This window comes from Meriones unguiculatus, chromosome 8 (genome assembly GCF_030254825.1).
Source record: "Meriones unguiculatus strain TT.TT164.6M chromosome 8, Bangor_MerUng_6.1, whole genome shotgun sequence".
NCBI lineage: Eukaryota > Metazoa > Chordata > Mammalia > Rodentia > Muridae > Meriones > Meriones unguiculatus.
The window spans coordinates 56,093,852-56,165,940 of NC_083356.1; the positions used below are offsets into that span (position 1 = coordinate 56,093,852).

General features: G+C 38.6%; 1 pseudogene; it reads right to left on the minus strand.

Annotated features, from left to right (window-relative positions):
* Positions 1–14,233: 14,233 nt before the first annotated feature.
* Positions 14,234–47,556, minus strand: LOC132655962 (large ribosomal subunit protein eL8-like; annotated as a pseudogene).
* Positions 47,557–72,089: the final 24,533 nt, after the last annotated feature.

Here is a 72,089-nt window from a genome sequence, read left to right on the forward strand (position 1 = left end):
ATATGTGAGGCTAAGATTCACTAGTAATGGGGGAAAGAACATTTTACATAGGAAACTAGCTACCACCTCTTTGCTAGAGGCCTGCACAAAAGCCTCAAAACACCATTCAAGATATCCAAGGACATTTCAGAGCCTGTGTAAAAAGAGAATGGTTTGTTGTTTGCTTGGTAGGTTGGTTGGTTGGTTTGCTGGGGATAGGAATTAATTACAAATATTTTCAAGTATTTTATAGTATTCCTGTAGTATAAAATAACAATTTGGCAGGTTCCCAGGATCACCTTCAGTGCAATGCCATCCTAGGAGGACTTACAGAGCTCAGAAAGTCACTCTGCTCACCGCCACAGGGTATTGTTGTGAAAGAACACAGCCACAAGCTGGCAAAGGGAAGAGACTTACCAAGCAGAGTGCGAAGGAGTCCCAGGTGCAGTTTCCATTTCTTTCTCTCCGTGGAGTTATATACAGAGTGCTGTGGTGGTTTAATATGAAGCCTCCCATAGGCTCATGTTTATGAACATTATGTTCTCAGCTAGCAACACTGTTCTGGGAGCTTGTGAAACCAGTAGCAAGCAGAGCTGCACTAGAAGTAGGATCACCGGAGTAGGCCTTGAGATCTGACTGATTAGTGCCACTTCTTGTCCCATCTCTGCTTCTGGATCGACAGAGTCATAAGCAAGCAGTTGCGGGAGTCTTTTGTCCCACTGAGATGGCTACTGCCGTGACCTTTCTTTCATCATGGACTGTATCACTATATCACCAAAGACAATGACACAAGATAAACCGCTCCTTCATTAAGCTGTTTCTTGACAGGTATTTTGGTCACCATAACTAGAAAAGTGACTTCATTGCTATGATGAAACACCATGACTGAAATCATCCTGGGGAGAAAAGGTTTTGTCTTACACTTCTGTACCACTGTTCCTTATTAAAGAAAGTCAGGGCAGGAGCCTAGGGATGGCACCTCCCACAATGGGCTTAGCCATCGCACATGAATCACTAATTAAGAAAATATCATACACTTAGAATTTATTTTCCCAACTGAACTTACCTCCTTTTATATCATTCTAGCTTGTGTCAAGTTAACATAAAACTAGCCAGCATGGGCAGTTAACTTTTCTCACCAACTATATGTGAAAATATGCATTTTCAAAGCAAAAGAATTTGCAAGCTTTAGTGTTCACAGTTATACTGAGGCCTGGGCACATAGCGTAACTGCTTCCTGTCTGGGTGCCCTTTCTGTAAGTCCTTGGATGTAGACATAGATGTAGGGTGCTTCATGACTCATATACCTACCATAAATCAAATACGCACTATGCAGTATCACACATCACTGCAGGCAGTAAGATCACAGTTTTATCAGCAGGACATCCCAAGAGCTTAAGAGATTAGCCTGTAGACGCCAACCAAAGGCCAAACCCTTCTTTTGGAAAAGGTAAGATTTTATGGAAGACTGAGCAGGTGAATCTATTACTATCACAAAAGCTATCATCACAGTTTGGTGCTCTGTTTTGCTAAAAGCAAAAGCATTTTGGGTAACTTAATAAAGTGAAATTTCATCTTATTCATAGTATACAGCAACTTGATCATGCTACAAGTACTATGCATGGACATTCTGCAACATTTCATTTTAATTATAATATATAATTAATTTAGGACATAATTGACTCCAATTGTGTTTTCAGAGGTACTTAGTGCTCCTATGTATATAGCAAAATATGTCCACAAGTGTGGCAGCCTTTTTGGAGTTAATGGCAAATTTGGAGTTAATGGCATCTGAGCAGTGAAATTTGGCCTCTTGGCTTTGGCTATTTTCCAAAGTCCAGTTTCTCATAAACTGACCTTGGTGATCCTACAGTGGACTGCTCTGACCCTGAGAAACTCTGTGCAACCATAGTAACCAGACAGCAGGCTCTGTGTAACCTTGAGTGAGCTCTCCTATGTTTTGACCAAGTAAAGCTCCTACATGAGAAACTGCTTGTACTTTTCTGCCTAAAGTGTTAACCTGACGTCCATTAAATCGAAACCTGGATCAGTATGTAGACTTGGTGTCCTTCTCTGTGTTGCCCTGTCTCTTTCTCCCAGCCCTTTCTCAGGTGGTATTCAGGTGTCACTGCTGGCCAGTGACACACAAGAGTAAAATCCTGTCTCAAACCTCATAAGTTTCAAAGTGGGTCATTAGGCCAGCTCCTGGTCACATCCTATAAATGATCCCTGTTGTCAAATCATTTGTAATAAACTATTCAACCAAAGGAGAAGATGGGGGAAAGAGGGCTATTAGGAACACATAAGCCTCGGTTGGATGCCTAGTTGAAGTGAAGCAAATGCAAAGTGAACCAGAACCCTATGTTCAAGAATTATAACCTTGATGACCAAGCCAAAACCAAAGACAGCCTCTTAAGTCCAGCCTCACATATGTCAAAATTATGAGACCCTTTGCATTATCAGCCCCAAAGAAAAAGACAGAAGAGTGGGATGAGCAGGCTCAGCAGTGTCTGCGTCATTAAACTCTCTCCAAGGAAGTGACAAAATGACTAGTGACTGTATTTTTAAACCAAATCTAGAGAGCCCTCAAGTTTGAGAGAAACTGTTATTTGAGTGCCTGTCTTCTCAGCCACCACCCCCACACATATGTCGAACACATTATACCATCAACAGAGCATTTTTAAATATAAAAAGCAATACCGATTTTGTATCGTGTACATCAAGAGGTCCAGATTAAAAATGGAATGCTCACTGAAAAGTTCAAAAAAGGACAAATACAGTAAACATAATTTCCTCAAATTGAAAAATAAGAAAAAGTAAAAGTATTATTGGCTGCCAAAACTTGTAACTCTAATATGTATTAAGATAATGGAAAGAAATTGCATGTCGATTTCCAGTCTCTCAAAGGCGGTAGTTTGGATAATCTGCAACAATTGCTTAATATTTTTAGGAAAATATTTTTTTTCATTTTCTTAAAGAATGGGATCACTAGATTGATTTAACTTTTTATAGCCAATTAAATGCCTTGTAAAAGTGAAGATGCACAGAAATGATACCTGGCATCTGCCAGTTTTTAAATTACAGCCTATATAACTGTCCTAACTAACTCCATCCTAACTAAGTTAGGATTCTGGGGAAGATTACTTCAAAATGTGGCTTTCTATGGTCTACTAATGACTATATATATATTTTAGGTAATTCCTGCTAAGGTGTGGCCAAGTAATTGTATCAACTATTTTCACCTTACGGGAAAAATTGAATTTTTTCCATGCTAATTGTACTTTTTTTGGTACACACTGTCAGTTGTCTACATGACCTTATGTCTCCTCCCCATCTATCTATGTTTTGGGGGGTAATACTATGTCCATTTTTGCAGCTTCCTTACTAACAAGTAGAAACCATTTAATCTGGTCCTGCTGCTAAGACAGCTATAAAAAAAAATTTCTTCAGAAAAAATACCAAGAATTTTCCTTTCCTATTCTAAGTAAATAATACAAATTCAACTTTACCAGTTCTGACTATTTTGAATATAAAAATGATTCCTGGAGTTGCAGCAACCATTTTGAGACTATGAAGTGACTAAAAGATGAAAATGAAAGATGGAAAAACAGAGAAAGATGAGCCATGTGTCTTTTGTCAGTGGGAACACGTGTGCTGCCACGGCAAGCATCCTGGAGCCGTAGTGGGCAGTGGATGCTGCTCGCCATAGCTGTCACGTGGCACATTGCCCATCACCATGGCACAGAGAAGAACTTGGCAGAAGCACTCATTCTTAAAGGTTCCTGCCTAAAAATAGCACAAGTTACATCTGCTCCCATCCCAATGGCCAGAGAACATTACATAACTATACCTAACATCCAGGAGGAAAGAAGCAAAACTCTACCATGTGTCAAAAAGGAACAAAATCAAAACACTGATTAACAGCTTCGATGAACAGTTACAATTTTCCTTATGTGAGGAAAAATAAAAACCTGTTTGTTGAGTCACTTTGGGTTGAATTTTTTATGACTTCTAACCAAAAATTGTTTTAGTCAATAAGCCTTAAATTATTCTGAATTGCTAAGATTCCCTATTAATACCATATAAAATTGCACAGAATTGTTCTGGTTTTGCTTATGCAGCCATTTCTAGAAAAGACTATTTCCCAGTAGGTTCCTTATATTCTGACTCTTAAAAGCTTTCTGTCCCTTTTCCATGATGCCTCCTGGGTCACAGAAGCAGAAGATGTGATGGAGATGTATCAGCCGGAGCTAGACTGTCCTTGTTCTGTTGTTCTGTTGATCTCTTCCTTTTGTCCAGTATGGCTGTAAAGAGAAGATTCTTTGAGAAGGGGTTACACATACTTGTGTATATAAGATATTAGAATGTAGTAAGGAATAATGCTCTCCGGAAAATTAGTTCTAGTAGACTTTTTTCTAAGGCCCATGACCTCACTATCCGACAATTGGTTGGGTTTCCAAGTACCTGGGACAATTTCGTTCATGTTAAGTGGGTTAATTCCAAGTAGACAGTCATGTGAGTGCTTTGGGGAGTATATTTCATGCTAGTTGTTGTTGTGATTCATAGGTATTGAGACTGGGTAGGACTATTAATTGCTTTTTTCCCTTAGCAGGTTACATAGTATTTTCTAGCACTATAGAAATTAGACCCAGAAAGGAAGCTTTTAGGTTAGATCCTGCTTAACTATCTGAATCCTGAATCCAAACTGTTCCTAATTCAGCAATTGGGACTTCAAGCTCTGAGAGGATTCACTTGGACTACCCTGACTAATCAAGAAGAAGGAGACTTCAATATCAAAAAGATATGCTACTGTAGAAGTGGGAAGTTTCATGAGATCCAATCCTAGTCAAGGGGACTACAGGTAATTATTGTGGCTAGGAGACGAATAATGAACCCTGTCTTTAGATGAGCCCCTGTGATAGTTAAGTAAGAATGGCTCCCATAGATTCATATATTTCAGTCTTTGATTCCCCCGTTGGTCGAACTATTTTGGAAGAATTAAGAAGTGTGGTCTTGCTAGATGGAATGCGTCACTGGGCTTTGGGGCAGACTTTGAGGCTTCGAAGATCTACACCATTACTAGTTAGCTCTCTGATTCATGGCTTGTGGATAAGGGTGTAAGCTCTTCTCTAATGCTCCAGCACCATGACAGCCAGCTGCCATGTCCCTCACCATATTTGGAATGGACCCTAACCCTCAAGAACTCTGTGCCCCAAATGCTTTCTTCTATAAGTTGTCTTGTTCGTGGTGTCTTGTCAACTGAAAAGTAAGACAGAATTCAGTACAAGGATGTGGTATTGCAGTAACATTTCTGGCCATGGTGCTTTGAGGGGGATATAAAAGATTTGGGAACATTCAATCATTCAGAATGTGGTTGAAAGCTATAAGCAGAGTTTAATGGACTATCCTGGTAGGAGTTTGGAAGACAATAGTACTGAAAGCAATGTGGACTATGTAAACACAGTTCAAGAGTTTTCACATGGAAACAATGTTAGCAACTGGGCTAGAGACCATTCTTGTAATAGTTTGGCAAATAATTTGGCTGCCTTTTATCCAAGTCAAAAGAATATGCCTCAGGATAAATTGAAAAATGTTGAATTAATTTCCTTGGTAAAGGAGATTCCAAGACAGCCTAATATTGATTCTGTCATATGGTTATTTGTAATCATTCTTATGCAGCTCTGCAATTAAAAAAAAAAAACAATCAGGCAAAAAAGAAATGTAAACCATACAGTTTGGAAATTTAATGTTGCAGTCAAGGCTTGTGCTGAAAGAGAAAAGATTAATGAAAGGCCTGTTCTCAAGTGAAATAAAAGGAGAAAAATACTTCACTCAAGTAAGCTTTCAACTAGTAAAAAGGAAAGACCAGAGGAATTTTCTACTACTAAAATGACACTACTACTGCAAATGTAGAAGTTAGGGTTGTCCACATGGTTCTGGCTTTAGAGTCATGAAAGATACACAAGTAAAGAAATTATGGAATCTTCCTCTGCAGTTAAGGAGAGATGCTGAGTCCAAACATGTCGCAGGGAATTCCTTGAATAGAGTCCTTGATAGACATTACATGAAGCTGTGAAAGTAAAACCTGGATTACAATGGATATCCCCAGATTTTAGAAATACTAGAAGCATGAGAAATCTGCAAAGGAGAGTTGTACACCAAAAAGAAGGGGCTGTAGGTGGCAAAACCAGAAAAACAGCCTTCCAAGTACTTAGACATCAGATATGGAGTTTACAGAATTTGGAGTTTTCCCTGTGGGATTTCAGTCTTGTTCTGGTCCAATATTTCCTCATTATGCCCTCAGTGCCCTTAAAATGGTAGTGTCCTAGCAGTGTATCAAAGCATATGCTGAGACTCATAACCAAACCTTGGACAGAGTGCAGGGAAGCATATGAAAGAAGGGGGAAATAGTAAGATATGGAGAGGACAGGAGCTCCACAAGGACCAAATATATCTGGGCAGAGGGGTCTTTTCTAAGATTGATTCTCCAACCAAGGACCATGTATGGATATAACCTAGAACCCCTGCTCAGATGGAGCCCCTGGCAGCTCAGTATCCAAGTGGGTTTCTTAGTAAGAGGAACAGGGACTGTCTCTGACATAAACCCAGTAGCTGGCTCTTTGACCTCTCTACACCAGAGGGAGGATCAGCCTTGATAGGCCACAGAGGAGAACATTGCAGCCAGTCCTGAAGAGACCTGATAAGCTAAGGTCAGATGGAAGAGGAGGAGGATCTCTCCTACCAGTGGACTTAGAGAAGGGCAGGGAGGAGATGAGGGAAGGAGGGTGGGATTAGGAGGGAATATGGGAGGGGGCTACAGCTGGGATACAAAGTAAATAAACTGTAATTAATATAAAAAATAAAAAAATAATAAAAAAATGATTACCTTGAGCTCTAAAGAAGAATGGCTGTAATAATGAGATATAACATTACTGCTATACAGGTAGTTAATAAAAAAAGGTAGTGTACATTCTATGCCATTGATATTGACAATGTATAATTTGCCTTTTGATTTTAATATATGGGTTAACAGTTTACAGATTGCCTTGCATCTCAGAAAAGAGTTTAGATTTTTAGAATGTGTTGACTGTGAAAGACTATGGGGACACTGGAAGTTGGAACTATTATTGAAATATGAAAGAGCCAGTAGCTTCTGAAGCCAGGCAGTGAAACATTCTTTAAATAAAAATGGCTTCCATAGGCTCATGTGTTTGAATAGTTGGTTTCTAGTTGGTGGACCTGTTTGGGAAGGATTCAGAGATATGGCCTTTTTGGAGGAGGTATGTCATGGGGAACAGACTTTGAGGTTTTACCCCCATCTCAGTGTCTCCCTCTGTGCTTCCAACTTGCCCGCTTATTTAATACAAAGTGGTCATCCTCAATCTGCATACACAAAGACAACAAAAATGGATTCAACATGCTGTATGTATGTCTTTTGCATATTAATAATAAAGAAAAAGAAGACTAACACTTTAAGAGTAATTGGAAGGAACTGGAGGAAGAGTACCTGCAAGGGAACAGAGAGGAAAGAAAAGGTAAAGGTGATATAGTTCTGTTTTAATTAAAAATGTATTTAAAATAAAATAAAAATTACAAAGCAAGGTAAGATTCCACTTCTACCCAACAATATGACAGATTAAAAAAAAAAAAAAACAACTTATAACTGACCTCCAAATTATTTCTCTTTGAGAATAGATTCAGTGGAAAGTTCTAAAATCAATGTTTTTCTTTGGTCCTTTGTTGGAACTCAAAACTGAAATCATGTAGAACTATTCCAGGATGATTAATAACAGTTAATTCATTAAATCAGCACAGTTATAAAAGGATGTTATTATGTCAATCTCTTTAGAGATATTTTGGCAAATGAGAATAAGATTATCTAGTTTTAAAAATATAAAATATCTCTAAATTTGTCCTAGGTCTATTGGTTATAATGGTGTTCTTTGAGTCACAAATGCCCTGTACAGGATATACTGTTATACACAAAAAGCATATGAGAAACTGACCCTTATTAAGCTTAAAGCATATGGATGTGGCTCAGCTTCCAGAGCATGCAGAAGATCCTAGCTTTAAATCCCATCTGATTTAAATCATTTATCCCACCGATAAATCATTTAAAATGTGAATTTATTAACCCCATTGGAACAATAAATGATACATTCATGATTGAAGCCCACATCTAACTACAAATCACAATTACAAGCTACAACTTGATAAGCAGTCCTACTCCTCTATATTTTAGAAGAATTTTCCACATCACTGATGACCTTTTGTTAAGTGCTAAATCTTGTTTGCACTGCTTCAAAATCATATTTTAATTTAGCTTTTAAATCCTCATTTTCTGACTCCAACGCCTGCTCTTTCAAACCTACACTATACTGCCTCTCTTGTACTTGAAGAAACAAAATTAATTTCACAGAGAAGAACATCTAAACTAGTCACCAGAAAAGAATGATCTAGAAGACTGAATAAGCTCAAAATGAGCACAGGCTTACATCAGACATCGATTAAAGACAGAGCATTAGAAAACAGGATGGACAAACCAGTAGCAATAGAGCACAGCCAGCACCCTGCCTGCTCAAGGGTCTTACTCTACTATGACTTGCTCAAACACCCACGCAAACTTGAATATGTCTGTTTATCCTATGCACTGTGAGTGGTCAGGTTTGTTCTAAGGAGTTCCAGTTTGTGATGGTCAACATCCACAGAGACAGAAAGACGTGAAGCCTGATGTGATGATAACACAACCACTCGGGGACCTATTATGAAAGCAGCACCTACAATGACATTAGGTGGTGGATGACAGAGGCTCAGCTGACAGGGAATCCAGAGAGCATCATGATTTTTTTTTTTACATTTTATTAAGTATGTAATTATTTGTGTGCATGTTGAGTGCTTGCCATGATACTCCTGTGGAGGTCAAAAGACAAGTTGATGGAATCTGTTCTCCCATTTTGACAAGATGAATCCCAGGAATTCCACCTATCTTATCAGACTTGGCAGAAAGCCCCTTTATATGCTAAGCCATCTGAGCCCAACCCAAGATATAGCTTATGACTGAAATTAGATCATTTTTTTCTCTTCTTAAACTTTTTTGATAATATTCCAAGGAATTTAAACTAAAGTCTAGACCTCTTGCCTTGATGCCATGGACTCTACCTATATACTGTCTCACTAGCCTGTCTGCTGCACACTGTAGAGTTAACTCTGTCTCTAGAAAACACAAAAAAATGTGTGGTTCTTGGCCAGCAGTTCTCAACTTGTGAATTACAACCCTAGCTCCAAAAATATTTACTTTAGAATTCATGACAGTAACAAAATTAGAGTTCTAATGTATCAACAAAAATATTTTTAAGATTGGGACTCATACAACATGAGGGACTGTATTAAGGGATAAGAAGGTTGAGAACCACTGCTTTAGGTCTTTGTACATTCATTTTCTTCACCTGTAACACGATTTCTTCAGACTGCTTTAGGGGTTTTTCATTTCATTGCGCAGGGAAATGTCATTTTCACAGAAAGACTTTTACCTGGTCCTCTCTCCTTTATCCCAATTAATAAAATGATCACATTGATATTCTTACGTTGTCTTTATCTGCCTCTGTCACCTCAAATATAATGTGTATGAGGCCCACAACCTTCACTGAACACCTCATTCCTAAAAGTGTGTCTACACATGATCTCAGTAAACAAACATTTACTGACAAATATTAATTAATACTTGAGCAAGCATCCTCTGTAAATTAGGTCTCAACAAAGAAAAAGACTGTTGAAATATCAACCGGAGCAGATATTGAAGTCCTATAGCAGAAGAAGCATCTGTCATCACAAATCTGATATTAGCAATTGTTGTTTAATAGTTTAAATCCTAACCCCACATTTTTACTCCAGCCACTGCTATGAAACTGAAGATTAAATATTTGCCACATTATTCTGCATCAAAGACTTTACTAATGCATTTTCTAAGATTTCCTAGATCAACATTCCCCTCCAAAAAACAAAACTAAACAAGCAAACAAACAAAATATGTATTATTTTTTTGTTCATTTTTAATCTTTTTATTAATGGACCTACAGTAATATATTCTTTGCACAAGGCACTGTGTTATATCCTCAATGTGGGAAAAGGCAAGGGCAGAGGTATGCTATACGATGCAAATAAATAAATATATATCTATTTGAAAAAATATGTCATGCCCAAGATCATAAATACAAATTCTATGAACAGTTTGATAATCCTTGAGAAATAAACAGGAAAGTAAAGATGTTTGTGTTAGAAAAAGCATGTTGGTAATAGTGTGAAGACTAAATTAGAAAAGTAAAGATAGATGTTACATAAGCCACTAGCAACTAATAAAAAATAGGTAACAATGAATTATTAAATGTCACCATTAAAAACACAGATGAGGGGTGGGAAAATGGCTATGTCAGTCAACTAAGCTATATACAAACATGTGAATTTGTACTCTATTTTAAGAATCCACAATAAAGAAGACAGAAACTTATAATCCCAGCAGTGGAAAGGTGGAAAGAGGTAAACAACTGGGCTCATTGGCCAGCAAGTTTAGCCTATTTAGCAAGCTTGTGCAAAAGAGAGACTCTGTCTCAAAACACAAGGTAAACAGTTCCTGAGAAACAGCATCCCAGGTTTTTCTCTAGCTTCCAAATCCACAGAGGAGTACATGCACCCCGTCACACATACCTACATGAACACATGACTAGAACAAGGAAAGAAAAACAGAGGAAGAAAAAAGAAAGAGAAAGAAGACTATAACGTTTCCCAGATGAATGGTGTTGTTATGAGGAGAGTGGAGCCGGAAGTGTTAACTTTACTTATTCCGGAAACTGCAGGTGCCAAGAACAGCCATTGTGAGAGTCTCACCTGTTTGTTGAGTTGTTTGCAACTCTGAGTATACAATTCCTCAAAAAGAAGCAGCATGACTGGCTTTAAGAAACTGACACCTGGCTCCTAAAATCTTCTATAAAATTAGTACCTGTTTATTTCAGGTTGCCTCAAACATAAACTAAACGGAAAAACACTGAGACCTGTAAAGAGCTCTCTCAAACTGGCAATCCATAGGAACATTATGAAAAACATTACAGGTAAAAGTTAATGTTAATATGTTATTTGAAAAAATGTAACTTTCCACTTTGTTTCACATGCAGGTAAACTGGAGAGAGGTGGGGTGATCATATTTTACTTGTTGTGCATAGAGGTGGGGATGATAATATTTTAGTCACCCACATTGTAGAGGTGGGTGTTTTAGTCATTGTGCTATATAGGTGGAATAAGGAGGAAAAGTAAAGGATGTGAACTCAAAGCACCTCCCAGTCTGTCAGGATAGGAAACTCTGCAAATCAAATGTTGTAATATTCCATATTGGGTCAGGTCACTGGCTAGAGAAGGCCAGAAATGAGTAAAGGCTTGGTTCACAAGTAACAGTTGTTTATTTAATCTCACCAAGATAGAATTGATGTCCTACATCTCACTAAGATAAAATAATGAAGTCTTATGAACTCATGGGCTGGTTCTTTGATCACCTCCACCAATCCACAGAGGAAGACAAAGAAGCCAGTCCTGATGAGACCTGATAGACTATGGTCAGATGGAAGAGGAGGAGGACCTCCCATTTCATTGGACTGGGGGAGGGGCATAAGAGAAGAAGAGGGAGGAAATGTGGGATTGGCAGAGGTTGGAGGAGGAGGCTACAGCTGGGATACAAAATGAATAAACTATAACTAATAACTAATTGTATTCCTTCCCGAAGTCTCTGATGGGGTTGAAGACCAAATAGTTATAATGCCACAATTAAGCTTAAGTTGTTTAGAACTTAAGAACTGCTTTCATATAGGTAATACCAATCAGGATAAAAGTTAATTTAGGTATAGAACTCTAAACTTGTCAAGACAGATAGGATAATCAGATACTTTCTCCTAAATTGTTAAATACACATGGACTGGACATTGCACATGTAGATTTTATCTAACCGTTTTCATAATTTCATAATTATTATTGTATTGAAGAAAAGGAGCCTTCTATTGGACTTAAAGGGGGAAATGTTGGTATAATGTTCTTTTGGAATGTATACACTTACCCTTGTTCATTCAAATGCTGAATTCTCTCCCCCCCACTATCTGGTTTCAATCTGGACATTGCATTGTGATATTTATTCTAAGCATCACCTGTCTCAAGTTTGTGTAAACATACCACCATTTGTTCTCCAAATTGCCAATTAAAACAACCAGCCACAATGTGGAGCAATGGAGAGAATAGGGTGGGACATCCTGGTTCAGAGTAGGAAAAGAGGAAGGAAGAGGAGGACAAGAAGGAGTGGGAGAAGAGGAGGAGGAGAAGTGGCAGGAGCAGAAGCTGGGAGGACAGAAGCTGGAAGAAAGGTCTTGGAACAACAGGGAGAAATGAACGGGACCTAAGATATCAATAAAAGCAAGTATAATGGGTGAATCTGAATGGTAGGAAACTATGACAGCTTGGAGGTTTAGGATGGAGTAACTATTGCCCAGCATTGTGTTCTTTGTTAATTAAATTTAAAAAAAAATGAAAAAATAATGAAAAAATGAAGTCTTTCATACTTACTCACGTATGCCAAACAAAGGTAAATTTAAAAATGGAAACAAAAGGCTCTTCTACTTAATGTAAAATATGTAATATACATATATAACAATGTAATAAAGTATATATAACATAATTTAATATATAATGGAATTTTGATATGAATTATTTGTTAGTATTTTCATTTTATTTTAGTGGAAACAGGAAAATATAAATATAATGTTGAAATGTCTGACAAGAAAAATCAATTATAAAATGTGGAATAATTACAGAGAAATGTTACCAGTGGATGCAGTGCAAAGCTAGCTGACCTTTACAGTCTTTAATTATATTGAATTAATACCCTCAGTACTAACAGTAATTACATAAAATGGCATAGTGAAAAGGCCACTGTATTACATAAAATCTCCATGGAAATGGGGATTCACAACCTTGTCTCAAGTGCACTCATTTGTCATGATAAACACATTTTTACTGGATAAGTCTTGGTTGTATTTGTGAAGTAAATCTCCAACTCAAGTCGTTCCTGTTCCTGCTCCTGACACAAGAGCATCTACCGGTCTCCTGACTGTTGATCTGTATGAAAACTACTCAGTAACTGGCCCTAACAGACATCACAACCAGGTATGTCACTATGCTTTAGAACTGATACAAAGGTCTGGGAAGGCCTGCTATGAGCTGGTCTACAATTGATCTTGTGAATAAAGTTTTGTTAGAACACAACCAAAGCAAGCCTTTATGTACTCTCTAAGACTATCTTCCCACTACAATGAGAGAGTTGGTAAGACACAGCAAAGCTCCTTAGCTGTTTACAGAAGGAGTTTGCCTATGCCTAATCTCACCATAACTCTTAAAATAAATACTGATCATGTTGACCGGTGTTCATCAGAATCGCTACCAAGATACAGACGTTGATACTATATAACACATGTTTCTTTTAAACCCCAAGATTCTTTTAAATCTTAAAATTTGGACAAAGGCAAGTGACATTGTTGGTATAATGTTCTTTTGGAATGTATACACTTTACCCTTATTCATTCAACTGCTGATTTCTCCCCCACTCTCTGGTTTCAATCCGGGCATTGAGTTGTGATACTTATTCTAAGCATCACCTGTCTCAATTTTGTGTAAACATGCCAAAATAAAGCAACTAGCCACAACGTTGAGCAATAGAAAGGAAGCAAGAAGAGAGGGAGGAGCCAGAGGACAGGAAGGTGGGAGGCAGAGGAGGAGGAGAGAAGGGCAGAGAGAGCTGGGAGAGGAGAGCTGGGAGAGAGATCTTGGAACAAAGTGAAGAGATGGACTGAACCTAATATATCACTAAAAGCAAGTATAATGTGGGAAATCTAAATGTTAGGAAACTATGTGGGCTTGGAGGTTTAGGCTTGAGTAACTATTGCCCAGCATTGTGTCCTAGGTTAAATAAATCATAGTCTCTGTGTGGTGATTTGGTTACAAAGCTGTTTAGGATTAACAGCAGTGTTAATAAAAGATAAACCAATAGTAAATATTAATCGTCACCTACAACATGACATGTATTCTTAAGAAATGGACTGACTTATTCATGGCATCCACACTCAGGAAATAGAGAGTAAACCAGGAATTGAGACAACATTATTAAGCCTCCAAACCTACCCATAATTATCCACTTCTTCCAGTGAGGATTCACTTCCTTTTTACTTTTTTAAAATAATGTAGTAGTTATATTTATGTACAGAAAATTTAGCAGTGTGCCTTTAACCTTTTTAGTGGCGAGTTCTTCAGCCTTTGCCATTTCTGGCTTGGCAATGCGAACCATACATTTAGGACCCAGACATTGCCTCCCCAGTGGCGGCAGATCTCATTGTATCTATTGTTATAACTGATCCTAACAGCTTCCACTAGCTTAGACATAGCACCCTTGTCTTCCACATTAACCGGTGTGAAGGCAACAGTGGTGCAAGTCTGTCTTCCTGGGGACCAGCCACGCTAGCCTGGCCTCTCCCTTCATGATGCGGTAGGGGACCCGCATCTTTCGACACAGGGCTGGTAGGAAAACAGCCAGCTCAATGGAGAAATTCACCACCAACTGAGACTTCTTGTTCACCTCCAAAATGATGACTGTACTGACCCTTGCTGTAAGGGCAGCGGTCTCTTAGTCTCCTTTCCCAGCAGCTTTCTTCTCAGCACTGGCCAGTAGCCTCTGCTGCTTCTCCTGCTTTGTCTCTGGCCTGTACTTGCAGGCAAGCATAAGCAGCTGTGTAGCTGTTCGCGGGTCCAGGGCCTGGGTGAACTGGTTAATGACAGGAGGTACATTGAGCCGCTTATCAAGGTTAGCCCTTTGCCGCAGCAGCATAATGTAGCAGGGCCACTGAGGAAGCTTGTGATATCTCTTTCGGACTGGATATCCTGCCCAATGCCTAAGTTCTTGGTCCTTTTCTCAAACAAAGGATTGACCACCTTTTTAGACTCCTGTTTCTTCACGATGGCGGCGGTTGGAGCAACCTTCTTCCCCTTGGCCTTCTTCCTTTGGGCATCTTGCTGGGGTAGAGAAGAGAGGGGGCTCCACCTCCTAAGACTTCCCCAATTTCCCAAACAGTGCCTCTAGCTGCAGCCTACATGAGACATTGTGCATTCAAGGCCGAACATCGACAATCTCAGATTTTAAGCATGAGTATGGAAAATTGGCCATTTTGTTTTTTGTTTTTTTTTCTTTCTGAGCTAATCTACTTTTCTATTTACTTTTCCACCAGGAACACCACTTATGGCATATACAAGAAAATAGGCAATTTCTTTTCACTATACAATTTGAAACATTAATATTTGTATAGGAATGAAATATTTTCAGTAATAGAAACCGTCAAAGGAAACATGGTCCCATTGAGAGGACTGACTCTTCTGGACAGAGAAACCGCAACTAACTAGTATTAATAAGTATCAACAGTATTAACTAGCATCAATAAGTATTAACAGGTCCTAGCATGCTCAAGATTTCTGTAGAATAAGTTTTAGAATCAATTTATGAAGAGAACTATGGAAAACTGATATTTCATAGCGAGAAATGAATTTTACTTACAAACTACAGCTAAGAGAAAGAATTAATCCAACATTTTACAAGATAGAAAGAATTGCCAGTTTCATAGTGAGTTTAAATAGGAATGAGGTGGGAGTTAGAAACCTAAATTTTAAACCGTTCTCCGTGTTCTCGTGGAGATGGCTTTGTGATATGCCATGTTTATTTTTCCCATGGTAGTACACATGTATGCAATATACCTGACAGTCGGTTCAAGAATGAAGAAATAATATATACCTATAAAATAATAATATATACCTATAATACCTTTATTATTAAAGCAAGAAAATTCTGTTTTGAAAGATGTGCCAAAGTAATCTAATTTTTAACATAGCAGTTAAAATTTTGGTATATTTGGACATTGAGACTCTTTTTGTCATCCATCTGTTTACTGTATCTGTTGTAACTTGTCATAATTAGTGTTTCAGTTGCTGTATTAAAGTGCCAGGACTGAAAGAAAAGTGTGTGTGTGTGTGTGTGTGTGTGTGTGTGTGTGTGTATTGGGGGAAGGACTATTTCAGCTTATACTTCCTGGTAACAGTCCATCACTGATAGAAATCTGGGCAGAAACTAGAGCAGAGGCTATTTAGAAGTGCTTCTTACTGGCTTGCTTTCCATGACTTGCCAAACCTACCTTCTTAGAGCATATAGGACCACCAGCCCTGAGGTTAGACTACTTACAGAAATCTGGGCCCTCCTACATCCATAAAATATCTAGAAAATGTATCACAGGCTTGTCCACGGTCAATTGTGTTGGGATGTTTTCTTGGTTGAGATTCCATCTTCCAAAATGACTCTAGATTATGTCAAGCTGACGTAAAACTAGTCAGTACATATCTCTTCTGAACAGAAATATTTTTAGATATAGTTGAACTGATTGGTTTTTTTTTTGCTTATCGTTTTAAGGCATTTTTCTTTATTTAGTAGACTATATTTTTCTCTTAATTATTCATGTTTTATTATTCCCAATTAGATTTACCTCCAATTTAAAAATCATCATTATTGGCAAATTTTTATTTTAATTTTTCCTAGGCTGTCATTGCCACTGGGACAGGCTCATGTAGTCTTTCCCAGCCAAGAGTGAGAGCTCCCATCCTAGACCTCATAGTCTCTCTCATGAAGAGTTAGCTCTGCAGGCATTGCCTGCCCAGCAGCACCTCACACCTCCCAGTCTCTATATGCACACTAAAGCACAGGGTCCCTCCTCTACTCGCCCATACAAGGCTCCACAGGCATGTGGTCAGTTTTTGTTTATTTACAAAGCATCAATTTATGATTGACTTATTATGTTTTTACTCATGTGTATGTATCAAAAATTAACATATACATTGAAGTCTATCTGTTGTTCTTCGATCTCTCTTGTTTTTTAACTAACTCATATATAGATCCCATTTAGGAAGTGTTTACTCATATATATGTGTCACAAAATTAACAATGTCCATAGAATTTATCTGTTGTTATTTGATCTCTTTTGTTGATCAATAACTCTATACTGTATTACATTAAATTACTGTCAATGGAAATAATACATACTTTGAAGATAATTGACATATAATGTAATGCTAAGTAATAACATTCAAGTCTATCAAATAACTTTCTATGTGCTAATTAATTATATATAGTTCATATTTTTATTAAGCCCAAAATATGATTAAATTTAGTTATTTTACATTGTACACAAAGAAATACAAAGAATTATATATGCAGTCATTTACAAAGCTAGGTTCATCTTTAAATTTTAGCTATTAAAAAATGTTGTCTGGCTATGGTGATGCATGCCTTTAATCCCAGCACTTGGAAGGTAGAAGCAGGTAGATATCTTAATTCTAAGCTAGCCTGCTTTACAGAGCAAGTTTCAGTACTGCCAGGGCAACACAGAGAAGCCCTGTCTCAGCAGCAAAGACAAAAGACAAAAAGATAGAATGCTCCTCTCTTAGATGGGTTACTTAATATATTAATTGTGACAGAGTATGACCTATGGGAATACTTAGAATTGTTAAGAGAATTCTCCAAAGTTGCTACCTCATAGAACAACACATGAAGCTTGAAGCAATAATCAGCAACAAATGTTTATCAAATTTATTGTTCCTCTATTAAAACTAGGATTTCTGCAGCTTGACATTACTACTAACACAATATTATTACAGGTGCAGATGTGAAAAGTCTCAGTTGTCCTTGGGACATTACTCTTAGATAAGCTATGACCCTTTTAGATAAAAATATGGAGATAAACAGCATGTGCTTCTCCCTTCTTCTGAAACTCATCAGTCGCTTTGAGTTAATGAAGTTGGACAGCTTACCTTCCTGTAAAGGAAGGTAAAGAGCTCTGTTGCTGTATTCCTTAATGCACAAAGATGGGGCCCAGTGACAAGAATCTGAGGCCCAAGGCCCAAAGAGCCAAGGCTACTTTCCATTCAACATTAGCAAGGAAAGTTCCACCTCAGTCATGCACTCCTCTAAAGGAGTTCTACACAGAACCAGTGGCCTCTGATGAGGGCTGTGGAACACAGACGGGATCACACTCTTGTCAATACCTTGATTTGGGCATGAAAACCTATACCAGCTAACCCACATCATACTTCTGACCCATTGAGGCTTTAAACTTCTATATTTGTGCTAACTTGTTATACAGCAAGAGAAAAATAAATGTATTGAAATTAAAAATGATTTCTAGTGAAGATTAAAAAATATTTCTATGGAGTTTAAACTATTTCACTCTGTGAAAATAAAAAGATAGTTATACTTTTAGGAGACAGTAGATAAAGGAGCAATAATCATTCAAAAGCAAGACATGGTCTACCCACGTGACCTAAGTAGAAGGCATAATGATAGTTGCAGGTATAATGATTTCAGGGTCAAGTCTGGAAGTAAGCTGACATAGATGACAGTTTGTATTCTGTGGAGTCGCAGTGCTAACGCTAGTATATGAGATGGACAGCTGGAGTTAGGCTCACTGACTGAAACTAGGGCTTTTAATAGAACTCACACAATAAAAGCTGTAGACTAACATCAAAACTGCTGCTGCCACTTTATTCTCAGTAAGGAAGTAAAGACAGTCTTGGGATTATGACCTAAGATAATGAACCATAAGCAAAGTAAAACTGACAATGAAAGCAACTTTATATGAAATACAAGAATTATTATTTACCTGGGGCCTTGGCCAGCCCAGGTAAAAACAACTACAAACTCTTTCAGTGGAAGAGTGAAAACAGGGACAGAAAGAAATGTAAGAAATGCATGATAAGCCTTCCAACTAAATTCTACATTTGTAAAGAACATTACTGCAGATCAATAGTAGAATGAATTTAACCCAAATAAACTCAGTGGCTGGCTCTTTGATCACCTCCCCCTGAAGGGGGGGGGCAGCCTTACCAGGCCACAGAGGAAGACAATGCAGCCAGTCCTGATGAGACCTGATAGGGTAGGGTCAGATGGAAGGAGAAGAGGACCTCCCTTATCAGTGGACTTGGAGAGAAGCATAGGGGGAGATAAGGGAGGGAGGAAGGGGAGAAAGGGGGCTACAGCTGGGATACAAAGTGAATAAACTAATTGATATTTTTTATAAAAATTAAAATTTCAAAAAAAATTTGAATTTGAAGAAAAATATCAAAGACTAAATTGGGAAAGAGCATCATCAAATAGAATAATTAATTTTGATGTATGTATTCAGAAGTAAGGTAAGAAAGACATGGATATGGAAAGAAACAACTGAAGCCATCTGTAGTGAGTTCTGGGAGGGGTTTTGTGGGAAAGGGAGGTGAATGTGATCTAAATACACTGTATTAACATAAAATTACCAAATGAAAGTAATTTTAAATGAATCCTTGTGCCAGGAAAAAGTTAAATATCTCTTTCTTTTTAAAAAGACAAAAGGAAAAATAAAAAGTAATAGAAAGTAGAAAAGTAGATTCAATATTGCCCGAATATTGTTCTTAAAGTATTAGGTAACCTTTGGAGTATTTAGCTGTTCAGTTCTTTTAATTCCATTTTATTTTTTGCTTGGAAAACCCCAACACATCTATATCCAAATTTCCTTTTTAATTGTCAGAGAAATATACCTCTTGTCCATGTGTATTTGAAACACACACACACACACACACACACACACACACACCTCCTACAAGGAGTTAGCATTTAATAGTTCTTCTCCCTGCCACTTGCCAGGGCCAGCCAGGCAGAGTCGAACGGTTCTTGGGTTGGGTGTGAGGATTAAAATTAATAAAATAAACACACAGCACATAGGAAACTTTTTAAAGGTCCAGACTTGACAGCTTTTGCCAAAGGCAGACTGCTGCAGCAAGCAGAGCCAGCAGCAAGTCTCCCATCTCTGCCTGCCTCCTCTGCCTCCAGCCTTCTGACCACTTTATTCTTTGAGGAGTTACTTTAGCCAGTAAAATATCTCAGAACAATAGGTTAATTTGCACAAGGAGCCTGAGGAAGAGGTGTAACCCTCACAAGCTATCCCACCTGTTGTCACAAACAAAAGGAGATGGACTTGCAAGTTCTCCTCTGCCATTAGTAAAAGGCCTCCTAAAAGACATCTCTCCACCGAGATTTAACTATCAAAGCAGGCCACTGAGTCACAGCTCCCGACAGCCACTGAATAGGTACTCTCTACCAGCTTTTTGGTGATATTTCCTAATACTTGCAAGGGGTAGTATAGATACCCTGCTTGGGCATGAGCTGTCATTTTCTCATCACCTTAGGCAGCCAAAGGCTCTGCATTCGCTGCCCTTCAGATGGAACTGGGGAAAAGTGTAGGCTGCCCAAGATGGGAAAAAGATAAAAATGGATATGAAAGTAACCATAAAGAGAGTTGTCAGAAAACAAATTTAATTTTTAAACAAAAAGAAATTAAGATATCACAGGGGTGGAGGAATAGTCTCTAAATCCACACGTTAAAATGATCCACACACCGAAACAACAACAACAACAAAAAACAATTGGCCTCTAGGATTATTTTCAGTCACTTTCAATTTTAACTTGATACCCTATGCGGTTCATTCTTACACCTGAAGCTCAGGAATAAGCAATTGTTATAAAATAAAACATTTATTTGTTTGGAACTTGGAGTTGTGTGTAGTCAGCAGGTGGCTGGAAGATAGCCTGGATAAGAACCTGGCTTCTAGGGAAAAAACAAGCGTCTCATTCTCATTCTGTCGTGATGTGTTCTGGGATCATGATACATCACTGAAAAAACATTATAGGAGAGTTTTCCTAAATTCTAGGACAGTAATGATTGCTACTATGTTTCTTAACTTCATTTCTCTATCACTTAACATAATTTTATAGAAATTCTTTTCAATTTTTTTATTAATTTCATTTTTATTACAATACAAACAAATAGCTTGTGTTGTGACATTTTCACACTTTGATGAATTTGGGTTTTTTTTCTCATATATGCTCCTGAGGACCCTACCTCAAAAATTCTTAGTAAACTTTGATCAAAGGACAAATTCAAGAAACTATGAAATGTTCTTTGTATATCTTAGTATAGCTCAGAGTTATTGAATTACCACTGAGAGGAAATGTAAATAAAATGTTTTAAAGTTCAAAGACCATCACTGTGGGTGGGAGTACATTTAAGCACCCTAAGAAATAGATACCATCTGAATGGATATAAAATTGTAATACCCTGAGTGATTCTCAAGCCTCCAGAATGGGAGTGACTCATGATGTGAAGCCAACGTATGGAAAATTAAAGAAATACAATGAAATCAGAAGACAACTGTACCTTTAAATTCATTCTTCATTCTTGCAATAGTTTTTAAGGTCAATAGAAACTGTGTTCTCAGAATGGCTATTTTCTGAGAGGCTCCACCCAGAAAAGAACCAAAACAGATGTTGAGACTCACAGCTAAAGATTGGGTGGGGAGCAGGGAGCTTTACAGAAAAGTGAAGGGATAAAAGGACCCAAAGGGCTCAGGAGCTTCACGAGAAGACCAGCAGAGCCAACTAGCCTAAGGCCAGAGGGGTGGGTTGGGGCTGCTGCAGAGATTAAAGCACCAACAAAGGACCTTACATGGACTAGATCAAGCCGCCTACACATATATACCCAATGGGCAACTTGGTTTTCTTGTGGGTTTCTTAGTCAGGGGTCCGGGGAGCTGTTTCTGACACGGACTCTGTTGCATGCTTTTACATCACTTCCTCCTAATGGGGGTGCCTTGCCAGGCCCCCATGGAAGATGTGCTCAGTCCTGATGCGATTTGAAGTGTTGGGGTGGGTTAGTGGGCCCTTCCTTTCCTGAGGGATAGGGAAGAGGGGGAAAGGAAGGGAGTGTGGACCAGGACAAGAGAAGGATGGGGACTATGACTGAGATTTCAAATGAACAACTAAACAAAAAAAGTTAAAAGCAAAAAAATTAATAAATTTAAAAGTTAAAATTTAAAAAATGGAAACTGTATTCAGCACTGTTTTACATCGTATCACTCTGTTTAACAAATGTTTAGATCATTCCCTAAGAAAAGGTGTAAGATCTCCAGATGTAATTAACATACAGATATTTGCCTGTAATCATAGAATATCTTACATACTTCTCTTAGTAAAAGACTCAGAAGACTACTATATGCAAAGAAAAACTTGTTAAGTTACATCTCTGGTCACAAAACACAACACAGTTAAGGAAGCCACAAAACTGATCCATAATGACTGTACAAATGATGACAGAATTTCTCTTTTTATTATAAATACAACATTTTAATGGTAACATATTCAATTTTACTCATATTTACCTGAAAATAACCTCCTAAACACTGTCCGTTATTCCATTGTTTCTCTTAAAGACCACTTGCCATAATTTACAGTTTTAAAATGCTATTTTTAAAGTATTGTAATGTACAGGAATCCTGGCAGCAGGAATCACTTCAATGTTGATTCACTTTTATTTTTAAATTGTAGGTTGTTCCTCCTTAAAATTATTGGTGTTATGACAGTAATAGCAATGTTGAATTTCATGAACTTGCCACATACTGGGCATGGCACCAAGAGTTAGATAAATCCCTGCTCCCCAGTAGCTGTAATACAAACTGTGGGTCTAATCCTAGGTTTCATCATGACGGTCATGCTTGGAATTAAGTACAAAGTAAAAAACTAAGCATTTAATGATTTTAAATTGGATACATTTTACTGGATTCAAATCACTGATGTGAAATGAATAAAAACCCTGTTCTCTGATGCAAAAGGTGTATTTTAAATTATTTTGTCTGAAACACAATAAAATGAGGCATTATAACATAATAAAATGCATTATATTTATAGGTATTTGAAACAGATAACAAAATATAGGTGAAGGGAATATAACTGACAGCTAATCCAAAGTCAGAAAATGACTTCCTCCAAAGAGGTTTCACTGTTTTTCAAAAAGGAAAGAAGTGCTTTAGCCTTGAGAGACCAAAAGATAAGCAGCGATTGTTAACACTATGTAGAGTAGGTGCGGTATAGCAGTAAGTTCCCTGAGGGGAGAGCTACCTCACTGCATTCTTTCCCGCCTTCCCGGTTCCGGGTACGTGACTCGGCTCACAATCTGCCTTCCCGCCTTCCCGGTTCCGGGTACGTGACTCGGCTCACAATCTGCCTTCCCACCTTCCCTGTTCTGGGTACGTGACTTAACTACGGCTTTGTTCAAACCACCCAATCAGACCCCTGTAACTATGCTTCTCGCTTCTGTAACCGCGCTTCCTGCTTCCGAGCCCTATAAAAACCCGTCACCCCAACCGAGAGGCGCGCAAGTCTTCCGAGAGACTTTGTCGCCCCGGGTACCCGTGTACTCAATAAAGCCTCTTGCTGGTTGCATCCGAACAACTGGACTCATTGATCTTTGGGTACGGGGTCTCCCTGACGGAAGACAACCTTCGGGGGTCTTTCATTTGGGGGCTCGTCTGGGATTTGAGACCCCTGCCCAGGGACCACCGACCCAGCGTCGGGAGGTAAGATTGCCGGCTTCTTGTTCTGTGAGTCTTGTGTATCGTTGTGTTAAAACGGTCTGTCTTTGTGAGTTCGTTTCCAGGGGGTTCGAGTCCCCCTGTAGTCTGAGACTTGGCCAGGTCATCTGTATCAGACGGAAACTAGAAGGAGCCGATGGGCTCGGACTTCTTTTCCGTGCCTCCTGGGAGACGTCTCAGGAGTGCCTGGTAGGGGAATCATTTGCTTCCCTGTCTGAAAGGTAACCCTTCTTGGGTTCCCTCCTGTCTGGAAACACGAGCCGAATCGGATTCTTTGGGGTGACGCCCCTGACTGAAGGCTACGTGCTTCATCTGGGAGACGGAGGAACCGGACCTCCGACACGGTCTCCATCTGAATTTTTGTTTTCGCTTTGGCGCCGATCTTGTACCGCGCGGTTTGTGTTGTCTTCTGTCTGCCTGATTTTTGTCATAAGTGTAGTGAGTGTTGTTTGTCTGTCTACCTTTTGTTTTCTGTTCTGAAAGGTCTCCCGAAACTTGTTTAAAATGTGTGCCTATGCGCTTTATTAGATCCATAAGCGCATATTGTATAGGTTGCCACGTGGTCTAAAGTGTCTCAGTGTCTCGCCGCCATCTTGACTTCACCATGTGATTTTATAATGTAACCGCCATCTTGGTATGGATAAAAAAAAAAGAAAAACCTTGGTCAAATCTCATTTCCTTCTAGGTTAAAAGGATAGCTTATTTTAAATTGGTATTGGTTTTAAAAATTAAATTGCTTGCACTGGTAAATTCTGGTTTTAAAATCTGGTTTTAATTTTAAAGATTATGTTTATTGTTTTAATATTGCAAAAACGGGTTTTAAAAAATTGTTTAAAGTTTATCAGACATTTGGGTATGACAATGACTGAGAAAATTGCAGTTTTTAAAATGTATCTTATGGAGAGCTGTTTGTTTGATAAGCTGCTTTGTTTATAAAAAAACATGTTTACACCCTATTCTTTATTTTGAGACAAAGAAAAGGGGAAGTTTCACCAAGTTCCTTAAAGCTTGTTCTAAGTTCCTTAGAGTTTGGTTGTTACCTTTATGTTATCAGATACAGGAAAGTTATTTTAAAAAGTTTGGCAGTTTCAGAACTCCTCTTTATAGTAATGTAACTTGCTTTTGCTTTGCCTATAAAAAGCAAATCGTACGTAGACTCTGGGCTTCAGCAGGATCATGTCAGAAAGGAAAGGATTTTAGTGAGAGTTTTTATGTTGTCTGAAAAGCAAGAAAGAGAGCAAAAAAATAAGCATGTCTGGTTAAGCCAGAAAAGAAAAGCTAGAAATCTGAAGGTATATAGCATGTTGCAGAAGGTTAGTGGATGTGTTATAAAAAGCCAGAGAGTTAATATGATTTAAAGAAAAACTGTATTTTAAAATGTTATACTTCATTTAAAAGGCTGGTGATTCCTCATTACAAAATGTTTTTTATGCTCTTTTAAGGAAAAAATTCTAGCTGATAGGTTTGGTATGGCTAAAATAATTACAGTTTAAAATTGTTCTGTTATGCAGTTGGTTCTAAAGCTTGTTCGATTACTGGGAACTTTTGGTTGTGGGGGATTATGGAAGCTCCGAAGTGTTTGCTGTATCATCAGCACCTAATGGCCATGTTTGGTATTGTCAGTCACAGCCTGTGCTAATGCTAGCACATGGCCAGCCGCCATGATGGTTCAGCAATAGAGAGCGCATGAAGCTGTAGTTTGGCTGCCATGTTTGTTTAGGGATTCCAGCTGAGTTCGGTTACACGTGGCCAGCCGCCATGCTGGTCCGGAGATAAAGAGGGTGGAGCTATGAGTTGGCCACCATTTTGTTCAGGTATCTCAGTTATGTTTAGTCATATTAGTGCTTAATGCAAAGCTTTTTACTGTTCAATTTTAATGCAAGTGGTAGGAGCAGCAAGATTAGCTAGCATCTCTATAAACTGTGTCTGATTAAAAGGTTTGCTTTGATTTTAGTTCAGAAAGAGTAGATTTAAAGTCATGCTAAATACTGCAGTTGAGCCCTACCTAGTCTCCTTGTTAAAGTTTTTTTAAGATTAAGCCTAGGATGGGTAACTATGAAGTTTGCCTATTTGTCTTAAAATATATACTTCTAGGACATGCATCTCAGAAATATGCTAAAATTAGAGATAATAGCATTCTGTTTTATAGGACACAGTTTAGAGCAGATGATAAAAACAGAGTAACTTGGATATGCTGGCCCTCAAGCTTGTCAGAAATCTGAATATGGCAATTTTAACTGTGTAAGCTTATTGTGACAGGAAGTCCCGCAATCCTGGCAGTAGGTCCCCCAAGGTCTCCGAGAAGATTTGGGCACAACGACAGATGACTGCTACTCTGGATTGTGGTATGCTAACCACTGGGCAATATTGCCTCAACTGGCCCACTGCTAAGGCCCAGCCAAAACTGTGGACACCTGGAGTCAATGTTTCACGTTGCTAAGGGCGAGGTGAGGCCATTCTCTCGTTTCTTTCTCCACAGAAACAGTCTCTTATCTTCTGTGCCTGGCAGAACTGCATCTGTTCAGGATGCTGAAACACAGGAGCCAGGGACACTGCCTAGGAAATGGGCTAACTAGTCATCCCTATCATTTTGATTGGTACATGGATTGGTATTTATTTAGCTTATAATTTATCCTTCTCAGGTCTCTGGACACCTTGACGGCTATGCTAAGCTTACGGTAGCTTTGCAGCTAGAGAAAAGACTATTAGATCGACTGTTAGCTCATTGATCAGCTCATTAGCTAGAACCACAGAGTACTAGATACCTTATTAAAAAAAAAAAAAGACAGGTTTGCCTTGCTCACAGGACTCATGTCTTAAGATAAATAAGTGGAGCTTATATAGGGTCTGAGAATATAGGAGTTTAGGTTGTAAAAATCTAGAGTGTTATTATTTAGTTTAAAAAAATGTTTCAGGGTTGATAAATACAAAAGATTGGAGAGTCTAAGTAGTTTTTTTTTAGGTATATAATTATAAATTATAAAGAGATAAAAAATATTTTAAAGCAGATTAAAAATGGGAAATATTTTAAATTTCTCCCCCCTTTGCTACTGTTGTGCTTATGTTATAAAATTTTAAAAGTTCAGAGTGTTGGCATTGATCAATAGAGTTCTGATAAGTTGATGGAGCAATAACTGCTTATTATTCAGTCACCAGGTTAAGATTTTAATTTCCTTTGTTGGCTTCTAAAGATAGACTAAAGGTGCTTCTCGTTATTTTAAAAATATCTGTTTAATGTGTGTATCTGACCCAAAAGTCATAGCTTTTAGTATGGTATTCTTAATATCTGCCATTTCTGGGGTAGGTTTTGACACAGAAATATCGTAAACCTATTCCTTCTAGTTGCTTTGTTAAGGAAAGTCCAAGCATCCAGGGTTTAGCACTAAAAGCCAGTAATGTATTTCTGCCTAACTTTCCAGTGTAAACATAAAAGTGAAAGTGAAAACTAAAAGTATATGCTGAGTGTATAAAAATGGCCAAGCTTCATTCGTGACTAATAACAAACAGCTATGCCCACAGAAAAAAATGTTACTGTGGACACACTTAGGTTGTGTATAAAGGATATAAAACAAACAGCTAACTGATACTCATTCAGTGGGATGCAATTTTACCTGTTACTCTCAAAATGTCTGATTTGCTGATATGTTACTTTTCTGAGTATTTAAAATTATGTATTTCCTTTTGTGTACTAAAATTTCATATGAGTTTCAGGATGTGACCTGGATCTGGCATAGCTCAAAACGATCGCAGATAAAGTTTTCCCTGGTCTTTCCCATTTAATAGACAAATTTTAACTTCTGTCTCCAGTCTAAATTTGTCTCAGCAGATTTTCACCTGTTTAACTCTGTTCCGGGATCAGCTGTGGACTGCAAGCTGAGATCTGGACTTCCTGGAAACTGACATGATTGCTCCCTGCCTCTTCGGGTGGATCAACGAACCAGATGTTTGGGGCTTACCCATTGCCCAGCATTTGACTGGCATTTCAGCCTCCCTAGCCCCTGATGCCTACGGTCCAACGGTCAGCTCGAAGAAGCTCCAGAAGACGGATCTATGCCCAAATCCCCCCTAGCAGGCTGAAATGCTAAGTCAAAAGGGGCTCCCTGGTATTAGCTATTATCTTGGACATCTGCTTAGCTGAAATGGACACTAATATTGCAGCAACTGGGCTAAAAGCCTAGAGAGATCCTGTAATAGTTCTCCTTGGCTTACTACCCCTATATCCACCCTGAAGGGACCCCAGATCGCATTATAAAAAAATAAATCTATAAGATACAAGGGGTCATATCTGGAAGACCCAAGATTGGGTCTTCAAATGATCATAGGAAAGGGGGAAATGAGAGACCAAAAGATAAGCAGCGATTGTTAACACTATGTAGAGTAGGCGCGGTATAGCAGTAAGTTCCCTGAGGGGAGAGCTACCTCACTGCATTCTTTCCCACCTTCCCGGTTCCGGGTACGTGACTCGGCTCACAATCTGCCTTCCCGCCTTCCCGGTTCCGGGTACGTGACTCGGCTCACAATCTGCCTTCCCACCTTCCCTGTTCTGGGTACGTGACTTAACTACGGCTTTGTTCAAACCACCCAATCAGACCCCTGTAACTATGCTTCTCGCTTCTGTAACCGCGCTTCCTGCTTCCGAGCCCTATAAAAACCCGTCACCCCAACCGAGAGGTGCGCAAGTCTTCCGAGAGACTTTGTCGCCCCGGGTACCCGTGTACTCAATAAAGCCTCTTGCTGGTTGCATCCGAACAACTGGACTCGTTGATCTTTGGGTACGGGGTCTTCCTGACGGAAGACAACCTTCGGGGGTTTTTCAGCCTGAATTTTTTATTAAGTGGCAATACACTAAAAATCAAAATATTTATATGCTGGTAGAGATCATACTTTCTACACGGCAAATTAATGGTATATTATCACAATAAAATCAAAGAAATTAAGCATTTTGTTTAAAAATATTTAAACACTAAACTTTCATCCCTTGGCAATAACTAAATACCAAGAGAAAATACTCTCAAGAGAATAGCTCCTTCACTCTCGGTAATGAATGCATGAGCACGAATCTTAGGAGTCAGTGTCCTCACTCTAGAGGTAGATTTTAGACTAGGTAAGACATGGAAAAAGGTTAAGGAAGAATGAGTGGAGCATAGATCCATGTTGGTTGAGTAATCAACAAGTTCCAGGAAAAACAGAGTAGAGTAGGTAGGAAGTTACTTTGTAAATAAATTAATATCTATAACAGAAATTCAATCTGACTGAATTTAGAGCTAAAGAAAGGCCTCCGCTATAAACTTTTTTTTTTTTTCTGTTTCTATTAAGAGAAAAATGTGGGAGGACATTGCAGCCAGTCCTGAGGAGACCTGATATGCTAGGGTCAGATGGAAGGGGAGGAGCCCCTCTCCTATCACTAGACTTAGAGAGAGGCAGGGAGGAGATGAGGAGAGAGGGTAGGATTGGAGGGAATGAAGGAGGGGGCTACAGTTAGGATACAAAGTTTATAAACTGTAACTAATATAAAAAAATAAAAAATTTAATTAAAAAAAAGAGAAAAATATGTCCTGGAAATCATGAAATATAACTAAGTAGGACCTGATTCTAAGATTTGCAGGGACATAAACTTCATGAAAAAGAAAATCATTTAGAGAACATTTGTGACATTTGGTAGCTTTTATATATTCTAAGAAATTTGGATTTGATATTTTCTACTTGCTAAAGTATTCACTTTCTTATTTCAAGTTTTTTATACTTTTGCCTTTTACTTCATAACTGAAGGAAATAAAATTAATCTTTCTTGTGTTTTATCTAATTTATCTAATTTTTACTATACAAGTGGGAGCTAGGGATAATTCCCTAGTGATCTATTGGGTTGGCAAACAAAATAATATTGCAATTTTTATTATGGTGTCATTATTTTATAGATTCATTTAAAAGCCTGAAAACCTTTATTTTGTAAGCTCATAACCTTGAAAAACATTAAAGCTCTTTTTTTGTGTGTGTGTGTACCATTTTGTCCTCATGCAAATGGCTACTTTACTTTCCTAAGAGATTTTGTTTTGTGCTGAGAGAGATAATATCCCAACTCACTTATGCCAGAGCCTAAATGCCACACTGTCAGTGGGATCCAGATGCAGGACATTATAAAAATGTCAACGTACTCCATCTTCTGGGGACAGCCTTGAAAAAGCATGCTTTATGAAGCACTCAGTCTTTATTGACTCTTAGTGAGCAAACAGACAAAAAAAATAGAATACACTTAACAAAAAGTCATACCTCTTCATATGACTTTCATAAGTTTTTAAAACTGCAGCTAACACTTGAACTCTCTAACTTATAAGTCGCTGAACTTTCTCTGAGGCTCTGGACATAGCCCTGCACCTTCCTCCCAGCGTGTGGTAACATTACTTTCACTCCTCTCTCACTGTCTCCAACTCCTCTGGCTCCCTTTCCAATCTGTGACTTCTTCTTAAAATAGTACCGTTGTACGTACATATATGCATGCATATATTTGTGTTTTTATAATTGCCCATTTCCACTTAACTTTCACACTGATGAACAGTATCCCACCAGTAATATTCCAAAGAAGCAGTTTTTACTGAGATTATCTATAAACAACTAGTAGCTAAGTCATGTCCTGTCCTCCTGGAAATCACACACGGAACTTAGAAACAAAATTTTCATTTCTCATCAGAATCTTTCGATCCATATCAATACAGTCAATGGTCTAATCGGTTGATTTCTTTCTTTTTTCTATCCTTTTTTTAATTTTTATTTTTTTAATATTAATTACAGGTTGTTTACTTTGTATCCCAGCTATAGCCCCCTCCCTCATTCACTCCTAATCCCACCCTCCCTCCCTCATCTCCTCCTTGTCCCTTTCCAAGTCCACTGCTAGGGGAGGTCCTCCTCCCCTTCCATCTGACCCTAGCTTATCACATATCTTCATTACTGGCTGCAATGTCCTCCTCTGTGGCCTAGCAAGGAGGGCAGGGGGTAGAGGACCTAGTCATTGAGTTCATGTCAGAAATAGTTCCTGTTCTCATTACTAGGGTACCCACTTGGATACTGAGCTACCATGGGCTACATCCGAGCAAGGGTTCTAGGTCATATCCATACAAGGTCCTTGGTTGGAGAAACAGTCTCATAGAGGACCCCATGCCCTGATATATTTTATCCTTGTGGAGCTCCTGTCCTTTCCAGGTTATACTAACTCCCCCTTTTATCATATGATTCCCTGCACTCTACCAAAGGTTTGGTTATAAGTCTCAGCCTCTGCTTTGATACACTGCTAAGTAGAGTCTTTCAGAGGCCCTCTGTGGTAGGCTCCTGTTCTGTTTCTTGCCCCTTTGGTTAATTTCTTAAAGTCATATCAAACTAGACTCAGTATTTCTCCAGATTCATTTATATGGTCTCTATTTCATTAGATACAATAATGCAATTCTTTTGCAAGTCATTAACCAATGAATCTCTCTCAAGTTTCTTCCTCTCTACAGTTTATTTTATATCCTATGTATCTATCTAATCCATCTAAAGATAGTAGACAGGTCACTTATGACTTATCTTCAGTAACCTTTGGACATCACCTGTATTAAAACTCATCAATGTTTGATCAATAAACCATTAATATGCCATCACACCAACTTAAAAACTTCATATCAGACCATTTCAAGTTTTTTTCTACTACAAGTTTCAGTTAGGCTAGATTTTTTTCAATTAAGTGTTATATAATTCTGACTAAACAATTAATCTAGTTTCATTCTGCTGCTGTGATGAACAGTCTCACTAAAAGCATCCTAATAAAGGAAAGGCTTTATTCTAGCTTACAATTCCAGACCACAATTCACCATTGTTTGAACTGAAGAACTTTTTCCAGCTTTTTAATTTTTATTTATTACAATTTATTTATTTTGTATCCCAGCTGTAGCTACTTTCCTTGTCCACTCCCATTCCTACCCTCCCTCCCTCTTATCCTATCATGCCATTCCCCATGTCCACTGACAGGGGAGATCCTCCTCCCCTTCCCCTAGCCCATCAGGTCTCATCAGGACTGGCTGCATTGTCTTCCTCTGTGGGTGGTAAGACTGCCCCACCCTTCAGGGGAGGTGATCAAAGAGCCACCCACTGAGTTCATGTCAGAGACCGTCCCTGTTCTTTTTACTAGGAAACCCACTTGAATACTGAGCTGCCATGGGCTACATCTGAGCAGGGGTTCTAGGTTATCTCCATGAATGGTCCTTGGTTGGAGTATCAGTATCAGAAAAGACCTCTCTGTCTAGATTTTTTTTGGTTCTTTTGCTCTCCTTGTGGAGCTCCTGTCCCCTCCAGGGCAGGAAGGTAAGCCTGCTTGCTATTTCACACACTATTGCCTCCAACCAAAGAACTCACCTCACAACCAAAGTACAGCAGGAGTCATGGGGGATGCTGCTTGTTAGCTAAGTCATAGTCCATCTGATCCTAAGTCAGCTTTCCTCTACAAGTAAGGATTACCTTCCTGCGGATGGTACTACACACAGTGGATTGGACTCTCCATCTACAACATGCAGCCAACACAATTTCTCACAGATATATCCACAGGACAGTACTAAATATGCAACTCCTCAGGTGAAGATCTCTCATATGAGTCTAGGCTGAGTAGATTTAGCTAATCAGGACAATAACTATGAGTTTGTACTTTAATTTATCAAAAATAATGTATACTACGATTGAGAGAATGGACTTGAGGGTCTGAACATATGTTTTATTTTTATTTCATTACTGTCCTTTAGTTTTGTCAACTTCAAAATTAAATAACCAATTCTCTGTGACGAACGATATGGAGATTAAATGATCTATTGAATGCAAAATCCTTTAACAACATTTTTCAAATTAAACACTCAATCAGTATTAATGACCATGAGTTTGTTTATTTGTTTGTCTGTCTATCTGTCTATTTATTCCTATGACCTTTTTAAAACTTCACAGCTATGAGACTTTTGGATTAAAAGGAAAGTAATCTAAAAATTGCTTAAGGGATTTGGGAAATGGTTCAGTGGGTAAAGTGCTTTCTTTTTTATATATTTTAATATTCTTTTATTAGACAAATAGTTTACTGTGACTTCTTAATGAATTGTATTGTTGTTTAATTTAATTTAATTTAATTTTTATTATTAGTTACATTTTATTAACTCTGTATCCCAGCTGTATCATGCTCCCTTATTCCCTCCCAACCCCACCCTCCCTCCCTCATCTCCTCCCTGCCCCTTTCCAAGTCCACTGATTGGAAAGGACCTCCTCCCCTTTCATCTGACCCTGTTTTATGAGGTATCTTCAGGACTGGCTGCAAAGTCCTCCTCTGTGGCCTAGCAGGACTGCTCCTCCCTTGGGGGGTGGGGAGGTCAAAGAGCCTGCCACTAAGTTTCTGTCAGAAATAGTCCCTGTTCCCCTTACTATGGGAAACTAATTGATTACTGAGCTACCACGGGCTTTTTCCGAGCAAAGGTTCTAGGTTATATCCATATATGGTCCTCGGTGGAGTGCCAGTCTCAGAAAAGACCCCTGTGCCCAGATATATTTGTTCCTTGTGGAGCTCCTATTCTTTCCACATCATACTAACTCCCCTTCTGCCGAAGGTTTGGTTATGAGTCTTAGTATCTGTTTTGAAACACTGCTAGGTAGAGTTTTTCAGATGCCTTCTGCAGTAGACTCCTGTCATACTTCCAATGCACATCCCATTTTGTAATAGCCAGAACCTGGAAACAACCTAGATGTCCATTAACAGAGGAATGGATACAGAAATTGTGGTATTTTTACACAATGAAATACTACTCAACAATCAAAAATGAGGAAATCATGAAATTTGCAGGCAAATGGTGAGATCTAGGAAAGATCATTCTGAGTGAAATATCCCAGAAGGAGAAAGACAAACATGGGATATACTCACTTATATAGACCTATAAGATATGATAAACATAATGAAATCTATACACCTAAAGAAGATAAATAAGAAAGCGAACTCAGGGTAAAGTGCTTTCTATACAAACAGGAGTACATGAGTTCTAATCCCTCAAAACCATCTAAAAGCCAGGTATAGCAGTACAAACATGCAAACCCTGTGCTGAGAAAATGAAGATATACCTGTCTCGAGGCTCAGTGGATTGTCAATCCAACCAAAATGTTGAGCTTCAAGTTCATTGATAAAGCCTATCTCAAAAATAAAATAAAATGCAATAGATGGATGTTTGTTTTTTTAATTGTAGCAATAGAATATGTAGCACAATTCTTGATGATTTCCACAGCTTCATGTCTATAGCTAAAACCTGTGATTTTATATAATAAAAAAAATCTTACCTTAAAGAATGAAAGCATTTTTATGCATAATGCATAATATTTTAATGTGTCAAATGTCATGCAAAGAACTTGTGTCATGTCTGATTAACCTTGGATCCATGTAGTAGCCAGTCACTAATAGGCGCAAACAGCAGTAACCATGTGTTAGTGCAAAAACAGTGGCAGATGACTGAGGAAGCAGCAGCTGGAACCATCTTTCAGGCATACTTCCTGCAGCAGGAGAGCTTGTCAGTGATTCATACAACTGTAAAAGCATAGTACTCATACGGCCAGGCTCTATTTCTCAATGAAGTCTCCAGGAAACTCCCTCTTCATTCCTGTAGGCCTTCATCCTGAGGAGAAAATTATATGACAGAGGGAAACCCTAGAGACACATCATTGTGTTTACTTATGCTGCCATAACTATTTCTTAACTCCTCCAGTCACCATTCCAAACCTTCTGTACCTTCAGTTGTCCTGTTTAGATGGCTTACTTGCAGGTGTGACCCGGGTTCCTCTGTAGTGTCTTTGTGCACACAGTAGTCACATCTCTCTGCGACAGCTATGCTTGTTTATTCATGGTTCAGTGAATCCTGGAGTGGCAGAAAATCCACATGGACCTACTGAGTGCCACACATGCTCATCTCTATCCCACAGTGTGAATTCTCCTATGTCCTTTCCCCAGGGAGAGCTGTTGACTTCTGCATAGTGATATTTTCCCTAGTTTCTAAATATACAGTGTCAAAGTATACGAAAAAACAGATGATAATTGTTTTAGTGGGTACCGCTCTGTGTATCCCATTAAGAACAATCCTTCTTTAGAGTGCAAAACTTCTGGTCTTCTAAGTGTAGAGTTTTAGAGACAGAAAGTCTCCCAATGTATCATTAGAAATGGTGGAATGGTTAAGTAAGACCACTCTTACTTAATCCTTTGTTCCTGGACACTTACATTCTACTTCTTGGGGATACAGAAATTCAGAGATGTGTCTGATTTAATGCATGTTATGAGTGTTACCTTTATAGCTGTGCACCTTCAGGAGGGGTGTGCCATCATTCTATAACAGAAATTGCCTCTTTATGCCTCCAATAACAGTTCCCTGACTCCTAGTAATACATCATAACTATAGTATTTAAGGCCTCAGTCAATAATCTTTCACTCCTCAGGCTTCTTTCCTGAAATTATACTAAGAATTAATTTTAACTAGCTTAAAGACAAGAAAATAACTAAAAAGGGCTCCTGAGGGAAATATTTTTTTTATCTTACCTAGATAAAGTTTCTCACATTATCTCCTAGAACCCCTGCATAGATGTAGTCCATGGCAGTTTAGTGTCTAAGTGGGTTACATAGTAATGGGAAGAGGGACTGCCTCTGACATAATCTGATTGGCCTGCTCTTTGATCACCTCCCCCTGAGGAGAGAGCAGCCTTACCAGGCCACAGAAGATGACAGTGCAGCTACTCCTGATGTGATCTGATAGACTAAGTTCAGAAGGAAGGAGAAGAGGACCTCCCCTATCAGTGGACTTGGGGAGGGGCATGAGTGAAGAAAGGGGAGGGAGGGTGGGACCAGGAGGGGAGGAGGGAGGGGCTTATGAGGGGATACAAAGTGAATAAAGTGCAATAAAAAAAAAGGTGAACAACTAGTTTTCCAAATTCTATGGAAATCAGCCAGATGCCTTATGATCAACTCAAATCTCCAACACTGTTTCTGGATCCTAATTATCCAATACTGAACTGTAAACTTACCAGCAATGCTGATAATTTTTCAGTCCTGAGCATTTGAAGGTCTCCATAGCCCTTACTCTATAACATCTCTATCACATCATTATCTTCACTGGAAATGTGGTTGCTCATCTGCTAATAAGGTAAGTGAACCACGAAATAAGGGTTTCCCATATCTGACCTATAACAACTTTCGGTTTTCCTTACCCATCTGTAGGATGGGACCATAACTTAGTACTAAACAAGATAAAGATAACAGTGCTACTGTGTAAACAATGCCTTTTGGATTATATCACTTAAATATCTGAATAATCACATTTGCAATTGTATCCCTCTCATTGGAATGTTTTCCTAACTTAACCCTGATGAAACATTTAACAATTGGGCCACCAACTTGTTCCAGGGGTTTCTGCTCATAATGGCATCTTTTTGTTCCTAAAAAGTTGCTAAGTGAGGTGGTTCAATATCCTCATCATGCTTTATTGGGCCATTCTCTTTACTACTTGTGTTCATTAAAGTCCAGTTGGAAGCATTTTGCAATATAAGATTATGCATATGAGAAATTCATTTGAAATGGGAATATGAGACAGCAAAGAGAAACTTCAGATTGTGATTCCCATGAGAAGGAGGAAATTAATAAGGATAAGGAAAGAGGAATCACAAACATCACCACAGCTCTAGCAAGCATTCAGCCAAGTGGAGTATCTTTAATCAGAGCCAACAATTCCAAGACTCTATCATTTTGCACTAATGGACTTCTTTGTACCTTCCCTAGGCTCAGCCATTGGCTACAAGAAGCTTTTAAGAAATACAACCCTAGCACAAAGGAAATTCATAGATTTCCTAGGACAGAAGATGATGCCAGCAGTCAACTATGCTTTCTATAATAGAGCTCTAAAGAGTGAATTTTGATAATCATCATATCTGATGTTCTACTTTACTATAGCCCTCAACAAACTTAAGATCCTTGGTGTAAAATAGATAACTAACTCTGTTAAACAAATCCATCACTTTAAGACAGGACTCTAGGTTATTAAATTCTTAGAACACTCTCACACATCTCTCATTAACCAAAGCTTAGGCAGAGTTCAGGGAATCATAGGAAAGAAGGAGGAATTAGTATGATGTGGAAAAGACAGGAGCTCCACAATGACCAAATATATCTGGGCGCAGGGGTCTTTTATGAGACTGATACTCCACCGAGGACCATGTATGGATATAACCTAGAACCTATGCTCAGATGAAGCCCGTGGTAGCTCAATAACCAATTGGTTTTCCATAGTAAGGGAAACAGGGACTATTTCTGACAGGAACTCAATGGCAGGCTCTTTGACCTCCCCACCTCTATCCCACAAGGGTAGAGCAGTCCTGCTAAGACACAGAGGAGGACTTTGCAGCAAGTCCTAAAGATACCTGATAAAACAAGGTCAGATGAAAGGGGAGGAGGTTCTCCCCAATCAGTGGACTTGGAAAGGAGCAGGGAGGAGATGAGGGAAGTAGGGAAGGATTGGGAGGGAATGAGGGAGGGGGATACAGCTGGGATACAGAGTTAATAAAATGTAACTAATAATAAAGAAATAAAAATTAAAAAAAACAACCCAAAAAATTCTGTAGCTTATGGCCGTATTTTCTCTCTCCTCTGAACACACTCATCATGAATATGCTTTGAATTATGGAGTTAAATGCAGCATATCTGTATATGTTATATATAGCAAAAGATCTTTAAAATAAAAAGTTAATCTGTGGCACCAGTTTTCTAATAAATGTACAAGTTTCAAGATGCACTGTGAGCATTTGCTATGTTGCTGTGTTGGTCCTTCAATAAACCTAGAAGTATTGGTCATTCAGCACTGATCTATGGCTGCAAAACTCAATTGACTTAAAATTTGTCTGGGTATGTTACGAAACTTGGGTGTGTTACGAAACTTTTATATATTCCCACTTCTTTTCAGTCTCAGGAGCAATTTATAACCATACTCAAAAGGCATACGAAGCACTATTTATAACAGCTGTTGTTTTTCCTATTAATGCATTTTAAATTGGCTTCTTTCTCTAGACTGACAACTTCCATTACAGATCAGATTGTTGGGGATTTGAATATGAAAGGAACACTGGATAATTATTATACTATAAACCTCTGGGAAAAAGTTATACTTTTCATAAACACTTCTAAGTACAGGTAGTATATAGGCCTTTCCTATTAAGGCTGAACAAGGCAACCTAATATGAGAGAAAAGGTCCCAGAAGTAGGCAAAAGAGTCAGAGACAGCCCTTGCTCTCTCTGTTGGGAGTGCCACAAGAAGATCAAGCTATGCAACCATAACATATATACAGAGGCCCTACATCAGAACTATGTAAGCTCCCTGATTGTCTGTGCAGTCTCATGAGCCCATATGAGCTCAGGTTAGTAGATTCAGTGATTTTCTTGTGTTGTCCTTGAACCCCCTGGTTCCAACAATCCTTTCTTCCCATCATCTGGAGGATTCTCTGAGTTCTGCCTCATGTTTTTGTTGTGGACCTTTGCATCTATTTCTACATACAGATCCTGGATGAAGCCTCTATGACAATGATTAGAATGACATACTTTAAAACCTCCAACTTAACAAATGGGACATTTAGAAAGAGTGTTTTGAGATCAGAAAATAAATTTTGAAATTCAAAATGTTGTTTATCCTAAAACCAAACTGATATCACTTTATTCCAAGCAGAAAAGATGTGTTAATATTTCTTCAATATGTTATGATTTAATATGTTGGTGTATGTGGTAAAGCATCCCACAGACTCCTTAGGGAAAACACGTTCCTACGTATAAACACGAGTCGCTTGGTAGGAAGCCTTTATTTTTACACTAAACCAAAGACATTTGTGGCCCAAATCATCTTCTTTATTAGGATCTCACACTTTGGGCCACTACAAAATTGTTCAATAATTGACAGGTAGAGACAGTACCATTACTACTCCTTATTCCATCTGAAACTTTACCAGCATAAGCTTGAGTGCCCACATGTGCACCACATTTCTATTCATGGTGACATACATTGTGTGTGAAGTTTGTCTTATTCAGTGTTCTATTGTTATGAAGAGACACCATGAAGGGGGCGGAGCCAAGATGGCGACTAGCACACACAGTTTTTGACTGTGGAAGAGTTGAATGCCTGAGTGGGTGAATGGAAGGACTTCTGAAGCTAAGAAAATGACAGAGAGTCTTTATAAAGGACAGGGAACATCACATGAGGTGAGAACTTTGGTCTCGGGCCAACCTTGGACTTGTTTGGGGAAGGAGAGAAACGATCCTTTGATCCCCTGGCACTCCCCTTTCTCAGACCTCCCTCCTCCTCAGCATAGCCAGCTCACTGAGATTTTCAGCTCAGTGCTCACGGCCTGGGGTCCGAAGCAGCTAAGATGGAGCTCCCTAGCCCCTTAGCGGCAGCTGTACTGGTCTTAGAGTCCCAGACCCGCGAAAACCATCCTCCCAGGGTCCTAGGTCTGCTGGCCGCCATACTGGCTCCACAGAGTTGCTCACCCACTGACTGAATGACCCACCCAAATCCTCAGTGACAGATAATATGCTATATACTCACCAAAGCCCAGCAGACCCAACATACAAGCCAGGCATACCAGGCGCTGGGATTCCCAGGCTTGGAGAGCACAATGGAGGGTCCCCAAGACTTCCCAGAAAGCATCTGGACCAGCATCAGAGTCTCCAGCTGCAGCCAGACTTCCTAACCTGGCGGACATTCTAACCTGGCGGCTGCAGCAGCACTAAGCTGGCGGACCCTGTCAGTCGTCCTGCGGACAAAGCAGGGCCAAACCAGAGAGCAGAGAGCGTGGATACCCTGATCCCTGCTGAGGTGACTTGCTTGAAAGGTCCCAGTTCTGCTTGCCACCATACTGGCTATGCAGGGTTACCAAGCCACTGACTGAACGGCCTGCCCAAATCTTCAGAGACAGATAATTCACTATATACCCACCAAAGCCCAGCAAACCCAACATACAAACTAGCATCACCAGGTGCTGAGCCTCCCAGGCCTGGAGAGCACAGTGGAGGACACCCAGGACTTCTCAGAAGGCATCTGGACTGGCATCTCAGTCTCCAGCTGCAGCTGGAATTTCTAACCTGGCGGTGGCAGCAGTACAAACTGTTGGAGCCTGTCAGTCCTCCTGCGGACCAAGCAGGGCCAAACCAAAGAGCAGAGAGCCCTGATCCCTGCTGATGCGACCTGCATAGGAGTGAGTACGCCCTTGAGTGTCTGCAGAGCCCTAGATCCAGGAACCCTTCTAAAATAGAAGCCAGCCATCAGACCCCTCTCAATCACATACCCACTGTGGGAAACAGAGGGTCACTTGAGACACTGAAGCCCCTACCCTACAGGTCCAACTGAGGAGTTAAGGCAGTAAATGCCAGAAATTGCACAGCAAACATCACTAGTGCCTGCTAGCACATGCGAACCTGCATTTGCCCTTCTGAGCCCACATACTTTCCTCCCACAGGTACACATAGTGTGCCAACGCACATGCTGAGTCTACAGGACCTCTCTCAGCTTCCTGAAGAACTCTCCAGACACCAGAAAGAAACAGTACCAGTCTGATCCGCAGAATCCAGAAACAAACAGGGAAGTTTTCAGATAACCCAATGGCCAGGGGTAGGCGAAAGAACACATCCAACATAAATCAGGACATCATGACTTCACCAGCAACCCCCAAAATTGATGGATACTCCATTTCAGCAGAAGCACAGGAAAATGACTTTAAAGCTATGCTTATCCAATTATTTGAGGCTCATAAAGAAGAAACAAACAATTCTTTCAGAGTAATAGCCATGCAAATTTAGACAGTTAAAAATGAAATGAACAAATCTATCAAAGATTTGGCCAGTCATTCAGAGGCAAAGAAAGAGGAAGTGAACAAATTTTTAAAGAAACACAGGCAAATATAGCCAAACATATAGAGGCACAAGTAGAGAGACAATTAGTGGCATATAGAGAGGAAATGAACAAAAAATTAGAGATCATCATAGAAAGACAGGAATCCACATTCAAACAGATGAAGGAAATGGTTCTAGGCATGAAAGCAGAATTAGAATTAATAAAGAAAACACAACTGAGAAAACCCTGGAGCTGGAGAACTTGGAGAAAAGATCAGGAACCACAAGGGTAAGTATCACCAACAGAATTTGAGAGATGGAAGAGAGAATCTCTGGAGCTGAAGTTACACTCACAGAAATTGATACTTCTCTCAAAGAAAAAGTAAAATCAGAAAAATCCCGAAAACAAAATATCCAAGAAATTAAGGACACCATGAAATGACGAAATCTAAGAATAATAGGAGTTGATGAAAAAGAAGACCAGGTTCCAAGGTCCAGAAAATATTTTCAAGAAAATTGTAGAAGAACATTTTCCCAACTGAAAGAAAGAGATGTCCATAAATATACAAGAGGCCTACAGAACACCAAATAGGCTAGATCAGAAAAGAAACACATCATGTCACATCATAGTCAAAACACTGAATCTACAGAACAAAGCAAAGATATTAAAAGCAGCAAGGGAAAAAGACCAAGTAACATATGAAGGTAGACCTATCAGAATCACACCGGACTTCTCATCAGAAACTATGAAAGCCAGAAGGGCCTGGGCAGCTGCCATGCAGACTCTAAAAGACCACAGATGCCAACCCAGACTACTATACCCTGCAAAGCTTTCAATCAACATAGATGGAGAAAACAAAACATTCCATGACAAAACGAAATGTATGCAATATCTACACAGCAAACCAGCCCTACAGAAGATACTTGAAGAAAAAACTCCAATCCAATGAAAACAACTTCACCCAACAAAACATAGCACACAGATAATATCCCAACAAAAATTAAAAAGAAAACAAGCAATGGAACACAGTAAGACTACCAACTCCAATATAAAAGGAACTAACGTTCATTGGTCACTATTATCTATCAACATCAACGGACTCAACTCGCCAATAAAAAGACACAGACTAATAGAATGGGTGCGGAAACAGGATCCAACATTCTGCTGTATCCAAGAAACACACCTCTGCAACAAAGGCAAACACTACCTCAGAGTAAAAGGCTAGAAAAATGTCTTTCAAGCAAACGGACCCAGAAAACAAGCTGGGGTAGCTATCCTAATATCTAATAAAATAGACTTTCAACCAAAATTAATCAAAAAATATGCAGAGGGGCATTACATTCTCATCAAAGGAAAAATCCAACAAGAGGACATCACAATTCTGAACATCTATGCCCCAAATACAAGAGCATCTACCTTCATAAAGGAAACATTATTAAAACTCAAATCACACATCGATCCCAACACCTTAATAGTGGGAGACTTCAAGACCCCACTCTCAACAAGGGACAGATCATCTAGACAGAAGCTTAATAAAGAAATAAAGGCACTTACAAGGGTGCTAAATCAAATGGACCTAACAGAGGTCCACAGAACTTTCCATCCAAACTCAAAAGAGTATACCTTCATTTCAGCACCTCATGGAACCTTCTCCAAAATAGACCATATAGTTGGTCACAAAGCAAGCCTCAACAGATACAACAGGATTGAAATAATACCCTGTATTCTACATGACCACCATGGACTAAAGCTGCAACACAACAACAATGGAATCAGAAGAAAGCCTACAAACACATGGAAACTGAACAACTTGCTGCTCAATGACAACTGCATTAAGGAAGAAATAAAGAAAGAAATTAAAGACTTCCTAGAATTCAATAAAAATGAAGATACAACATACCCTAATTTATGGGACACAATGAAAGCAGTGCTGAGAGGAAAATTCATAGCACTAAGTGCCTTCAAGAAGAAATTTGTGACATCTCATATCAGCAACTTAATGGCCCAACTGAAAGACCTAGAAAAAAAAAAGAAGAAAATGCATCTAAAAGGAGCAGATGACTGGAATAATTGAACTCAGGGCTGAAATGAATCAATTAGAAACAAATAAATCTATTCAAAGAATCAAAGAAACCAAGAGCTGGTTCTTTGAGAAAATCAACAAGATAGACAAACCTTTAGCCAAACTAAATAAAAGGCAGAGAGAAATTATCCAAATCAGCAAAATCAGAAATGAAAAGGTGGACATAACTACAGATGGTGAGAAAATCCAATCATTAGGTCTTACTACAAAAGCCTATATGCCACAAAATTCAAAAATCTAAAAGAACTGGACAGTTTTCTAGATAGAGTCCATCTACCAAAATTAAGTCAAGATCAGGTAGAAAGATTGAATAGTACTATATCCCCCAAGGAAATAGAAGCAGTCATCAACAGTCTCACTTCAAAAAAAGACCTGGGCCAGATGGATTCAGTGCAGAATTCTACCAGACCTTCAAAGAAGTGTTAACTCCAATTCTTTCCAAACTATTCCACAAATTAGAAACAGAGGGAAAATTACCAAACTCATTCTATGAAGCTACAGTCACCCAACATAAACAACACAAAGACCCAACATAAAAAGAAACTTCAGACCTATCTCTCTTATGAACATTGATGCAAAAATACTCAATAAAATCCTTGCAAACAGAATCCAAGAACACATCAAAGATATCATCCACCATTACCAAGTAGGCTTCATCCCAGGCATGCAAGGGTGGTTTAGCATAAGGATATCCATCAATGTAATCCACCACATAAACAAACTGAAGGAGAAAAACCACATGATCATCTCCTTAGATGCCTAAAAAGCACTTGACAAAATCCAACATCCATTCATGTTTAAAGTCTGGGAGAGATCAGGGATACAAGACACATACCTAAACATAGTAAAGGCAATATACAGCAAGCCTATAGCCAACATCAAACTCAATGAAGAGAAACTTAAATCAATCCCACTGAAATCAGGGACAAGGCAAGGCTGCCCACTCTCTCCATATCTCTTCAACATGGTACTTGAAGTCCTAGCCAAAGCAATAAGAAAACTAAAGGAGATCAAGTGGATACAAATTGGAAAGGAAGAGGTCAAAGTGTCACTATTTGCAGATGATATGATAGTATACCTGAGCGACCCCAAAAATTCAACCATAGAACTCCTTCAGCTGATAAACACCTTCAGCAAAATGGCTGGATACAAAATCAACTCAAAAAAAAAAAATCAGAAGCCCTTCTGTATACCAAAGACAAAAGAGCAGAGAAATAAAGGGAAACAACACTGTTCACAATAGCCACTAATAACATAAAATACCTTGGGTGACTTTAACCAAGCAAGTGAAAGACCTGTTTGAAAAAAACTCTAAGTCTCTGAAGAAAGAAATTGAAGAAGATATCAGAAGATGCAAAGATCTCCCATACTCATGGTTTGGTAGGATTAATATTGTGAAAATGGCCATACTGCCAAAAGCAATCTACAGATTCAATGCAATTCCCATCAAAATACCAACTCACTTCTTTATAGACCTTGAAAGAAAGATGCTCACCTTCATATGGAGAAACAAAAAACACACAATCTCCAAAAACATCCTTTACAACAACAGGTCATCTGGAGGTATCTCCATCCCCGATCTCAAGCAGTACTACAGAGCAATAGTAATAAAAACTGCATGGTACTGGCAAAGAAACAGAAAGGAGGATGAATGGAACCAAACAAAAGACCCAGAAATAAACCCACACACCTATGAATACTTGATTTTTGACAAAGAAGCCAAAACCTTTCAATGGAAAAAAAAGACAGCATCTTCAACAAATGGTGCTGGTCCAACTGGATGTCTACATGTAGAAAAATGAAAATAGACCCATATCTATCACCCTGCACAAAACTAAAGTCCAACTGGATCAAAGACCTCAACATAAAACCAGATACTCTAAATGGGTTAGAAAAAAAAGTGGAGAACAGCCTAGAACTCATTGGCACATGAGACAACTTCCTGAACAGAACACCAACAGCACAGGCTCTAAGAGCAACAATCAATAAATGGGACCTCATGAAACTGAAAAGCTTCTATAAAGTAAAAAAACACTGTCCTCAGAACAAAATGACAGCCTACAAACTGGGAAAGGATCTTCACCAACCCTGTATCTGACAGAGGGCTGATATCCAGCATATACAAAGAACTAAAGAAGTTGAAAAGCAATAAATAAAGTAATCCAATTAAAAATGGGGTACGGAGCTAAACAGAGAATTCTCTGTAGAGGAATATAGAATGGCAGAGAAACACTTAAAAGAAATGCTCAACATCCTTAGCTATCAGGGAGATGCAAATCAAAATGACCCTGAGATTTCACCTTACACCCATCAAAATGGCTAAGATGAATAACTCTAGTCACAACACATGCTGGAGAGGTTGTAGAGAAAGGGGAACACTCCTCCATTGCTGGTGGGAATGTAAACTGATACAACCACTTGAGAAGTCAATCTGGCGCTTTCTCAGACAATTAGGAATAGTGCTTCCTCAAGACCCACCTATACCACTCCTAGGCATATACCCAAAATTTGCTCAAGTACACAATAAGGACATTTGCTCAACCATGTTTGTAACAGCTTTATTTGTAATAGCCAGAACCTGGAAACAACCCAGATGTCCATCAACGGAGGAATGGATACAGAAATTGTGGTGTTTTTACACAATGGAATACTACTCAGCAATTAAAACGAGGAAATCATGAAATTTGCAGGCAAATGGTGGGATCTAGAAAAGATCATTCTGAGTGAGCTATCTCAGAAGGAGAAAGACACACATGGTATATACTCACTCATATAGTCCTATAAGGTATGATAAACATAATGTAATCTATACACCTAAAGAAGATAAACAAGAAAGAGGACCTGGGGTAAGATGATCAATCCTCACTTACAAAGACAAATGGAGGTACATTGGACATAGGAGTAAACAAGTAAGAGGACAGGAGCGTACAGCTGAGGGCCCCTGAGAGACTCTACCTAGCAGTATATCAAAGTAGATACTAAGACTCATAGCCAAACAGGAGCATGCAGGGAAACATGAAAGAATGGGGAGTTTGTATGATGTGGAAAGGATAGGAGCTCCACAAGGAACAAATATATCTGGGCACAGGGGTCTTTCCTGAGACTGACACTCAACCAAGGACCATGTATGGATATAACCTAGAACCTCTGTGTGGATGAAGCCCGTGGTAGCTCAGTAACCAACTGGTTTCCCATAGTAAGGGGAACAGGGACTATTTCTGACAGGAACTCAATGGCAGGCTCTTTGACCTCCCCACCCCCCAAGGGAGGAGCAGTCCTGCTAGGCCACAGAGAAGGACTTTGCAGCGAGTCCTGAAGATACCTGATAAAACAGGGTCAGATGAAAGGGGAGGAGGTCCTTCCCAATCAGTGGACTTGGAAAGGGGCAGGAAGGAGATGAGGGAGGGAGGGTGGGATTGGGAGGGAATGAGAGAGCGGGTTATAGCTGGGATATAGAATTAATAAAATATAACTAATAATAAAAAATAAAATAAAATAAAAAATAGACACTATGTCCAAGGTAACTCTTAACAATGAAAAGCATTTAATTGGGGTTGTCCTACAGTTGAATACATTGTCATCATGGTGACAATCATGGTGGCATGAAGGCAGACATGGGACTAGAGGAGCTGAGAGCTCTGCATCTGGATCCACAGGTAACAGGAAGAAAGAGATACTAGGCCTGGCTTGAGCATCAAACCCCAAAAGCATATCCTGGTGACACACTTCCCCCAACAAGGCCACACCTACTTCAGTAAGGCCACACCTTCTAATCCCTGTCATGTACTGCCACTCCCTAATGACTAAGCATTCAAAGATATGAACCTGGAGACCTTTCTCTTTGAAACTGACACAAAGCTAAAAATGTACTTTCCAGATAAGTGTTTGATAATATGTAAATAAGGTGTATTCATTTATATGATAGTAACATATTATAGCACAGGAAAATAATCAAACTACCTGTATTATATTAAACTCCCAGAAACAGACCCACAGATACATGTCCAGTTAGTTTATTTGGAAAGTTGATCTAGCACATATTACTGGAGGCATGGAGAAATGGGACTAGACAGAAAAAGCAGCCTGTAAGTACCTTAGCAGGGCAGGCACCAGTGAGTAGAACTAATTCCAATGGGAATTCCTTAAAATCAACATGAAATATATGTGTAAGAGTCAGCAACCCGGAGTGAAAAGCTGAGACATGTGCATGCAACCCCCTGTAAGTCCCTGAGATATGCTAGAGAGTTATTGATTGCATGGCCTTTCTGGCTTTCAGGTACAGGAACTGATGTTTTGGCTACCAAAGCTGTGGGGTTTGCAGAAGGTTGGCCCATTTGTTAACACAACAAGCCTGAGAGAATGGAGGCAGGTTGGCTGGTAGATTTCTTCCACCAATAGCATAAATGAATCTCATAAATAATATGCTGGAAAGCAAGGACAAAAACAAAAGTATTACATAATGTTTCCATTTATACAAAGTTCAAAATCAGGCAAAACAGACATGAAAAGTCAAAACTGTGGTTGCATTTGAGGAAGAAAAGAGATGACATAGGAATGTGATGGTCCACGTTCTGACTTGAGTGGTGAATATATGGATGCCTTTATATTGTGGTAAACAAACTATAAGCTGATAATGCTGTGCATGTGCTTTTTTCAGTTTAAAAGTTTGATTTACACGAAGTAGGATAGGGCAATTGGGTCAGTATTTTGTACATGCCACCAGTGTGGATGGCATTATAGCTTACATGGGCATTTATTTATCAAAATAGTGTCTGCATATCAGTGTTCCAAGTTCAGCTCACTTTTCCTTTTGCCCTTTAGAGCTATAATGTAAAACATAAACATAAAATCTTACTCTTATTTGGCCTAATAACTGAAGCTAAACTCCCTGCTCATTGGTTATATCGACTTCTTCATGAGTAAATGCTAAGAAAACAATGAAACCCACTTTCTGCTATGGCACAGGTATGTTTATAAGTTAACTTTAAAGCCAACCTGCTCTTCTGATGGCTGACTCATGACTACATTGTCATCCTGGTCCATGGCTACTGTATTGGGCCTCAGTTTGGCTGCGAAGGATGGAAGTCATTGCCTCCACAGGTTTCTCAGCAGTGACACCAATAAGTTGGGAAACAATGTAAAAAAAATGGGTGCTGAAAATTCAGACTATAAGAGTAAGTCAGTAATGAAGTCAGAAGAGCTGTAATGAAGAAGCAGCTCCTCCAAGCCATGCCACTAGAAGGCATGCCACTCATGCAAGAAACAATGTCTAAATTAGTATCCATATGTGAACAACTTATTATCTACATAATGGTTAATGGGAGCCAACGTTAATACTCTTTGATGCTAATTGCTCGTGGGATTTTTCTCTCCAGGTTTGCCACGAAGACAAAAATGACATTTGGGGTAGAATTTTAATGTTTTGAAGTTCATCAGTCAGTGTCTTAGTTAGCTTTTTCTGTTTCTATTTCTGTGATTAAAAATCATGACCAAGAGCAACTTGAATAGGAAAGGGTTTATTTTTCATTTGTCTTACACTTCCACATATTGTCTATCATTGAAGAAAGCCAGTGCACAAACTCAAGGCAGAAGCCAGAAATGAAGCAGAGGACATGGATGAATGCTGCTTAGTTAGTGGCTTGCTCACTTTGGATTGCTCAGCCTCCCGTTTGTATGTTTCACGTCCACATGCCTAGAGATAGCACCACCCACGGAGGACAGGGCCCTCCCACATCAATCATTACTCATGAAAATGACCCTTAGATGTTCCTATAGGCCAGTCATATGGAAGAATTTTCTCATTTGAGGCTCTTTATTCTCAAAAAACTAACCCACATAGTCAGTGCACAACAGGTTATAAGAAATAGTCATGATCCACATATATTGCCTCTTTTTCTTTCTGCCCAACAATAAATGCATTTAGACACATCACACCTTCCTCCTAGTTCAGACCAGGATAAAATTATATCCAGTTGCAGAATCAATATGCAATAATTTTAGCTATATTGGCATTCCAGTTTAGGACACAGCCTAATGTGGAAGGGGAGGAAGAATTCAGAGGCTGGAAAGTGAATCAGTTATTGTGTGTGTGTGTGTGTGTGTGTGTGTGTGTGTGTGTGTGTGTGTGTGTGTATGTGTTGTATGCTGTTGTAGGGGTTCATTTGTACAATTTCAGGTACAATGTACATGTGTGTGGAAGCCAAAGAAACCTCTGACCCGAGGCTCATCCTCAGGTGTATTATCCACCTCCTTTAACAAACTATTTTGTGGCTTATAGTTCACCCAATAGGCTGGGTTAGGTAGCCAGTGACCCCACTGATACTCCTTCCTTCCACTGTCTCTCCTTCCTTAGCAGTAGGACTTCAGACAAAACCCAATATGCCCAGCCTGTTGTTTTCCATTTTTAATAAGTCCTAATATAGTTCCTATTAGCCAAGTCCCCAACTATCAGTGCCTATTATAATCCTCCTAAAACCAATCTCTGTTTCATTGCATTACTTTCTCATCCTGTAAGAAACAAAAAAGTTCAACTTTCTATGTAGTGTCCCTTTCTTTCCAAGTATCAATGTAGACAATTTAGTACAGATAAAGCACGAGTAGAATTCGTCTGTTTGCCACTGTATCCCCAGGACCCAGCACAGTGTTTATGATGTGACAGATATTAGATATTTGTTGTAATTTTCTGATTTTAAAATGATTTTTTTGTGTAAGAATATCCACTGATTGCCATTCTAATTATCAGTACTAAAGAAGACTTAATTGTATTCTAATTTCTTGAGTTTATTTCACAGAGGAGGTGGTGCAGGAGAATAAAACAAAGAAAAGCTTGCATGCTGCAAACATTCCCTGAGCTGTTAAAACTGGGGCCAGGCCCAAAGGCAGTCAGAGGTGCTGGCACTTCTGAATAAATGGCTTTCCTCTTTCCTTGCGGAGTTTTCCTTTGTTAAGTTACCTGACCTACTGAATAAACAATCTCATTTATTGTTTTTAATCATTCCTGAATTTAAAGAGTATTTCCATCATCTTGACCTTTTCTAACTTGCAGCTGAAATATTATATAAATCTTCACTTGCCTCAAACACTGTGAAGGAACAATTTTAAAGCTAAGACAGCTGACTTTTCCCCAAGAAATGCAAATTTCATCCAACGTTATTAATGCTGAAGATGAAAAATACAATTCAATCCCATTTTCTATGTACTCAATTTTCTGAGGTGACCTAGAAAAGTGAGAAATTATTAAACTCTGGAGGAAACTCGAGGAGAGAAACTTACACCGAGATAATTTGTCTTCCAAATGCAAACATTTCTCTATTACTCTCTTAAAAGATTTCCTTTTGAATACAGAATTTTGATTGCAGTAGGAAAAGGCATCTGAAGCTCATTAGTAGTTTTCTAACTTCTGAACGTGTGGTCCATTCCTGATGTGAAATGTATCACTGTGGCAAAGCAGCAAAGCTTTTGCCATACTGAGGAAATTGCCCAGGAGAAACCCCACTTCCTAGCACTGCACCGATCATTTAGCATTCCTGGAGTCACTTTACTATACATAACTCCTGACATTTCTTCTGCACATCTGGGATTTCTTTGAGTCTTAAGATGGGAAGCTACCATGTGAATGGGATGGCCCTTCCCACTTGGCTCCATGCAGTACTCTGATATAGCCAACATAAAGCTGATGTCAATCATTGAGCCTCACTATAATAATGATGTAAAAAATGTCTCATTTTTGTTATTGTGTTGGTTTCCAACAATGAATTAACTTCAAGTTGAGGAGTTCAGGTGTCAGATGTCATTTTTAATTTATTTTTAGTAGTTTATTCACTTTACATCCTGATTGTGACCTCCTCCCTTGTCTCCTCCAGGTCCCACCCTCCTTCCCTCTTTCCCTCATTCCCCTCCCCTATTTCTCAGAAAGGGGGAGCTCTTCTCCCCTGCCTCCTGACCCCAGCTTATCAAGTCTCATTGCTTGCATCCTCTTCCTTTGGTGTATGGTAATCCCCCCCCCCACACACACACCAGGGGGGAATGATCAAAGAGTGGGCAACAGAGTCTATGTCAGAGACAGCCCCAGTTCCCCTTACTAGGGCATGCACATGGAGACAGAGCTGCCTTTGGGCTACAACTAATCAGGGGGTGTAAGTCCTCTTCGTTCACCGTCCTTGGTTGCTGCGTCACTTTTAAGCATATATTAGCCATATACTACAGGATAACCATACTACAATCCACAGACCTAAAGAAGCTATAACCTAGAACCCCTGCTCAGATGTAGCCCATGGTAGCTCAGTATCCAAGTGGGTACCCTAGTAAGGGGAACAGGGACTATTTCTGACATGAACTCAATGGCTGGCTCTTCGACACCCCCCGTGCCCCTGAAGGAGGAGCAGCCTTGCTAGGCCACAGAGGAGGACATTGCAGCCAGTCCAGATGAGACCTGATAAGATAGGCTCAGATGGAAAGGGAAGGAGGTCCTCCCCTATCAGTGGACTTGGAAAGGGGCATGGGAGAAGATGAGGGAGAGAGGGTGGGATTGGGAGGGAATGAGGGAGGGGGACTACAGCTGGAATACAAAGTAAATAAACTGTGATTAATATAAAAAATAAAAAAGAAGCTAAATCACAAGAGGACCCTAGGGAGGATGCCTAATTCTAATTCAGAAGGGCAAACGGAATAGACAATGGGAAAAGTTGAAGACAGGGAACAGGATGAGAACTTATCATAAAGTCCTCTGAAAGAGTCTACCCAGAAGGAGATGGAAGCAGATGCTCAGACTCACAGCCAAACTTTGGGCCAAGTTCAGGGAATTGGAGGAAAGAGTCTGAGAAGGATCGAGAGCAGACAGGAGCTCCATAAGACCAACAGGGCCAACAAATCTGGACCCATGGGGACCTGCAGAGACTGATGCAACAGATCTTTTCAATGGAGAAAATAAAATGTGGGTCTGCCTATCCTGAGAAGTCAGATCCTGGATTGTCTTCAAATTCAATTCTTCAATTCTTATTGTAGGCTTAGAGAAACTGATTTAGATGTTCAAAACCTTAAGTGACTTTCTTCCTAAAGAGGAAAAAAGTCTGTAAGCAGGACATAATGATCCAAACAGCAAATAGTGACTCCAAAACCCACTTTCTTTCTCTTAGAAAGTTTTAAAATTGTGACTTTTATTTCCTCATTCCTTTAATAAATGGAACGTATCTCCATGACAAGAAACGTGTGCAAAGACAGCAGGAACTGCTTAGCTTTGTTTCATTAAATCACGATTGGCACTTTTCCTAATAATTTATATTAAAGGTAATCATTTGGTGTTCAGGTCACCTGTGGACAGTTGTGGCATGCAGGAGGTACTGATTCTGCCCTTGTCAATATTCTAAGTTGGGCTGGGAGAACAAATTAAGTCTCAGAAATGAATGTTTGAGGCTTTCTCCAAATAATCTCCAACAGTGCTATGGAAGATTTGTGACACAGAAAGTCAATAAGCAAATAATGCTGTGGTGATATTTCCATTATATAACATTATTGAAATGATTATAAATAAAGAATACAGCCAATCCTAGTTGCTGAGTTGTCTCCTAGCCTGAGTTGTCAATAACGGCTCATCTTTACTAGAGCTCATGAAAACTTGAGTCCATATGGCCCTTCGATACTTGACTGTCTTGTATATCTACAAACACACACACACACACACACACACACACACACACACACACACTAGTCCAAGGCATTATTAGACAGGAAATCAGATAATACTGAAGAACAATAGGTCATTCACCTCACACCTGACATTCAGCATTTACTGCACACCATTACAACAGGCAACATGAACCTAAGGAGGATGACTGAAATGACTTCAGAAAATTCAAGTCATAAATGAACAAAATGCAAACACGGAGAAGAAATGTGCGTGGAAATCACCTGTAGTAGTAAGATGGAGAGCAATGATTCCTGAGGAAGCTGAGAAGAGCAGCAGGGAGATGTAGGCTATAGGTTTTTTTTTTTTTTTCTTTTCCATAATTTTATTTTTCTCATTAGTTACATTTTGTTAATTCTGTATCCCAGCTGTATCCCTCTTTTCCTCCCCAATCCCACCCTCCCTCCCTCATCTCCTCCCTGCCCCTTTCCAAGTTCACTAGTAGGGGAGGACCTCCTCCCCTTTCATATGACTCTCTTTTGTCAGGTATTTTCAAGACTGGCTGCAAAGTCCTCCTCTGTGGCCTAACAGTACTGCTCCTCCCTTGGGAGGTGAGGAGGTCAAAGAGCCAGTCATTGAGTTCCTGTTATAGGTTTTCAAATGCTAATTTACTTGGGTGTTCCTTCACAATTGTACAACCCTTCCAAACACCCAGCCACAGGTAAGGGAAAAAAGAAGGTTGTAAGGGAAAGAAGGCATAGCCCTCTTACTTCTTACTGCTGGGTAGGGTCATAGGGTTCTTTTGGGGGCAATACCAATATCCATCCTCAGGAAATCCAGAAGTCCAGGTCACCAGCAAACCAGCAAACCAGTCCTTTTCCACCTCCTCCAAGCCATCACGCCTTCTTCCTCTGGACTATTTTGTCTATATCTTTCAAAACTCTCAGAATTCAACTAATTCGAGCTGGCAAGGAACACAGTCTGCACGAGAAAATATCAGGTTTGGACAAACTAAATTTCCCCACTTTGGATTATAACAAAAACATGTTTACATATCATAAACCAAAATGTCTACCACAGGGAGGAAACAAGTTCTACATTCTGAGGTTAATATTGAGAGGAACTTTCTCAAGTGAAGATAGTACACAGTAATTCTCAGTAGATTTTTTTTCAGCTCAGGAAGATAATGTTTGTGAAGGGTGCTTATATGAATAGGGATAAAAACTAAACTGAAATATAGGATAAAGCCAATTTGGGAAGAATTTTACTGACTATTAAATTTAGGGATGATTTTTTAAAAAATCTGCTCTGATATATTCAAGTGGGGAAGAAATAAACTAAAAAGAAAAAAAAAAAACCAACCAAACAAAAAAAACATACAGGTGCCTTGCAAGATGTCATTTTTACGGCTCATCAGAACAGTCAAAGACCCCTTTCCTTCTTTCACTGTGGCACTACCAGCATACTGAAGTGATTCTCAACACACAGGTTGGACTTTGACTGCAAGATTACAGTAACTCTAAATACAACATCTTCACACAGCAAAGCTGAACAGCACAAGAATATCTTATCTTTCATAAGTTTTTCTTTCATAAGATATTCTGTTTTATAAAGACTGAAAAAAAATTTCATGATCTCTCAGTAAATATTTGTTCATGTATCATGACTGAGAACTTAACTATTTGATTATTATTTCTAATTAATAATGAAAGGAAATAGAATTTGCATAATTAGAGTGAGCTAATTAAGAGTTATCTTTTCGGCATTGAAGAACATTACCTCCAAACACTAAATCAACATCTGGGGTTTGCTCACTAATAAGAAAAACAAAAGAGGAAGAGTATACGGTGATTAACAGATAGTATTTGTAAGGCAATTTGAATTTTTAAGTTAAAGATGAGTATGATAATGAGAAATATTTCTGAGGATACAATGTCCCCAAGAATGTGTGGAGATAAAAATAGTGTAAGTATATTTTTCCATTGATTTTGCTCTGAGCTAAATTTTTCTCTTTTCAATGAGTCTTCAAATTAAAAATTGAAAAGTAGGAATCATATCTGGATGCACTTTACTGAGAAGCCACTTTGTAGAAATTTAATCTCCTTAATATAGTGTATCCAGATTTCTGGTGTTGCAAGCCTTTTTTCTTGGTGAGCTGCAGCACAGGCATAGCTACTTACCTCAGAGAAGAAGCACACCAATGTATGCAAAGTCCAGCTTGGCAAAACAATGGGTTTCAATGTGACTGCTTACAAGGGCAGGCATGACTCACAGGCAGCCACATTACCAATGCCCACCCCAGCACGGGTGACAAGTCACCAAAGTGGAACTTTGAACTAGGAACTCAAATTACTCTGCTCATCCTGCAGGAAGCTTATCAGGTTGTAGGGTGTCCTTTCCAGATGGTTCGGTTGCCCTAAATTTCATCCAAGCAGCTGATCTGCCTTCAGAGTACTCTTTACAGAAAATATGAGTAATCCTTGCTTCTTGTTTGCAGTGTGGTTCTTCTGTGAGTAACTCTCACCCATCTTTATTGTTTACTCTTGGGGAGTGAGGGACCTTGTGAATCTGGTTAATTCCAGAAACTTCCTGAAACCATTTTGACTTTTTAACATTCTGCCTTTTACATTTTACATTTTACATTTTACAGTCATGGGCCTTCCATGAAGGATGGGTGTTTCAGTCTCTGAGAAAACTTATATATTCAAACAATATTATTTAGACTAAACTCTAACTTAGCAAACAGTAGATTTTGACAACTAAGCTTTTGCTGAGTTGTTTTCTATTTATATTTACTAATTTTAACTATTTTCAGTTTCACAAACTTTGAATTTTGTACTTCAGCAAATATTTAATAAATACAACAAAATTTTATACAATAAACTTTAGAATCTTTTTCATAGTTCCTATTTTATCTACATCAATACATTTTAAAGCTTTCTTGCTATATAGTTGAGATTTCTGATAGTTCAGATATGAATTGTTCCCCAAAGGCAGAAAAGTGTTAAAAGCCAGGTTCTGATGTAAGCAATGTTCAGAGGAAGGGATTTTAGGAAACAAGTGGACCATGAGGTTTGTCTATGCCTTCATCAATGGACCAATCTCTTAATGGATTCCAAATATGTTCGCATTGCTGAGAGGTAATAGAATGGGAGGTAGGGTCTGGTAGGAGGACTCAGGTTACTGGGCAGACTGAGTAGATAATACTTTGTACCCAGCCCTTCCTTGTGTCTTTGGTTCTTCATACCAAGAGGTAAAAAATTTGGTTCAGCCCTATCTTTCTACTGTGACATTCTTTCTCCCCACTTCCCAGAAACAGTGAGACCAACTGGTTCTGAAGTCTTGAGCCAAAATAAATTCTTCCTCTTTTTTAAATTGTTTACCTTTGTTATTGTAACACTGACAAAGTGTCTAACCAACATACGATACAATAAAGTATGTATATTTAATGTATATAATTCAAGGAACTTGATGTCTACATAAAGCTTTGAATCTATTGTGCTTTCCCCAGAAGCTTCGTGGGTTTGGTTTTATGCTTAAGTCTGTGATTATTGTTCTAGTTTTCTGTTTATAGAATAAAATACAAACCAAGAATCATTTCTTTTCTACGTAGACATCCAGTTATTACAATATCTTCCCACGACTTTACATCTATTAATCATTTTTCTAATTACTTAATCAACTTTTAATGTTATCTAGTGTAACTCTCATATTAGGCATTATATCTTCATTTATAGCTCATTTCATGTTTTTTTTCTTACATTTTTCTGAATTTTTACTGGGCATTGTTAGTTTTCCTGATTTGATATCTTCACTAGTTCCAAAATCTCTTGTTTGGGAGACTTTACTAATCATTTTCTTCTGCTCATTAGAAGTTATACTTTCAATTTGTTCACACATGGGCAATTTTTTTTTAAAGATTCAGAAAAATTGTATTTTCCTGACTATGCTGTTTCTATTACAGCATTTCTTCAAGCATAAAAATAACTTGATTTAAACTTTTCCATCATGCTTGCTCATAATGAAAGTTCCAGGATGCTAATAAAAAGCAAGGGTACCAATGGGCAACTTTTAAGAATCCAGAGTCATAACAAATTTCCTAAGTGATTATTTCTTTTTTTTATTTTATTATTTTTTTTAAATTTTTCATCAATTACACTTTATTCATTCTGCATCCCCCCATAAGCCCCTCCTTCCTCCCCTCCCAATCCCACCCTCCCTCCTCCCTCTGCTTGCATGCCACTCCCCAAGTCCACTGATAGGGGAGGTTCTCCTCTCCTTTCTGATCTTAGTCTATCAGTTCACATCAAAAGTGGCTGCATTGTCCTCTACTATGGCCTGGTAAGGCTGCTCCCCCCCAGGGGGAGGTGATCAAAGAGCAGGCTAATCAGATTATGTCAGAGGCAGTCCCTCTTCCCATTACTATGTAACCCAATTGGACTCTGAACTGCCCTGGGCTACATCTGTGCAGGGGTTCTGGGTTATCTCCATGAATAGTCCTTGGTTGGAGTATGAGTCTCTGGGAAGTTCCCTGTGTTCAAATTTTTTTAAATGTCAGTTTCTTTTTTTTTTTAATTTTATTTTTTCTTATCAGTTACATTTTATTAACTCAGTATCCCAGCTATATCCTGCTCCCTCATTCCCTCCCAATCCCACCCTCCCTCCCTCATCTCCACAGTGCCTCTTTCCAAGTCCACTAATGGGGGGGACCTTCTCCCCATTCATCAAATCTTGTTTTATCAAGTATCTTCAGGACTGGTTGCAAAGTCCTTCTCTGTGGCTAGCAGGATTGCTCTTCCCTTGGGGGGTGGGGAGGTCAAAGAGCCTACCATTGAGTTCCTGTTAGAAATAGTCCTTGTTCCCCTCACTACAGGAAACCAAATGGTTATTGAGCTACCACAGGCTACATCTGAGCAGAGGTTCTAGGTTATATCCATACATGGTCCTTGGTTGAATGTCAGTCTCAGAAAAGACCCTGTGCCCAGATATATTTGGTCCTTGTGGAGCTCCTATCCTTTCCCCATCATACTAACTCCCCTTCTTTCATATGATTCCCTGTACTCTGCCGAAGGTTTGGTCATGAGTCTTTGTATCTTCTTTGAAAGCACTGCTAGTTAGAGTCTTTCAGATGCGCTCAGTAAACTCCTGTCATACGTTCAATGCACATCCCATCTGTCTTTCTAAATGAGGATTGATCATCTTACCCCATGTCCGCTCTCTTGATTATCCTTTTTTGATGTATAGATTTCATTATGTTTATCATATCTTATAGGTCTATATAAGTGAGTATATACCATGTTTGTCTTTCTCCTTTTGGGATATTTCACTCAGAATGATCTTTTCTAGATCCCACCATTTGCCTGCAAATTTCATGATTTCCTCCTTTCTGATTGCTGAGTAGTATTCCATTGTGTAAAAATACCACAATTTCTGTACCCCTACCTCCGTTGATGGACATCTGGGTTGTTTCCAGGTTCTGGCTATTACAAATAAAGCTGCTATAAACATGGTTGAGCAAGTGTCCCTTTTGTGTACTTGAGCAAAGTTTGGGTATATACCTAGCAGTGGTATAGCTAGATCTTGAGGAAGCACTATTCCTAATTGTCTGAGAAAGCGCCAAACTGACTTCCAAAGTGGTTGTGCCAGTTTTTTAAATCAGCACAAACTATGTTAAAATAGATTCCATTATGAATTTTTATTCATGAATATAAAGCAGATTTGCAAACGTACATACAAACAACATATATTGCTGTCTTTTGCACTCTTTCCACTCCCATTGGTCTCCTTCCAACTAATAATCATCCACTTCATGCTATTTTTTCTTTAGTTTGTGACCCAGTGAGTTTTATTAGGACAGCTTCCGTGATTATAATAGTCACACCTCTGTTGTACTAGTAAACGTATCTTCTCTGGTTGTTATTTTAGCATGGGAGGTCCATAACGAAGTAAGAACACTGATTACTTTTCTTCCCCATCTTCCTGTGTCACGTGATCTAGTACAGTGAAAGCTATCAATGTTATGTCAGGATCATGAGACCCTCAGAGACCACCAGGACATGACTTGATGCAAAAGCAAGAGGGCTTTATTAAAATAACGATCTAACTCAGGACCCAAGTCTCACTGACACTGCAGTAGAGATGTGGGACCCTGAGCCCTGGGTGAGCAGGGTTTTTAAAGGGAAAAATTGCAAGCAGGGGGTTTCCATGACTTCAAGCAGGGGGGTTCATGCCTTGGCATTACAGGATTGGGTAGAAGTCAGACAAGCGAGGTGACCTTCTAGCTGAAATCTAACTTACTATGGCTATTCTTCTAAACTACATGTGGAACGTTGGGAAGAATTTTCCCAACTCATTCTCATTGCTTGTTTCCAGGGAGCCTGTCTCTGTTATCTTCCAGGTACTTATTCTGTGATATTTCCTGGAGGCTGTTGGTAGGAGAGTTAACTTTGTTTTCTGCCATTCTGTGATATTTCCTGGTACCTGAGTTCAGCTCCCGGTCTGTCAAGAGGGCTTCTCATTTCAAAATGGAGTCACCCAAGCTAACTTAAATTCTTCACCAACAGGGAGAATTGCAGCTCAGTTATAGTTTCCTAAAACCACAGAATATTGCCTTCAGCAATCTAGTTCTGCTGGGAAATCAAGAGGAGTAGTTGTAGTCTGTATTGTTTGTGAATCCCTAGGACACTTCCTTACCATGGACCCATTGTAAGGTAGCCTATGATGGTGTTGGAAATTGTGTTTTACTATATCAGGTGTTTCTCATTACCGTTTATCATTCAGGGCCAAATCTGGCTCAGTTCATTTGTCTGGAAGGTTATGAAAAGAACTATCTTGTCTGCTGTTTTGTACCTACCTCTAAATCCCACACTAGTATCAAAAAATTTTCTAAGCCAAGTTTGATTTCCTAGTCTTATAGGGAGCTATAGGCAAACCAATAATTTGTAAGCCTTCTTATTCAAGTCCCCACAACACCAAACCAGTAAACTCCTAAGCACTGTATTTATTTATAGAATCGTTCATAGGAAGAACCCAAGAATAAAGAAGAGCTAAGAATAGTGTGTGTAGCATCTTGCTCTCATGCCTGTGTATGCAATGTGCTCCTTTCCTGATTGTTGATAAATATGAGTCTGTGAAATACAACTTGTCATGAGTTGAAAAACAGAAAGAAGAAAAGTTCCTTAATCTCTCAATAATACTCCCCTTAATCTATAAAAGGGGATTCCAAGGGAAAGAATGCTGCTAAAAATGATTTCAAGATTATAAAGAACTTTTCAGGAGCATATGCGATATTCTCAGGAGAACATGGGGAGATATGGTGTATCTTAAAAAAAAAGGATAAGTACGAAGAAGGATTCAGCTGAGATGAAAGAACAATTGAGAAAGATGAGATATGAAATAGTCTCAAATGCTATGATGAACTACACTGGAAATTTTTGTTCTTAATCAATTCTTCCTTGTAAGAATGCAAGTAGTGAGTCTTTCCCAGAATGTGCTATTCTTATGCAATATTTTATAACAATATTTATAGTATTTTATTAGGATTTTACAGTTATGTTCTTTTCATTTGATAAGGCTTTGTTTTCCTTTTTGTACAGATTTCAGGTTTGGATATAATATGCAGATTTAGAAAAGAATTATAATTTTTTACATTCTTTGCACATTGGAATAGTTTAAATATTATAGAAATCATTCCTTAATATAACAGAATTTGGAAATGTTTTATCTGAAGATTGTGAAAACAGGCATTTGTCATTTCCTCAATTCCCTGATTAGTTTTATGCCTCATTTTTTCAATATTGCTTTGGCTAAGCCTTGGGTAACTATTTTCCATGAAATTCATTCATTTAGTCAAATTAACAAAACTTTCACCACAGAGCTTTGAAAATTATTTTCTCATCATTTAAATTTTTAACACAGTCTGAGGTAATTTTCTCCTGTCTTTTCACAATATTTTGTCTTATTTTTCTTCTTTCAATAGGAAGTAGAGCACTTCAATTAAATCTGATTTTATGTAGGACTCTCCCCTCCCCCCATTAAAATTCCTTGTTCAAGAGAAGCATCTACACTTACTCTCCAGCTGTGGGCAAAATGTTTCAAAATATGAACACAATTCAAATAAGAAAATATCTTTGTTTTCTACATAATTACCAACTTCAGGTCCTAATTTCTAGTACTTTGTAGAAAAGAATCAAGCATAAATATAGAGAAAGCACTTTCTACTTTATAAGACTTATCAAGTCTCCATATTGCTTATTTTAATGTCCCCCAAGGAACTGAAATGTACTGGGGACTTTCCAAAATCCCACTTAGTTGACAGTTGGTACAAATATGCTCCCTTAAGTGGAGATTCAGGAAATGAGCTTCCATAACTGAAGTTCTATAGCTAAGCAATATGAAGAAAGAACTTATGTTTGATGATACAGTATTATACTCACCAATAGTAAGAACTTCTTATTTAGAAATGTTCTAACTAAAATAACTGTAATAAAAGTGGGATCTCATAAAACTGAATTGTGATCTTTTATGACATTTTGGGATAGAACTGCTTTTCTCAGACAGTTCATATGGTCTTATTTAGTTTGATTATGATAGCATTAACTTTATTTCACCGTAGCAAATACTGGTCAATTTGTGAAGAGAAAAGGTGTTTTTTGGCTCATGGCTATGGAAATTTCAGTTTGGATTACAGATGTTGTCAACCTTTTCTTTAATACAGTTTCTCATGTTGTAATGACCCCCCACCATAAAATTACTTCATTGTTACTTCATAACTATAATTTTACTACTGTTATAAATTGTAATTTAAATATGTGATAATGCAAGATATCTGATTTGTGATCCCCAAAGAAGTTGTAACCTACAGGTTGAGAAACAATTAAAGCTTTGCTTAGGGCCTATGGCAAGGTGGCATGCAATGCAAGATAAACATGGTTCAGCAAACTTGCTCACCTTACAGCTCAGGGGCAAAGAGGAGGAAAAGGCTGGAGCCCCACAGTCCATTTCAGGAGAATGCCAATGACCTAAAGATCTACTCACCTCAGGCTAAACTACCTCCAAATGGCACCAAATTGGATATCAAGTCATTTTACATATGAATCTTTGAAGCGTGCCTTTCCAACTCAGAGCAGTGATTATACAATCTTGCTTCTGAACGTGTTTAAAAGATGATTATATATGTATAAAGTTGATTTTATAAAGTTGATTTTAGTACATGATAATACTTTGTATACCAAATTTATCAACAAAAGTAAAGATTCTTCAACTTTTTAGGTTTTATTTCTATTATTTAAGAATATAATTTTTCCTTATTTATTTATTTTTTATTATTGGTTACATTTTATTAACTCTGTATCCCAGCTGTATCCAGCTCCTTCATTCCCTCCCAATCCCACTCTCCCTCCTGCTCTCATCTCCTCCCTGCCCCTTTGCAAGTCTGCTGATTGGGGAGAACCTCCTTTCCTTTCACCTGATCCTGTTTTATCAAGTATCTTCAGGATTGGCTGAAAAGTTCTCCTCTGTGGCCTAGCATGACTGCTTCTCCCTTGGCGGGGGAGGGGGGTCAAAGAGCCTGCCATTGAGTTCATGTCAGAAATAGTCCATGATCCTGTACAACAACGATCATCTGGAGGTATCTCCATCCCCGATCTCAAGCGGTACTACAGAGCAATAGTAATAAAAACTGCATCGTATTGGCATAGAAACAGAAAAGAGGATCAATGGAACTGAATAGAAGACCCAGAAATAAACCCACACACCTATGAATACTTAATTTTTAACAAAGAAGCCAAAACCATTCAATGGAAAAAAGACAGCATCTTCAACAAATGGTGCTGGTCCAACTGGAAGTCTACATGCAGAAAAATGAAAATAGATCCATATTTATCACCCTACACAAAACTAAAGTCCAAGTGGATCAAAGACCTCAACATAAAACCAGATACTCTAAATCGGTTAGAAGAAAAAGTGGGGAAGAGTCTGGAACTCATTGGCACAGGAGACAACTTCCTGAACAGAACACCAACAGCACAGGCTCTAAGAGCAACAATCAATAAATTTTTTAATAGAATTAAAGTAACTCCATTCAGTCTTGTGTTGTTCCCTAGATGAAACTAATGAAATTAGTTTCCCTAAGGTGTTTCTTCCAGTAATTTTCAGAGGAATGTAAGACCCTGTGCTGCAGAATGAGAGGAATACACTGTTTCTGGAACTTGTCCATCTCATTATAAGCAATTCTCTACCAGATTTTACTTTTGTGTTATTTTTTTAATTGAAAAAAATTCTTCTCTCAAACAACACATCCCAACCATAGGTTCCCCTTCCTACATATGTCTCCCACCTCCCCTCTCTTTCAGATCCACTATATCTCCACTTTACTTCAGAAATGAGCAGGTCTCCAAGAGATAACAACCAAACATGACAAAACAAGATAAGATAAGGCAAACTTTCATACTGAGGCTGGACAGGGCAACTCAATAGAAAGGAAAGAGTCCCAAGAGCAGGCAAAAAATCAGAGGAATCCCCACTCCCACAGTTAGGAGGCTCACAAAAACACTTAGCCAACAGCTATAAGGTATACACAGAGAACCCAAGCAGACACATGCAGGTCTCATGATTGCCATTTCAGTCTCTATGAGCCCATATGAGCTTAGTTAATTTAGTGGGTCATGTTCTCCTGGTGTGCCCCATCCCCTCTGACTCCTACAATATTTCCTTTCCTCTTCTACAGGGTTTCTCAAGCTCTGACAGGAAGGACCTGATGCATATCTCCAACTTAGATTCTTTCTCTAAAAATTGTCTGGCTGTGGGTCTCTGCATCCTCTCTGATATGCTGGTAGAGGAAGACTTACTGGTGATGATTGGACAAAGCACTGATTTATGAATAGAGCAGAGTATCATTAGGATACAATTCACTGTTTGTTTGTTTTATTTTGTTTTTTTCCATCCTGTTTGGTCTCTGGGATACAGTCTCTGGTTCCTGATCATCAAAGTAGGCAGCATAGGGCATTGGCTTTATGCAGTGGCATTAGACTCAAGTTAAGTGAGACATTGGTTGGCTACTCTCACAAGTTCTGCTCCACCACTGCTCTAGAACATTTTGCAGGTCAAAGTTTTTGTGACTAGGTTGGTGTTCTTATTTCTCTCTTGGTAGCCTGCAGAAAAGGCTCCATGAGACAATAACTGAACCTCTCTATAGTCAATGATCCATGTGGAAGTTGCCCTCAGCAATAGGGTCCTGTTTTCAGTTTTTTGAGAGTGACCTTCCATCTTAGCATCAACCTGGTTTGTTTGTGGATTTCCATGGGACCTCACCAGCCAGCCTGACTGAATGCATCCCCAGTTTACCACTGGAATACTTGCCTGCCTGCAACAGCAACAACAAAAATGGCCATTTCAGACTCCATATCCTCCATTATGAGGGGTCCTCACTAAGGTCATCCTCATAGATTCCATACACTTTTTAAACCTCACATCAAGAATCTTCTTCGCTTTAACCCTTCATCTTTCCTTAAAATCACCATGATCAGAGATAAGTCCTTCAAATTTGTTGAAGTCTCCAAGGGGGGATTTTTGTCCCCAAGCTAAAATTTTGTATATATATTTTAATTCTTTATTAATTACACTCTATTCACTTTGTATCCCCCCTGTGGTTCCTCTCTTCCCAATCCCTTCCTTCCTCCACTCTCTGCATTCACGCCCTTCCCCAAGTCCACTGATAGGAGAGGTCTTCTTCTCCTTCCTTCTGATCCTAGTCAATTAGGTCTCATCAGGAGTGGCTATATTGTCTTATTCTGTGGCCTGGTAATGCTGCTTCCCCCTCAGGGAGAGGTAATTAAAGAACAGGTCAATCAGTTCATGTCAGAGACAGTCCCTGTTCCTATTACAATGGAACCCACTTGGATATTGAACTGCCATAAGCTACATGCAGGGGTCTTAGGTTATCTCCATGCATAGTCCTTGGTTGGAGTATCAGTCTCAGGAAAGACCCCTGTGCTCAGATATTTTGGTTCTGTTGCTCTTCTTGTGGAGTTCCTGTCCTCTTCCAGATCTTACTGTTTCCTACTTCTTTCCTAAGATTCCCTGCACTCTGCCCAACAGTTGGCCATAAGTCTCAGCATCTGCAGCGCAGAGCCTTTCAGAGGTCCTCTGTGTCAGGCTCCTGACTTGTTCCCTCTTTTCTCCTTCTTCTGATGTCCATCCTCTTTGCCTTTCTGGATAGGAATTGAGCATTTTAACAAGAGTCCTGCCTCTTGATTAGTTTCTTTAGGTGTACAGATTTTAGTAGGTTTATCCTATATTATATGTCTATATGAGTGAGCCTATACCCTGTGTGTCTTTCTGCTTCTGGGATAGCTCACTCAGGATGATCTTTTCCAGATCCTACCATTTACCTGCAAATTTCATGATTTCCTTGTTTTTTATTGATGAGTAATATTCCATTGTGTAGATATACCACAATTTTTGCATCCATTCCTCCACTGAGGGGCATCTGGGCTGTTTCCAGCTTCTGGCTATTACAAATAAGGCTGCTACAAACATAATTGAGCAAATGTCCTTATTGTGTACTTGAGACTCTTTTGGGTATATGCCTAGGAGAGGTATAGCTGGATCTTGAGAAAGCACTATTCCTAGTTGTCTGAGAAAGCGCCAGATTGCTTTCCAGAGTGGTTGTACAAGTTTACATTCCCACCAGCAGTGGAGGAGGGTTCCCCTTTCTCCACAACATCTTCAGCATGTGTTGTCTCTTAAGTTTTTTATCTTAGCCATACTGATGGGTGTATGGTGAAATCTTAGTGTCGTTTTAATTTGTATTTCCCTGATGGCTAATGAGGTTGAGCATTTCTTTAAGTGTTTCTCTGCCATTTGATATTCCTCTGCAGAGAATTCTCTGTTTAGCTCTGTACTCCATTTTTTAATTGGATTACTTGATTTTTGGCTGTTTAACTTTAGTTCTTTATATATACTGGATATTAGTCCCCTGTCAGATATAGGGTTGGTGAAGATCCTTTCCCAATCTGTAGGCTGTTGTTTTGTTCTGAGGACAGTGTCCTTTGCTTTACAGAAGCTTTTCAGTTTCATGAGGTCCCATTTATTGATTGTTCCTCTACACTCTCACATCATAATATACAGAATTTGAAAGTTTTTCTAATGGCTGTGGTATAAAGCAGAGACACAACAACATTCTAAGTTCATGTGACTAACTTCTTCAGAATAGAAATTTCAGCTAGTTGTCATGAATTTATGGAGCCATCTTAAAGAGCCATGTGAAAGAAAGTTGAAATTATAAGATGAAATAGAAATCAAACTAAAGAAAACTTATGAAATGAACAAAACAAAAGTGGAAGAGATGAAGAGTTGAAAAAATAATAGAGGCAAGAATATAGAATGGAAGCCAAAATCTGACTTTTTGAGAATAAGAGTTATCAGAATATACTAATAACCAATATTTTTTTAACTGCTGTTTCAAGTTCTTGAACCTGATATATGGCCTCAGTTTCCAACTAAGTTTACTGAGATATCACATATAATATATGGAACATAGGAATTAATCACTCATAAACATTACACACAGAAAAATCAAACTTTTTTTCTAAACTTCCTCTTGTGTATCTCTTTTGTCTTATCAAGTCAGAAGAATCTCTGCAATTCATTAAATCTGCACCTATTGTTTGCCAAACTGCTTTAATATTCATGCTCAGTATGAAAGAGACTCATTTCAAAAATCTTATAAGCGTAACCAAAGAAATAATTGACTCTAAGTAAGTACATATTAGATAACAAAATCTTAGGTGGAAAAAAAAAGAACCTAAACCCTAGGTAAACACATTCTACGGTGACTCAAAATTAGTACTTTTTAGAATATGTGGTCCTCTCCATCTTCCCTTGGGTGTAGGCAGGTCTTAAGTCCTGTGTGATATAGCAGAATGTCGTTCTCTTATTGGGATTACATTAAATGATAAATGGGATAGGATATCACTCCCATGGTGATTCTCTTAATTAACTGAAACAGGTCTCCAGGTAAGCTTACAAATAAGCAACATAATGGCTTCAGCCTCTATAGAGTCCTCTATCTATAGAAAGACCAAAAAACTTCATCCTCAAGTCCAAAATCCTAATTCAGAAATTATGGATTAACAGTGTGTGCTTTACAACTGTACTTCTAGCACCTCAGGAGCATGAGGCTGAAGCATCATTTCAGAGCAGTACTGTGAGACACATTGAGATTCTTCCTTGAGAAGCTATTTATCATCTCTGCTGGAATTGGGTAAAGCATTTAGCAAAATTTCCTTGAAAGAAAATTGTCTTTATTGTCTGATTTTCTGTGGGTCTCTTGCTTATAGTCTTAATGATCCTATATTCCTAGTAGTGGTTTTACATATATGTTCAAAAACTAGAATGCTAGATATCAAATGTCCTTCTGTTCTCTGAGAAATGACTGGCTGTCATTTTTTCCTGGAAATGACTTCTCTGAACAAGCTGTATCTATTCAGAGCCCTGAACAGTACTTCTGTTTTCTGAGAACTTACTTAGTAGCAGAAAACTTTTATATCTTTTTTTTCCCCCTGATGAACAAAACCCACAATGGTCCCAAGTGAAACAAAATTGTTTTTGAGTTTGGCAATTGTTTTGTTTGCTACAACAAAGCATCAGTTTCCAAATACTCCAGCAAAAATCTTACTGTTAATTGTTTTTTATCAACTCTGTATAGTAGACATTTCCTCAATCAAGCAACCACTTGGGATATTTCACTTTCTCAGAATTGGGATCACTGGTAGCCCTGCTTTTAGGAGAGTCCTGGGCCTTAGACTCAGGTTATCATGCTTGCTCAGCAAGCACTTTACTAACTGAGACAGATTTCTGTCCCCGTCAATCTTACTTCTTTTAAACAGTGCCTATGACATTGGAAGCAAAGAGACCCTTTAAAGAAGGGACCCCTGTACCAAAAGCAGATCATTTCTCTTCAAAAAGAAAGATCTGCTGGTGAATCTTAACATTCGAATATCACAGACAGGAGTAGAAAATGCAACTCAAGTACAACTGGAAGGAACAAATCCTTACTAGAAAGTGTTAGAAAGGATTTGCTTCATTTCCCCAGTATTACACCAAGTCACATATGGAGAACAGGCCTTGAAATAACTCTTGGCAGTAAAAGAGAGATATAGCAAAACTCACTCACCAAGTTGTCACCCAAAGATTTAAATAATAAATGCTTTAAACATCTCATTTTACTTGTATATGTTCCTCATAAAAGTTAGATGTCTTATATTAAACTGTTTGGTGTTTTTATAACATCAGGACTGTCACTGTTATACTATAATGTGTATTAAAATGCTACATGATGTAACTTGGGTATTGAGGGTCATACAAATCTGTGATGGAATTCAGCACACCCATTATGTGTTATGTGATTAATCACAAATTGTTCAAAATATATGCAGTGTACAAGAAGAAAAAGTTAAGAGGATGACAGGACTATCTGATGATGTAGTTAAATATGTATCATCAAGATGGCACTGTAAAGTCAAACACAGATCATTATGCCACGCATATTTCACTAAATAAACCATGGGTTTCACTCATGCCTACCTAGACCCTAATATAAGAACAGGGTTAGATATTACTTAGAAACAACTGTAGAAAATTCCAATTTAAAAGAAATCCTAGTATCCTGAAAAAAAATATATCATTTCTAAATATTCATGGAAAGAAGAGAACACGGTTACATATTACTTAGAAACAAATGTAGAAAACTCCTATTTAAAAGAAATCCTGCTTTTCTAGAATACCATCTCTCAATATTCAAGAAAGACTCCTATATTAGTTATAAACAAATCTTTCAATTATTTTTCTCCAGTAAGTTCAACAGAAAATAATTTCATTATCTTACTTTTTTTTTTTTTAATTTGGGTAATAGACTAATGTCAAAATGCAGCACGGTAAGGTTAATTTTAGTGTAGTAATTATGAGTTCATGGCTCTTGGATGTGAAACATCACACATATAAATAAGTTCTACTATTAACTTTGTGTAACATTTTAAAATCCATGAATGTGCTGACTACTAAAGCTAAGCCACGGAAGACTATTCATCCTCATTTCTCATATTGGGAACCTTTAATAGTCTCAGTGATTTCCCAGCACTGTGTGTACGGAAAAAGAAGCCGGAACTTTGTTCTCTGTTGACTCAATGCCCTTTTCCCAATCATGAAATGCACTAAGTATCAGAGAATCAGAGAACCAGGAAACAGTTGTAACCTCCATCATTCTCATGCTTAGAAACCATTCCCCACAAACTCATTTTGATGTACTCAAAATCAGATTGGAAAGTGCTAACCAAGCTGTTTCCCTGTACACTAATAACTTTGCCAAATGTAATTATTTACATTTTACCAAATACACTTTACCAAATATAATACTTAAAATGCAGGTAACCTATCTGTTATAAAACTAACAATAATGCTTTTATTTTCACAGAACTTTGTATTTCTCAAAGGGCTTATGTATGATAGTTGCTAGTTCCCAACACACGCTGGAGAGGTTGTGAAGAAAGGGGAACCCTCCTCCACTGCTGGTGGGAATGTAAACTTCTACAACCACTCTGGAAATCAATCTGGCACTTTCTCAGACAAATAGGAATAGTGCTTCCTCAAGATCCAGCCATACCACTCCTAGGCAGAGACTCAAGTACACAATGAGGACATTTGCTCAACCATGTTTGTAGCAGCTTTATGTAATAGCCAGAAGCTGGAAACAATCCAGATGCCCCTCAACTGAAGAATGGATGCAGAAATTGTGGTACATCTACACAATGGAGTATTACTTAGCAATGAAAAATAAGGAAATCATGAAATTTGCAGGTAAATGGTGGGACCTGGAAAGGATCATCCTAAGTGAGCTGTCCCAGAAGCAGAAAGACCCACATGACATATACTCACTCAAATAGACATATAACATAGGATAAACCTAGTAAAATATGTGAATCTAAAGAAACTAATCAAGAGAGAGGACCCTGACTAAAATGCTCAATCCCCATCCCAAAAGGCAAAGAGGAAGGACATCAGAAGAAGAAGAAAACAGGAAACAACCTAGGAACATGCCACAGAGGGCCTCTGAAAGGCTCTTCCCTGTAGACTATCAAAGCAGATGCTGAGACTTATGGCCAACTGTTGGGCAGAGTGCATGGAGTCTTATGTAAGAAGTGGAAAATAGTAAGATCTGAAGAGGACAGGAATTTCACAAGGAGAGCAACAGAACCAGAAAATTTGAACACAGGGGTCTTCCCAGAGACTCATACTCCAACCAAGTACCAGGTTTGGAGATAACCTAGAACCCCTGCATAGATGTAGTGCAGGGCAGTTTAGTGTCCAAGTGGGTTACATAGTAATGGGAAGAGGGACTGCCTCTGACATAATCTGATTGGCCTGCTCTTTGATCACCTCCCCCTGAGGAGGGAGAAGGCTTACCAGGCCACAGAAGATGACAATGCAACCATTCCTGATGTGATCTGATAGACTAAGATCAGAAGGAAGGAGAGGAGGACCTCCCCTATCAGTGGACTTGGGGAGGGGCATGCGTGAAGAAAGGGGAGGGAGGGTGGGACAGAAAGGGGAGGAAGGAGGGGCTTATGGGGGATACAAAATGAATAAAGTGTAATTAATAAAATAAAATTAAATTAAAACAAAGAAATCTGTTCCTGCAAAGCAAAACAATTTGTTTATATAAATGAGATGCTAATCAAGTATACCCTTTCAAGAACTGCAGATAAATAAAAGAAACTAAAATATCATCATGTGTGCTCTAAAAAAAGACCTTCTTGCACAAAACAACCTTAATTGGTAACTTTCTAGAAATGTATCCACATCATGGAAATTATGCTTACATGAAGAATATCATGATCTCCTATAAGATAAAGCTCATCATTATGCAGGCTGGTACTTCATACATATAAAAGGAGAAATGGCAAAGGTGGGCAAAATTAAAACAGAAAAAAGCCAAATAAACTATGTTCAGACCTCAAAAAGAATAAATTCCCATTCCAGTTTCATAATTTTATACTGTTATTTTTAAATGCAACCCACAAGAATGCGCAAAAAAAAAAAAAACTGGTTTTAAGGAAAATATGCGCTCTGTTTTTAAATTATGGAATGTTCTAGTTTCCACAAGATGCAAATATTTAGCCTGTCAATAATTAAGTTTCTGTGCTTCCTGTAGGAACTTAATATAAGAATAAGAGGTGATAGTGTGACATTCAACAGTTACTTAAACTGAGCAGCTCAGCATGAAAATTAGCTTTTTACATTTTATTATCTAATATAGCTCTGAATATAGTAATGACCTCAGGAAAAATACAGAAAACATCTCATTTGAATCTAATATTTTGATCTTAGCACCTCATCTTCTACCAAGAAAATAATATGATCACCCTCAGAGAGTTCATGTAGAGCAAAAATTAGCCAATGTTAACTAATATTTTGTGGAAATGGTGCATCGGGCCCAGCAAACACTTTTGTTATTTGGGCAGTCTGCACCTGGTGACAGGGCTCTGCCTCCAGGCGGAGGCAAAGGATGTTCCTTCTTCATCCAACCCCACATGATGCCCTGTCTTGACAGCAATTCCTCTCTAAAACCATGACCTCTCAGATGAAACAAGGTAAAAAAAATTCGTTTGGATAAAGCAGAACAACAATAAGGCTTATTTTTAAACTAATTTTTCTTTACAGTGAAAACAGAAGTGTTATTCACTTGCTATTCAGAGAACTAGCTCAATTTTTAAGGAAGGAATGATGAGTTTGGACATAAACAGCTAAGGGGAGGTGGGGGATGGGAGGAGCGGAAGGAGGGAAACCTGTGGTCTGGATGCATTGCATGAGAAGAGAATCTATTTTCAATGAAAAAAAAAAACACACACAAAAAACTCACAAAGTGAATCTTTAACTTGCAGCATGTATTCATAACCATCAATGCTCCCTGGAGATGGGGTTCTAATCAGACACAAGTCTCCTTGGACTCCCTTCCTGTTACCTCCTCCTGCTTTATTCCACGTTCTCTGATAAATAGTTATGTAATTTAAGGACACCTTGATGGAAAATTCAATAGTTTTTAGGAATAACAGAATTTTTTGTTATTTTTTGAGATTATAACTAAGTAATTTCCCTGTTCACTTTAACCCTTCGAGTGCTCCCAGTACCACGCCTGCTCATCTTTCAAACTCATGGCTTTTTTTTTCATTAATTGTTGTTTTGTTGTTATGTACATATTTGTATAGACATATTTATTCTGAAATACATAAATACAACCTGTGTGCATAATTTTAGTTTTATGTATGTTTTCAGGAATACCCCAAATGGTTATCCAATAACAAATTTAACATTTTTATTCCAATGTTTGAGAATATAAACAAAAGCTTATAGAATACATTTGGCTCATTTTCTACTCACAGATCATTTTGTTTGCCAAATATGTTGTGACATATGCTACCATTGCTCAATCAAAATGCAGAATGTGCTTCTGTGATACCTAAAGGTGAATGCCTCTCCTTCTGTTGCTCCTGGGATAGGAGATGAGAACAGAGAGCCCAAGAGCTTCAGCGTTTACACAGGTCTCTGGGGGAAATACTTGTTCCAAAAGCTTCTAGAGTCACTGATTGTACTGTTTTCTTTGTTTCTAGTTCATTAATTTCTGTTTTTCTTGCTATCTGCTAGACTTAGGTTTTTTTTTTCTTATCTTTTCAAATTCATAAATTTGTATCATTAAATCCTTTATTTGTATCTTTTTATGTTTATTATAAAAGCTTAGGACTATAAGTTTGCCTAATAGAACAATAAATTTCTACTGTGTCCCAGTGGTTGTGGTGTTGTGTTTTCATTTTCATTTATTTGTAGAAATTTTTATTTATTGTTTTTACCTTTTCTTTGACTCTTTTGACATGAAGCTTTATTGTCTTTGTTGTTGTTGTTG